The sequence below is a fragment of the Homo sapiens genome, chromosome 12 (genome assembly GCF_000001405.40).
Source record: "Homo sapiens chromosome 12, GRCh38.p14 Primary Assembly".
NCBI lineage: Eukaryota > Metazoa > Chordata > Mammalia > Primates > Hominidae > Homo > Homo sapiens.
The window spans coordinates 93,965,015-94,037,103 of record NC_000012.12 but is presented as its reverse complement, the minus strand read 5'-3'; the positions used below and the strand labels follow the sequence as shown (position 1 = coordinate 94,037,103).

At 41.3% G+C, this 72,089-nt stretch overlaps 1 long non-coding RNA gene and 1 pseudogene across 1 annotated transcript, besides 2 other annotated features; both read left to right on the top strand.

The window, feature by feature from the left end:
- Positions 1-25,760: 25,760 nt before the first annotated feature.
- LOC105369912 (uncharacterized) lies at positions 25,761-67,428 on the top strand. The gene is made up of 3 exons (XR_001749263.2): positions 25,761-25,848; positions 40,700-40,772; positions 67,255-67,428. It is a non-coding gene; the product is annotated as an uncharacterized LOC105369912 (long non-coding RNA).
- Positions 26,437-26,731: an enhancer, noted in NCBI's record as "tiled region #1370; K562 Activating non-DNase unmatched - State 21:Repr". NCBI's record gives its function as "activates a minimal TATA promoter and a strong SV40 promoter by Sharpr-MPRA in K562 cells {active_cell/tissue: K562}" and the evidence as "EXISTENCE:reporter gene assay evidence [ECO:0000049][PMID:27701403]".
- On the top strand, positions 28,057-28,365 carry RN7SKP263 (RN7SK pseudogene 263; annotated as a pseudogene).
- Positions 57,577-57,871: a silencer, noted in NCBI's record as "tiled region #7430; HepG2 Repressive non-DNase unmatched - State 13:Ctcf". NCBI's record gives its function as "represses a minimal TATA promoter and a strong SV40 promoter by Sharpr-MPRA in HepG2 cells {active_cell/tissue: HepG2}" and the evidence as "EXISTENCE:reporter gene assay evidence [ECO:0000049][PMID:27701403]".
- Positions 67,429-72,089: the final 4,661 nt, after the last annotated feature.

The following is a 72,089-nucleotide window of genomic DNA, read 5'->3' as shown; positions in this document are numbered from 1 at the left end:
GTGCTTGGTAGCAGGGCTGCTCATATATGGTTGTTCAGGTTGTGCACTGCAAAAGGGTGCCCAACCAAGCGGGCTGGTGTGGGTAAAATTCAGCCCATGCTCAACTCACCAAGCCATCCACCCTGGCTCATATTGTAAAAGCGCCCTTTTCTAATTTGCACAGTCATGATGCAGATGTGCAGCAAGCCCTGCTTGGTAGGCTATGTGGAAGGGTTGACTTTGTACAGAAGGTAGAAAATGATGTTGGCAATTAGAAGCTGATCTTCAGAGGGCTTACTCTCAAGAAGAGACATTTATTGTTAAATAGTTCAATCCAGAGCTATCAGATTTTTTTCTCCCTTTCAATCTCACTGCCAGTGCATCCCTGGAATGCCTAGATGGTACCCATTTATCCAAATCTGTGCTGGAATAAGTCTCAACTTTCATTATGTATCATAAACACTTTTTGATGGGCTTGGGATGTCAGAACTAGTGTCTATTTTGTTTCTAAAAATCTAAGCCTGCGAAACTTTCTATTTTTCATCAGGAACTGGGGTCTTGTCAGTGGTTAAGATGTAACTCACAGAAACAGGTGGCTCAAATTTCCAGTGCTGTTCTTCTATAAACAGGAGCTAACATCTAGTGAGGACTTGCACTGTGTCAGGCACAGGTCACACAAATTACCCATTTAATCACCACAACAACCCTATGAGGTAGAGAATACTATTATCATCATTTTCCAGATGAAGAAACAGAGGCACAGAAAAGTTAAATAATTTGCCCAGAGTTCGTCAGATAGTGAGTTCTTAGTGAGCATAAGAAGGGCTTGCATTAGCGACCAGGGAAATGCAAATGAAAACCACAGTGGGATTCCACTGCACACCCACTGAGATGGCTATAATAAAAAGACAGGTAATAACATGTGTTGGTGAGGATGTGGAAAAATTGGAATGCTCATACACAGCTGGCGGGAATGTAAAATGGTGCAGCCACTGTGGAAAATTGTCTAGTAGTTTCTCAAAAAGTTGGGCATAGATTACCACATGATCCAGCAATTCCATACATAAGCATATGGCCAAGATAAATGAAAACATGTCCACAGAAAATCTTGTACATGTTTTTGTTTTTGTTTTTGTTTTGAGACAAATTCTTGCTCTATTACCCAGGCTGGAGTGCAGTGGCACGATCAAGGCTCACTGCAACCTCTGCCTCCTGGGCTCAAGTGATCCTCCTACCTCAGCCTCCCAAGTAGTTGAAACTACAGGCACATGCCACCACGCCCAGCTAATTTTTGTATTTTTTGTAGAGATGGGGTTTTGCCATGTTGCCCAGCTTTTCTCAAACTCCTAAACTCAAGTGATCTGCCTGTCTCGGCCTCCCAAAGTGCTGGGATTACAGGCATGGGCCACCACTCATGGCCTTGTATACGAGTATTCATAGCAGCATTGTTCATAATAGTTAACAGTGGGAACAACCCAAATGTACACTGTCTAATGAATGGAAAAATAAAATGTGGTATATCCATACAATGGAATATTATTTGGGCACAAAAAGAAATAAAGTACTGATACATGCTACTATTATATTGATGAATCTTTAAAAATTATGCCAAGTGAGAGAAACCAGTCACAAAGGGCCACATGTATAATTCCATTTGTTTGTAATATCCAGAATAGGAAAATCTGCAGAGACAGAAATAGATTTGTGATTGCCTTGGGCTAGGATAGGGGACAGAGGAGGAATTGGGGAGTGACAGCTAAGGGCATAGAGTTTCTTTTAGGGGATGATAGCAATGTTCTAAAATAAATTGTGGTGACGGTTGCACAGATTTGTGAGTACACTAAAAGCCATTGAACTATACACTTTATTATTTTTTATTTTTATTTTAAGTTCTGGGGTACATGTGCAGGATGTGCAGGTTTGTTACATAGGTACACATGTGCCATGGTGGTTTGCTGCACCTATCAACCCATCACCTAGTTATTAAGCCCAGCATGCATTAGCTATTTTTTCTAATGCTATCCCTCCCCAACCCCACCCCCAACAGGCGCCAGTGTTGTTCCCCTCCCTGTGTCCATGTTTTCTCATTGTTCAGCTCCCACTTATAAGTGAGAACATGTAGTGTTTGATTTTCTGTTCCTGCATTTGTTTGCTGAGGATAATGGCTTCCAGCTTCATCCATGTCCCTGCAAAGGACATGATATCATTCTTTTTTATGGCTGCATAGTATTCCATGGTGTATATGTACCACATTTTCTTTATCCAGTCTGTTGTCAATGGGCATTTAGGTTGATTCCATATCTTTGCTATCATGAATAGTGCCGTGATGAACATATGCTTGCAGGTATCTTTGTAATAGAATGATTTATATTCCTTTGGGTATGTACTATGTTTAAGCCAAGAACTGACAAGCGTGAATTTAAAAGAAAAAAAAAAGCCTTCAACTATTGAACTTGCAAAATAACCTTAGACCTCTAAACTTGCTCCAGGAGGAACCAGGGTCCCATAGCGGTGGAGCTTCCCAAGAGAACACACTAGTCAGCATTCCAGCTTGGACATGCAAAGGAGAGTGACACACAAGGCAGTGCTTCCTAGAGTCCAGCATTAGGTCAAATCAAGGAACTTCCCCCACAGCCAGGATTTCAGAATTGCTATGGGCAAAGACAGCTTCTTTTTTGGTTCCCTTGACTGAATGGGAGTTTTAATTTTGGATATCCTCTTTCTAATCCACCAGTGTGTAGGGGGTGGGGTGGGCAGATAACTTGTCTTCTAGTTCACAAGTCACCAGATCACAGGGAGCCAATCTGGACCCAATGGGGAGGACTGTACAACATCCCTGAGATCCTGGACTTTGAGATGATTGTAGTATCTACATGGTCAAAAGACCCTAAAAATAGGGTGTCTCATTTGGGATGCATGTGTTCTATATGAGGGGAAAGGAGTGAAATGAATGTTTGGTGATCAGATAGGTAAATTGTGGCAGACAATGACAATGCTATGTGATCATCAAACCTGATTTCCTTTTCTTTCTGGTCACTCAGTGAGCCAACACTTCCCATTTTTCTCTGGACTTTGGTGGTGCCATGTGACTGAGGTCTGGCCAATAAAATGTGTGTAAATAATGAAGAGAGGTGCAATTAAGAGGCCCCAGAGGTGGGGTTGAGCAGACATTTGGGTAAACAAGAGAGAGTAGTTGGTAGAATGAGGAAAAGTCTTCTGTTCCTACAGACTTTGACCAGCTGTTGGTGAGAACTCATGAGTTTCTGACAGGACTGCCACTATGCAGATTATGCACTAAACTAATGTGCCTGGCTGTCAGGGCACATGAAGGCTAAATTCTAGCCCACGTCCCACTCACCTAGCTGCTTGTCCTGGCACTAGGCTTCATTCACTGACTTTATCCACCTGGAATAAGGGGTACCTACCTCTCTGTCACCTTCTCCTCACCAAGCCAAGTACCTTTAGAGCTTTGTCTGCTGGAGGGAGACACAAGTTTTCCTCATCGCCTAGGAAGCACCTCTATCTAATTACCACAATGGAGCCACATGGGCTAGAGTTGTGACTCTCTCTCTGAATGTATTTGACATTGCTGGGGGCTATGTCAGACTTTTGACCATCTCCCACAGTGACTTTGCTTCTAGAGGTGGTGGAAACATGAGACTTTGGCTCATCAAATATCTTCAGTTTGAAACAAACCAAAAAAGTTTAGCCTTAGATTCAAAGAAATATTGAGCGACATGACTTACCTCTTTCCCCAGCTGCTTTTTACCATATACGGTAGGCTAACAGGAAGCCTCAGTTCTGGCAGCTCTTTGAATGTTCTGACAGCTCTCAGAACTACCAAGAACGGCTGAAAACTCATGCTCATCTTTGTGATCGTTTTTCTTCTTGCCTCCTTGATTTGGTATTTCTAGTAAACCTCCTCATTAAAGCCATATTAAGCGAACTCATAAATATGTATAGAGTCTTTTAAATTATCTGTTGATGGATAAGGACTCTGATACATTTACATAATGAGCTTTTAAAACATGCAGATACATTTTACAACTAGACCTGGGTGGGGGCTGGGTGAGGTGGAAAACTCAGGAGGAAAAACAAACTTAATCTTGACAACACTGAAGGTGCCTCTTTGCAGAAAGCCTTAGATTTCAGGGAAAAAAATTGTACTGCTGAGGAGCTTAGTTCCCATGCACAGATTTCAGAGAATATTAGGGATGTTGTCAAGTTAGGAGAGAGGTGAAGTGGAAGGAAATTACATCATGTTCCAAATGCTAACAGGGAAGCAAATAAATCAGAACCAAGTTAGTAAAGCAGCCAAAGCTAATTAGAGTGATAAACATTACTATGTTCATCGATATCTGATATCTATCCAGTTCCCCTTCACTTTGGGCACATGGGAGGGACAGATTCTGTGGTGTGAGATGTGGTCTGGCCAACAAAAAATGAGCAGAGGTGAGGTTGGTCACTTTTTTGGCAAAAACGTTTAAGGGCTGTTTTGCAATTTTTCCATGTTCTCTTTCTTTGGCTGCCAGTCTGGAGACATCAGCCTGAGTCCTAGAGTGGGATGCCGTGGGGCAGAGAACACTGGCAATACATGCTGGAACTGTGGCATGAGCTGGAAATGAACCTTTGTTGTTTTAAAACACTTAGAATTGGGGTGCTCTTTGTTACAATAGCAAAATCATGCTCATCCAGACTGATTGAACTGGGACCAGGGACTTGTAATTCTATTCCAGGGACAATCCTTTTTGGAATTGACCAGTTCCATTCCGAAGGAGTTTGTGGTCCAGAAAGAGATTGAGGAAGCTGAAACAAACCCCTTTTCCCTGTTCCCCAAAAGGGACCATTCAACTGGGTTCCCTAATTCTTATACCTAAAAGACAAGCATGGTCTTTCCAGTTTTCCTGAACTCCATGGTGTTTCTTCCCAGCTTGAGTAGAGGCTCCTGAAGGCTACTACAATTTGATGTTCAGAATAAGTAAATGCAATAAATGAATGCATCTGCCCCATCTGAAGGGCTATTATGATGGTTAGTGGTGATTTAATAAATTCACTCTGTTAAAAAAAAATGGAGCTCCCTCAGATGAAAATTGCTATATAAATCCTTAGTTCATAGTAATACCCTGACAGAGGGGAAAATGAGAAGGTACTGATGCCAAAAGTGTCCTAAATTAGAAATTGATTTTCATTCACAGAAGCAACAGAGGAGCTGGATGTTGCTTCCGGACTTGTAAGAGGCAACATGTCGCAGAGGGGGAGATAAATCATTTCTGTCCTTGCAACCTGAAGGAGATAAAAGCAAGATAAACACTAAGACTGTTTTTTTAAATTTTCCACACACTGTTTTTTTGTGCTCTATCTATGCAACTCATTTATTCATCACAAAACCCAGTGAGGTACCGTCAATTTACATATGGGGAAACTAAAACTGCCTTTGCAAAATTATCACAGTGAGAAAACTCCAACATAACTGACTCCATCTTGGCTAGAATTCTAGATGAAGGGGAGGAGTCTAGGCTGTGGATGGGTAACAGGCTCTTAAACCGTAGACACTGTACCCTGTAAGCAAGGGTACAAAAGGAGGAGGGTCCCTGTTCTAGGACCCAAGCTTTATAGCAGTGATGCTCAAACTTTCGCATGCAAAGGAACTTGGGAGAGCTTTGCAAAAACACCCACCCAGATACTTGGCGCCCACCCCAGATACTTGACGCCCACCCCAGATACTTGACGCCCACCCCAGATACTTGACGTTCGCCCCGCTACTTCCAAAGATTCAGATTCAGTTCGTGTGGGGTGGGGCCTGGGATTTTGCACTTCTAAGGAGCTCCTGGATTATGATGATGCAGTCCTCCCAAGACCATACTGGGGTGGCCTTGCTTTTAAGAGCCCCGTGCAGGCCCTCCTCCTTTTGTGCCCTTCCTTACAGGGCACAGTGTGTATGGTTTAATGGCCGGGGATGGAGTGAGGAAGGATTGTTTCATTCCCCCAAAAGTGATGAGAAAGAAGAGAGAGAGACTAGAAGAAATGAGTGAAAACTGGTTGAGAATGTGGAGAGGAAAGTTTGTATTTGCCTTGAAGTGGAGGAGATTCAACAGATGGGAGGGGAGAGGAAAAAGGAAATCAGTTTCATGACAGGAAGAAACAAAAACAACAGTAAGTTACCTTGCACCCGAGGCTGACATGTCGGTTAGATTTCCTTAGCTCACGGGGACAGCACACACACACACACACACACACACACACACACACACACAGAGCACATTTATACAACAACAAACCTGTGTTTTTTTTTTATTCTCCATGGTTTCCTCTGTGATCCCAGATTTATCATCGCACAAGCATTTCTAAATATTTGTTAGGACCAGATCAAAAGACCAAGCATTGAATGTCTCACTGAAACTCACTGTGCTTGTTGATCATGTTGTGAAGAATCAGTGTTTCTGTCATTCTCTTCTTCTATGGAGAGTCCCTGTCTACATTGGATGGAGGGGTTAGGAGAATTGGCAATTAAGTTTTTCTGTTTTGTTTTGTTTTTGAGACAGGGTCTTGCTCTTTCGCCCAGGCTGGAGTGCAGTGGTGCAATCATGTCTCACTGCAGCCTCGACCCCACAGGCTCTCCCACCTCAGTCTCCCAGGTAGCTGGGACCACAGGCATGCCCCATCATGCCCAGCTAACTTCTTTATTATTTGTAGAGTTGAACTCTTGCTATGTTGTCTAGGCTGGTGTCAAACTCCTGGGCTCAAGCAATCCTCCTGGCTCAGCCTCCCAAAGTGCTGGGATTACAGGCATGAGCCATCACACCCAGTCAATTAAGTTCTGAAAGAGTAATTATCTGGATTGTTTTTGTTCTACTTGTCTATTTTTTACAAGCCCAAAAGCTCTTCTGTCCCTTGCCTTTGGACATGTAATCACACTCAAACACCAATAGATACAAGTCCCCAAAGGTTGTCATTTCAACTTCCCCAATCCAGAAAATTTCACTCCAGCTCCCTAAGATTCTAGACTCTTACAGAAGTCCACCGGCAGCCTAGGAGTTGGGGTTGCTGTCCAGGGGAGATCATGCTTGCCAGTCACAGCATGGGCAACAGAGAGATTTATAGTGAGGGGTAAAAAGAGAAATAGAAGGAAACCATAAGTGTCCCTTTCATCTCCTGACCGTTATACCAAATAGGAGTGACAAGTAGAGTGTGATCACAAATAGTTTCATGGATATGCTTCTTTCCACGACTCTGCAGATCTAGTGGAGTAGAATTCATGGAGAAAGTCCTCAATGTCAAAGGATGAGCAGGCAGGGAAGGGATGTGGTAGAGAAAACTTGATGGAAAATTAGACAGTGATACTGTGGAAAGGGCCAGAGGAGACAAGGGTGTGTGGGCTCAACCTTGGTGGTGATTCTGTTACTGAGATCTTGTGTAATCTCATAGTTATTAAGAATCATGTGGACAGACGCAGTGGCTCACGCCTGTAATCCCAGCACTTTGGGAGGCTGAGGCGGGTGGATTACCTGAAGTCAGGAGTTCGAGACCAGCCTGGCCAACATGGTGAAACCCTGTCTCTACTAAAAATACGAAAATTAACCAGGTGTGGTTGCACACGCCTGTAGTCCCAGCTACTTAGGAAGCTGAGGCAGGAGAATCACTTGAACTCGGGAGGCGAGGTTTCAGTGAGCTGAGATCGTGCCACTGCACTCCAGCCTGGGTGACAGAGCAAGACTCTGTCTCAAAATACTACTACTACTACTACTAAAAAATCACTTTCCTATTCAATGTACCAAACTTTTAGGATGACATTTAGTTTCTCAAATGCTTTCTCTTCAAGTGGGGGAAGCATAGAAAGAGTTTTAGAGGGAAACTTGGTGAGAGGGTGAAACCTGTGTTTCTGATCTCTCATCTGTCCAGCAATGGATGCTAAGTCTCCATTAATTAAAGACCTTTTTCCAGTCCCTTAGTTGTGTCCAGCTGGGGGCTTCCAACATGCTAAAGTATTGACAGAGGGTCAGAAGAGGGGAAGGAGCTGGTCCTTCATCCCCACCTGTCTATGCTAGCATTCACTAATATACCCTCCTTCTCATCTGGCCTCCCATTGAGAGTCTACTCAGATGGCCACCTGTCTGCCTAGGCGCCCCACTTAGCTGGGTCTCTAATGCTACAGCCGAGCCTCACAGAGTACCAGGGAACTCTGCCAGGTTTTCCCTGCACTTTCTTTTTCCTCTTGGCCCCAGAAGCCAGGTGCAGGTCTTTCTCCATTCTCTGATCTCCGAAACCCACCTATGGTTTCTGTCGTTCCTCTCCCCAAGACTGGGATGGGGCATGTGGTCGGGAAGCAAAACCTCTTCTCAGGGACACATATATCTAGGTCTCATGTTCTCCTTGCATCCTTCTTGTGCCCCAGCTCACAGAACCTTGGTCAAGTCTCAGGTGAGGAAAACATTGCGACTGATCATACATCCTTCAAAAATTACATGGCATGAAATATATGCCCTCAGTCCTTCCAGGCTTTTACCCAATCTTAATATGTAAAAGCTGAGGTTTTCATGATTTTACTTTTCTGTTTCTGCATCAACAACCTTTCCATGAAGCAGTAAATGGAGCAATTAACCTGGGGCCTGAATGGGAAGAAGTTTCTGGAGGCAACAGGGAGTCTGGAGCAAAATATCACCAGATGACAATATCATACTAAGATGCTATACAGTGTAGACCTACACTGGAAGCAATGTGGGAGACAGTGATGGGTGTGAGAATGGACTGGAGTGGAGCAAGTCTGGATGCAGGGAGACAGGAGCTATGGAAACAGTCCAGGCAAAGACCACCGAGGCCTGACTTAAACAGAGAGATTGGAGAGGACACAATAGAGTTTTGAGATTATAGAATCCAGTGTTCATAAAATTTGATAACTCTTTTTGTGTGAAAATGAGAGAAGAGGTGGGATCTAGGATGACTTTCAAGCTTATGGCTTAAGAGTGTTGATGTATAGAATGCCACAAACCATAACAAAGAATGTGGGATAAGGAACAAGTTTTCTGCAAAAAAGAGGCTAACTAATTTAGTGGGAAGAGTATGGACTCTGTAGTCAGTGTATTATCTATTGCTGTGTAACGAACCACTAAAAACTTAGTGGCTTAAAACAACATACATTTATTATTTCATAGCTTCTCTGTGTTAGAAATCTAACCATGGCTTAGATGGGTCATCTACTTCAAAGTCTCTCACGAGGCCACAATCCAGGTGTCAAACAGGGCTGGGGCTCATCTGAAAGCTCAGCTGGGGAATGATCAGCTTCCAAGCTCACTTACATGGTTGTTGGCAGGATTCCATTCATTTAGGGCTGTGGACAAAGGTTTCGCTCAGTCCCTTGCCAAGTAGGTTCATCAAACCTGGCAACTTGCTTCATCAAAGCTAGCAAGGGAGCATGTCAATAAAGAGATTCTGCTAGCAGGGTGGAAATTACTATCTCTCGTAACCTAATCTCAGAAGCAACATTCCATCACTTTTGCCATATGCTACTCATTACAAGCAAGTTACTGGGTCCAGTCAACACTCAAGGGGAGCAGATTACATGAGGACCTGAATACCAGTATTATTGCAGGCCATTTTAGAGTCTGCCTGCCACATTCAGACAGACCTAGAATTGAATTCTCTCTTTGCCATTCACTAGGTGGTACTTGAATAAGTTCTTTAACAACTCTTAGCTTGTTTCCTTATCTATAACATAGGGATATTACTACTTATCTCATTGGATGTCAGAAAGGTTGAATAAGACAGTGTATGCAGCAAACCTAGCACTTTCTTTTTCCCCTCTGCCATGTCGATTGATAGCTTTCCAGATGGTTCCATCTCTTTCAGCCTGAGTCTCAGAGCAATGACTTTGGCAGTGACCTGGGCTCATCCCCACCCCAGCTGACAGCATGAGGGATAAATGAACCTTTGTGATCATAAGCCACTAAGATTTGGGGGTAGATATTACTGCAGCAAAACGTAGACTATCCTTATCAATGCAAACTCCAAAATGGGTTCTATTTGGAGGTTCTATTCAAATTTCTATTCAAAATTCTATTGATTTATAGTCAATTCCTTTCCCTTGATGGTGTACTGCATTTTGAGCATTTTTCATACTGGCTTCATTTTCTAATACTGTCATTTGGGAGCCACAGAAACAAAACAGATGTCCTTCTGCATTATTGTTTGCCTAAAGACCTAAGTTGGATTGTGGTAAGAAGGGACTGTCATTTCCCAGCCTTTAAGGGATCCTACTCCAGCAGACTGAGTAATTCTTTAAAGACAAAAGGGATAGGGAGGGGATAAAATGTCACCAGCAAGCAGAAAACATGCTCACATGGTTTCTTCTTGTGTGTCTGGCAAGATTTTTAATTGTTTCTAAAGAAACCACCCAACTGATGTTAACCATATGGAACTGTGAAAACATGGGGTAAAAGAATAATACAGTTGGATCATGTTTCTTTGGTTGTCTGTAAAATGGCATGTAATTTGTAAACCAAAAATGGTGCTTAAAGCAACAATCACAGCAAGGTTCTTCATTTGAAATTCCTTTAAATTCTTTCCCCAAAACTATTCCAAGTGGATGGTATTCTTTAAAATATTTTACCTTAATGGCATTCCTTAAAGGACCATTGCACTTGCAATTATATTTTCTGAGCCAAATCCTCTGCCTAATCCTATTGATTATGGGTCACTCCTGCCAAGCCACACACACTCACACCATATTAGGTAGTGTTTTTTCCTACTAGTGCCCCAGGGGTCCCTGTTTGGTCACCATTTTAGTACATGTGTACCACATACCTGCTCTGAGCAGCAGGACTGTGATTCCAGTGTCTCTATATAAACTTTCTAGAAGGTATTCTTTTAACTTGGGCTTTACAAAGACTTAACTTAGGGATAAGAATTAAACCCACAATATGGGAAGAAATGTATATAATTAAGTAATGGTTAAATAAAATATGTTATATACTATAGACAGCAAGTAACACATGTCTTTATATACAGTGTGATTCTGGCAGTAATTACCAATCCCTTCCTGAATTACAATTGTGAAAGATTCTCTCCAGGAGGGCCTGGAGTGAAGTTTCAGTTTCTTTCTGGCTCTAGAAACTCTTCTTCTTTTAGGGTCTTGGATCTATTTCTCTCTTTTTCAGACACTTCTGCATTCTACAGTCATCCAAGCATGATGTCATGGGAGTCCAGATAGGCATGTATTTGGGTCAAGGCTGCTGGTTTAACTACAGAGAGCTTTCTGTCTGTCTATCAGCCTGTCTTTGTCTCTCTCTATCTGTCTCGACAGTGGCTCAAAGCAGCAGAGACTTAGAGACTCAATCTCATGAGCTGAAGCAGATTTTCCTTTGGCATTTTTATTCCTGCTGCATAACTCAGTGAGCCCCTAAAATTATGGCAACAGACTCTTTTCAAATTAAAACATACCCTACATTAAAGCTTCTCCCACCTCAGTGTACGTAAGAGACACCAGGGTCCTGGTTAAAAATGCAGATTTTCAGATTCCACCTGAGACTACTGAATCAGAATATCCAAGAGTGAAATTCAGAAATCTGCTTTTTCAAACAAACTTTTGAGATGATTCTGAGGTAGTTGGTCAGGCAACCCCTTTGTGGAAAACATTCCTTATCTGATGCCCTCCCAGTGATGTGAAGGTTCGATAGCATTTCCCTATTTTGGTTGGGAAATAAACATATCCTGGTCTAAACGGTATTTGAAAGTCTCTCCTCCATTACTCAAAAGTCTTTCTCTTAGGTGGTTTTCTTGTTCCAACTTTCAGATGAACTTCACTAAATTCTTGCTGTTCAGCTGGGTGTGGTGTTGTATCCGCCTAACCCCACATGACAGTAACAATACTCATGCCTGTAATGCTGGGATTGAAAGAGCAGTGAAATTCATCACGTTTGTTCCAACTGAGCAGTATCTGTAGGATCTGACTGTTTGAAAATATTCCTTTGTATCTTTCTAGAGATAGTTCCAAATAAATGCCCAGAAGATTGTAAATTCCACAAAGGCAGCAATAACAAAACTTCTATACTTCTCTGATTACATTATTAACCTCCATTATCTGCAATATGGTGGTAATTTGAAAGCCCTTTCATTACAACACACTTGGAAAAATTGGAAAAAATATCATAAACATATTCTCAAATGGAAAGGTGATAGTGAAAAAAAGTAGGAGAAATTCTGGAGTGCCCAAAACTTAAGCTGAAAACTTAAGCTCGGAAGCTATTTCCCAATTTCATAACCAAGAAACAGGGTTTCAGTGACTCTATGGGGACTGAAAGATCTTAGTCCTGCAAAAAGTGGGAAACGAATTGAGAATGCCATAGAAATCTGGAACTCTTAAAGGTACACACTCAGTGAAAGACAGGGGTAGGAAAAATTTGTCCCATAATGGAAAATGAGAAATAAACGTGTTTGTCTTGGCCAAGGTTCTGAATGAATAAAAATATTCCCTCAAAATTAGTGACCAAAGGCATGTTAGCACATAATTTAAACTTGCACTATTTGCATAGGCCTGGAAATTCCAAAGCAATAAATTAATATAAAGTAAACTCAGGTTTATAATGCTCCCAGGCATTTAGCAGAGGAGAAAATAATCCTTCCTGAATAGATAAACTTTCAATCCAAGCTTCAGAAGTGACCCACGGATAAAGCTCAATTAAATTTGTGCTCACAATCCAAAATTGCAAACACATAAAAGCAAGCCAGTATCAGCAGAAACGAAAAGTAGGAGGTGGCCCACATCCTTTCCTCAAGAACATCAGGCAATGAAATGATAATCATTATAAAATATAGAAATTAATTATATTTAAAATGTTAAAATAAAATATGGAATTGAAAACACAAGAAACAAGAACACAAGAAAGAAAGATAGTGTCATGTTTCTTTACATGACACTATCAAAAAAGACTAGGAAGATTTAAAGAAGACTCAAATAGGATTTCTGGAATAGAAAAACAAAATTGCTAAGATTAAACCCTCAATGGATGAGTTAACAGCAGATTAGACACAGCTGAAATGAGAATCAGTAATGTAGAAGACAGACCTGAAGGAATTACTGAGATCACAACACAGGGAGGAAAAAGACAGGAAAAGCAAGGATGAGAGCCAGTTCTTCCTTGATAGTTCTATACCTACATCTTTCCCACTCTTAGGTGACATTGAAGGAAGTTAGAGTACCTGCCCTTCAGGACTCAATGGCTTAGCAGAGGGAGACAGACAAGAAAACAAATAATTATTGCCTAATATGACAAGGACTATAATAAGATATATATGAAAGATCAAGTAAGGAGTATGAGTGATAAAATCTGTCTTGTCTCAGCTAAATCCCAGGACCTAGAACAATGACAAGCACATAGTATATGTTCAAATCATGTTGAACAGATAATATTAGGCCAGAGATCTAGGAATCCTTGTCCTTCTAACTCTACTCCATCCCATGAAGTTCATTTTTTTCAATTTTTAATAATTTTTGTGGGTACATAGTAGGTGTACATATTTCCCATAAAGTTCTTAATGAAGCTATACTGGCAAGAGGCAGTGTGCTAATTAAACAAATGATAATTAAATGTTACTTCATTTTTATCAAGGACAGTTGCTGATACTCTAGCTAGAGAGCCTTGGTCAAAGCTGGGCTGGAGCAACCTGATTAGAATGAAAGCTAGGTGTATGCCTCTATTTCTCTAAACCTAATCCTAATTATGGGTTATGAAATAGGAAATAAGGTGCACACTTGGGTACATAAGGAAACAGAATAAAAGAGAGTGAGCAAGATGGGTCTGCTGATGGCATGGGATAATAACAAGAACTAGCATTTTTTAGATGAATACTATGTGCCAGGTGCTAGGCTAAGCACCTATATAGATACTATTATTTAATCTACAACTAAGTTTTGAAGTAGAAACTATTATTATTATTATTATTATTATTATTATTTGAGATGAAGTCTGGCTCTGTCGCCCAGGCTGGAGTGCAGTGGTGTGATCTCAGCTCACTGCAAGCTCCACCTCCGAGGTTCGTGCCATTCTCCTGCCTCAGCCTCCCAAGTAGCTGGGACTACAGGCACCCGCAACCACACCCGGCCAATTTTTTGTATTTTTATTAGAGACGGGGTTTCACCGTGTTAGCCAGGATGGTCTCGATCTCCTGACCTCGTGATCTTTCCGCCTTGGCCTCCCAAAGTGCTGGGATTACAGGTGTGAGCCACCGCGCCTGGCCGAAGTAGAAATTTTTATTTTTATTTTTTTATAATGAAAAACCAGAAGCTTCACTAGACTAAATAACTTGCCCAATGTCACATGACATGCAAATGGCAGTGGCAAGCTACAAACCCAAGTGATCTTACTCCATCCTCTCCACACCTGGACAGGTGGCCTTTCAACACACAAGTAAACAAGTGTGACCCAATCACTGTCATGAAACATGATCAATCAGATTCCTCTCTGCTCCTCTGGGAGAAGAGGTGAAGAAATGTAGGCAGAGGGGAGAAAGTGTTCCCTTCCATCTGGCAAATAGCAGCTTAAGTTGTGATGTGTCACCACAAAATTGTCTTTTTTTTTTCTTCTAGCTTATTCTTAGATATATCTTCTCTTCATTTCCAGCATCAACACAAAGCACATGGAAGCGACCACCATTATCATTTCATACTAAGCCCAATGGCCATCTTCTCACTGGTCTCCCCGAGTCCCCTTTCAGTTGTTCTCTGTTCTGTAGCCAGAGCTTCTGTTTATTTTCTTGTCTTTGTGATCTTCTATGCACCATTTTTTTTAATCTATGGGAATAAAGTATGTTTACATCATACCAGTACTTAAGGTACTTGTGATGATGTTAGAGCTTTTAAATAGCTAAGTATTTTAGATACCCAAGAAATAGAAAATCATCTAATAAACACACATGCTTTATAACTAACTTAATAGTTTGTATTATATTAGATTTGATGAAATATGGTAGTGAGTGCAATAAGTATTTAATGAACAAATAAATGTGTTCACCACCAATTTCACTTTTAGGATGCTGCTGTTCCACTTCGGTCTTTTGCAGCTCCTGGACAGCCTTTATGCAGTCACTTGTGTGCTCTGGTGAGTAAGGCATCATCCATATCTGTCCTTATGAAAGTTCGCTGCATGTTCAGACCATCCAACAATGGGCAAACATTCTCCAGGAAGCTTTGCTCGTCTCTAATTCTTGGTTGCTTTTTTTTTTGTCAGCCAAGCCCTGTAGCATCTACACACATCTGCATACATATTCATGGATTTTGTCCCCGAATGCTTCTGACTGATGTATTCTCTCTATTTTTTTTTAACACTGGTAAAATATACATGACATAAAATTTCCCATTGTAACCATTTTAAGTGCATAATTCAGTGGCATTAACTATGTGCCCATTATTTTGCAACCATCATCATCATCCATCTCCAGTAATTGGTTTGTTCTATATTTTAAAATTTCTCACTACAGTCCCTAAGAGTAGCTTCTTCCAGACAGGAGACCACATTTCATCAACAGCCTTAATTGAAGCTTAGAATCAAGGTCATATTTGGATTTTTGGAGGTTACTACAAATTTGTGAACATGAGAGAAAATTTTGCAACAAATCAGAATTCTTGAGAGAAAGAAAATAATAGGAATCAATAGCTGATACTTACCTTAGAAGGTTTTGGAAGTGAAATCCCATATTTTTCAGTGAATGTGTTGACCTCACAAATGGTAAGGAAACGGACAAGGCAACAACAACAAAACAACATAGATAGAAGAGAAATGTGGCCGGGTGCGGTGGCTCACGCCTGTAATCCCAGCACTTTGGGAGGCCGAGGCGGGTGGATCACGAGCTCAAGAGTTCAAGACCAGCCTGGCCAAGATGGTGAAACCCCATCTCTATTAAAAATACAAAAATTAGCCAGGCTTGGTGGTGGGTGCCTGTAATCCCAGCTACTCAGGAGGCTGAGGCAGAGAATTGCTTGAACCTGGGAGGCAGAGGTTGCAGTGAGCAGAGATTGTGCCACTGCACTCCAGCCTGGGTGACAGAGTGAGACCCCATCTAAAAAAAAAAAAAAAGAGAGAGAGAGAAATGTAAAAGCATTATAGAAGAGTTCTATGATGACAGGTGATGTGGCAGCACTGTCACATTTTGTACACTCAGTGTATGACAAGGTATATCGGACCTGAAAAGAAGTTCATGATGTATGTCAAGGGCGAGAACTACAAAAAGATTTTCAATGACAAGACAATTATGGTTGAACTATTGCATTTCTTGCTCCAGGCCCTGTTCCAACAGGATAGCTATTGATGCCCTGATGCTCAGTGTGGCATCACATGTGATCATGCTGACTGTCCTCCTAGAGGATGATGCCATCTGTCACACCTTAAAGGCAACTGTCTGGCTTTGGAACTCAGGTGATAGTCACATGTATATTTATTTTAAAACACGTGTGGTTTTTGCAGCAGTTTCACCATTTAGTGCATAAAATGTAGTTGAAATTTATGAAAGTTGCAAAATAGTTCCCATTTGGAATGAATGAATAATCACACTTCTGAAAATCATGGTTTCTTTCACAATCACCTTTTTTTTTTCCAGATGAACTCACTCTACCAAACCTCTAGGAACAGGAGTCCCAGCTGTCACTGATATTCTACAATCACAGTTAGTGTGGTCTCTAGAGGTTTTAGCTTGGGAGTAGCAGACAACTGTTTGTGTTATAAATATGGAGGCTGTACAAGTCACTGTTCAAACTGGAGCACTTTTGAGAGTGACAGAGGACTCTATTGATAATTATGTGGGGACAATAGTTGTAAGCTGGGACTGTCCTGGGTAAACAATCTTGTCTAAGCATACAGGAAACGCATTTAGTGATATGTTCAAATAGAGTGATCCCTATTTAATCACATGTCCAGTCAATACTGTAGGGCTGCCAATTAGACATCAAGGTAAGAAATCCACATACAAGATTGTCATTGGTATCACTCCCAAGTCCTCCCACTAAGGAGTAACCCTCTGTTAGCATGCTGAGCTGCTGGACATGCTGCAGCCAAAGAGGTTGGACCTGGCCATCCAGCTTCTGCAGGGGTTACCTCTGAGAGTGCTCAAAACAAATAACTGCTGTTAAACCAGCCTCACAGGAAGGTGATTCTGGTTCGTGTCTCAATAGTATTATAAATTGCTACATGTCATGGACTCTTAGGTGGCTCCGCCATATGCCAATCCAAGAACCATAAATCTCCAAAGCTAAGGATCAACTGGGTCTGCCAAACACAGCTTGAGAATTTCAGATGTTTAAAACCAGTGATTCAAACTTGAAATGTAACCTGTAAGAGCAGAAAATCATGTCATACTGCCAGTATGTATTTAGTATCTGCTTGTGGTGGTACACAGGATGATACTAGGAAGTCAGACTGCCTGGGTTCAAGTCCTGGCTCTGTCATTTACTAGCTGTGTTTCCTTGGGTAAACTACTTTGTTCCCTCAGTTTCCCTCGTGTGTACAATTGGGTTATAGTTTGCTATAGTTTGTTTGAGGCTTCCAAAGCTCATGTTGAAATTTGACCTTCAGTGTTGGAGGTGGGGGTTAATGGGAGATGTTTGGGTCATGGGGGTAGATCTCTCATGAATAGATTAATGCCCTGCCTGGGAGGGGAATGAGTGAGTTCTCATTCTATTAGCTCCCATGAGAACTGGTTGTTAAAAGGAGCCTGGCACATCTCCACTCTCTTGCTTCCTTTCTTCCCTTGTGATCCTCTGTACTTGCTGGCTCCCCTTTGTCTTCTGCTATGAGTGGGAGCAGCCTGAGGCCCTAACCAGAAGCAGATTCTAGTGCCAAGCTTCTTGTACAGCCTGCAGAATCATGAGCCAAATAAACCTCTTTTCTTCATAAATTGCCCAGCATCAGGTATGCCTTTATAACAATGTAAACAGACTAAGATGAAGACCATTTGAGATAACGTACCTAAAGTGCTTAGTGCAGTATCAGGCCCATAGTGGATACTTGATGAATATCAGTGCTCATGTTGAAGATGCTGAGCTTGGCATGAAGTTATGGACATGAAGGAAGCATAGGTCCTGTACTCACTGAATCCAGGCTACTTCAACCAGGCCGGCTACCCTGTGGGGGCTTTGTGCCTTATATCCTTCCCATATGGGGGTCCACCTTTGCTCCCAAATTCAATGGCAGCAAATACCAAGCTTTGTATACCTAATTAGCTACACATGTTCCTCAGTCTTTCCCACATAGGGGAGAAAAAAGCTTTTACTTCCACCCTCCTAGGTTCTCCAACTGAGGCCCTTCAAATTAAACTAACAAAAGACAGATGAATAAGAGAAAAACAAACAGAAATTTATTAACACATGCAGCATGACATATACTTGGGAGAAACTCAGTGATTAGTGTATTAGTCCTTTTTCACACTGCTATAAAGAACTACCTGAGACTGGGTAATTTATGAAGAAAAGAGGTTTAATTGACTGCAGGCTTAACAGGAAGCATGGCTAGCAGGCATCAGGAAACTTACAATCATGGCAGAAGGTGAAGGGGAAGCAAGGTACATCTTCCCATGGTGGAGGATGAGGGGGAGAAAGAGTGAAGGGGGAAGTGCCACACACTTTCGAAGAACCAGATCTCATGAGAACTCACTCACTATCACAAGAACAGCAAGGGGGAAGTAGTATGCCCCCATGATTCAATAACCTCCTAGCAGGCCTCTCCCCCAACACCAGGGGATTACAATTCTGCATGAGATTTGGGTGGAGACACAGAGCCAAACCATATCATTCTGCTCCTGGCCCCTCCCAAGTCTCATGCCCTTCTCACACTTCAAAACCAATCATGCCTTTCTAACAGTTCCCCAAAGTCTTAATTCATTCCAGCATTAACTCAAAAGTCCAAGTCCAAAGTCTCATCTGAGACAAGGCCAGTTCCTTCTGCCTATGAGCCTGTAAAATAAAAAACAAGTTAGTTACTTCCAAGACACAATGGGGGTAAAGGCATTGGGTAAATGCTCCCATTGCAAGAGGGAGAAATTGACCTAAACAAAGGGGCTACAGGCCCCATGCAAGTTCAAAACCCAGCAGGGCAGTCATCAAATCTTCAAGTTCCAAAAAAAAAACTTCTTTGACTCCATGTCTCATATCCAGGGCACGATGACACAAGAGGTGAGCTCCCAAGGCCTTGGGCAGCTCTGCCCCTGTGGCTCTGCAGGGAACAGCCCCTGTGGCTGCTTTCACAGGCTGGCATTGAGTGCCTGTGGCTTTTCCAGTTGCACAGTGCAAGCTGTCAGTGGATCTACCATTCTGGGGTCTGGAGGATAGTGGCCCTCTTCTCACAGACCCACTATGCAGTTTCCCAGTAGGGACTCTGTGTGGAGGCTCTGACCCCACATTTCCCCTCTGCACTGCCCTAGTAGAGGTTCTCTATGAGGGCTCCACCCCTGCAGTAGATGTCTGCCTGGACATCCAGGCATTTCCATACATCCTCTGAAATCTAGGCAGAGGTCCCCAAACCTCAACTCTTGCCTTCTGTGCACCCACAGGCCCAACACCACATGGAAGCCACCAAGAGTTGGGGCTTGCACCCTCTGAAGCAATGGCCCAAACTGTACCTTGGCCCCTTGTAGCCATGGCTAGAGCTGAAGTAGCTGAAATGCAGGGCGCCATGTCCCGAGCCTGAATAGAGCAGCAGGGCTCTGAGCCTGGCCCACAAAACCATTTTTTCCTCCTAGGCCTCTGGGCCTGTGATGGCAGGGGCTGCCATGAAGATCTCTGAAATGCCCTGGAGATATTTTCCCCCTTGTCTTGGGTATTAACATTTAGTTCCTCACTACTTATGCAAATGTCTGCACCCAGCTTGAATTTCTCCCCAGAAAGTGGGTTCTTCTTTTCTACTGCATGGTTGGGCTGCAAATTTTCCAAACTTTTATACTCTGCTTCCCTTTTAAATATAAATTCCAATTTCAGACCATCTCTTTCTTCACACATGTAAGTATACACTTTTAGAAACAGCCACGTTACATCTTCAATGCTTTTCTGCTTAGAAATTTCTTCTGCCAGATACCCTAAATCATCTTTCTCAAGTTCAATGTTCCACAGTTCTCTAGGGAAGAGGCAAAATGCTGCCAGTCTTTTTGCTAAAGCATAGGAAGAGTGACCTTTACTCCAGTTCCCAATAAATTTCTCATCTCCATCTGAGACCACCTCAGCCAGGACTTCATTTTACATACCACCATCAGCATTTTGGTCAAAACCATTCAACAGGTATCTAGGAAGTTCCAAACTTTCCCACATTTTCCTGTCTTTTTTTGAGCCCTCCAAACTGTTCCAACCTGTGCTCATTACCCAGTTCCAAAGTCACTTCCACATTTTCGGGTATCTTTATAGCAGTGCCCCACTCTCCTAACACCAGTTTTTTGTATTAGTCTGTTTTCACATTGCTATAAAGAACTACTGGAGACTGGGTCATTTATGAAAAAAAGATGTTTAATTGACTCACAGTTCCACAGACTTAACATGAAGCATGACTGAGAGGCCTCAGGAAACTTACAATTATGGCAGAAGGTGACAGGGAAACAAGGCACATCTTTCTATGGCAGAGGAGGAGACAGAGAGGGTGAAGGGGGATGTGCTACACACTTTCAAACAACCAGATCTCACGAGAACTCACTCACTATCATGAGAAGTGAGTGTCTGACCCCATGATTCAATCACCTCCCACCAGGCCCCTACCCCGACATGTGGGGATCACAATTTGACATGAGATTTGGGTGGGGACACAGAGCCAAACCACATCAATGAGTAACTCAAAGGCATGGTTAACTGGGGCTTATATAGCATCTTAACAAAGAGCAATAAATTTGTAGAGAAGTGACAAGGGAGAAGGAGTTTAGGCCTTTAGGTGTGGCCAACCATGGGAAGGTCAATATATTGGAAAACTCATGGAGACGGATAAGGATTGTTTTAGCAAGGTTTGCTATGTAGATTCCTCTGGTGCCATCTCTGTGCTGCTGAGTCTAGAGTGTCTTTGGTGGTTAAAAATTCTGCTGTTTCTTGCAGAGAAGAGGAGACCAGAGAGTTATTTGCAGCTTCTCACTTTCCTTTAGCTCAAAATTATCTTTATATCAGCATGGCATATTTCAGGTGGAATACTTTGAACCCCTTCATCCACTTCTTCCTTTTTTGTTATTAATAGAGTTTTCTTTTTTAAGTTTTAGATTTACATAAAAATTGAGCAGATAAGTACAGAGTTGCCCTAAACAGTTCCCCCACCCACACACAGTCTCCTCTATTATTAACATCTTATATTAGTATGGTATATTTGTTACAATTAATAAACTAATATTGATACATTATTATTATTAACTAAAGTCCATAGTTTACTCAGATTTTTAAAGTTTTAGGCCAGACATGGTGGCTCAGACCTGTAATCCCAACATTTTGGGAGGCTGAGGTGGGAAGATTGCTTGAGACCAGGAGTTTGAAACCAGCCAGGGCAACATTGGGAGACCCTATATCTACAAATTATTTAAAAAATTAGCCAGGCATGGTGGCATGTGCCTGTACTACCAGGTACTTGGGAGGCTGAGGTGGGAGGATCACCTGACTCTGGGAGGCTGAGGCTACCGTGAGCTGTGCTCACACCACTGCACTCCAGCCTTAGCAACAGAGTGAGACCCTGTCTCAAAACTAAATAAATAAATAAATAAAATTTTTACATGATGTCCTTCTACTGCCCTAGGATCCCATCCAGGGTACCACATTATATTTAATTATCAATTTTCCTTGGGCACTTCTTGGCTGTGACAGTTTCTCAGACTTTTGTTTTTAAGGATCTGGACAATCGAATATTGGTCAGATATATCATGAGATGTCTCCTTGAGATTTGTCTGATTTTTTTTCATGATTAGACTTGAGTTATGGATTTTGGGGAAGATCAGAGGTGAAGTGCAGTTTTCTTCACATCATAGCAAAGGTGCAAACTATTAACATGATTTATGACTGCCAATGTTGGCCATGATCACCTGGCTGAGGTCATATTTATCAGCTGTCTCCACTGTAAAATGACTCTTTTGTTCCTCCTTCCCATACTGTACTCTTTGGAAGGAAGTCACTATGTACAGCTCATACTTAAGGAGTGGGCTTCCCCCTACCCCAACCACCCTTTTAAGGGCCACAAGATAAATTACTTTCTACTATATTTATATACATTTATTAAAAGTTGGAAATTGGGGCTGGACACGGTGGCTCACGCCTGTAATCCCAGCACTTTGGGAGGCCGAGGCAGGTGGATCACGAGGTCAGGAGATCGAGACCATCCTGGCTAACACGGTGAAACCCCGTCTCTACTAAAAATACAAAAAAAAATTAGCCGGGCGTGGTGGCAGGTGCCTGTAGTCCCAGCTACTCGGGAGGCTGAGGCAGGAGAATGGCATGAACCCGGGAGGCAGAGCTTGCAGTGAGCGGAGAACGCACCACTGCACTCCAACCTGGGTGACAGAGCGAGAGTCTGTCTCAAAAAAAAAAAAAAAAAAAGAGTTGGAAATTGGCCGGGCACAGTGGCTTACGCCTCCCAGCACTTTGCGAGGCCAAGGCAGGCAGATTGCCTAAGCTCAGGAGTTCGAGACCAGCCTGGGAAACACGGTGAAACCCAATCTCTGCTAAAATACAAAAAAATTAGCCAGGCCTGGTGGCATGCGCCTGTAGTCTCAGCTACTAGGGAGGCTAAGGCAGGAGAATCGCTTGAACCCAGGAGGCAGAGGTTGCAGTGAGCCGAGATCGCACCACTGCACTTCAGACTGAGCGACAGAGCGAGACTCCATCTCCAAAAAGAAAAAAAAAAAAAAAAAAAGAAAAAATTTAGCCGAACATGGTGGCAGGCGCCTGTAATCCCAGCTACTCAAGAGGCTGAGGCAGGGAGAATCACTTGAACCCGGGAGGCAGATGTTGCAGAGAGTCAAGATCGTGCCATTGCACTCCAGCCTGGGTGACAGAACAAGAAAGACTCTGTTTCAAAAAAAAAAAAAAAACAAAAAAACCGGAAATGTGGAAATGTGACTAATGAGCCCTGGCTGGCAAGGCAGGAAGTCATCTCAGTGGAAGGCTGAGCTCACAGCCTGAGGACAAATGGCCCAATGGAGATAGGCAAGTTTTATTCTTTCTTTTCTTTCTTTCTTTCTCTTTCTTTCTTTCTTTCTTTCTTTCTTTCTTTCTTTCTTTCTTTCTTTCTTTCCTCTCTCTCTCTTCCTTCCTTCCTTCCTCCCTCCCTCTCTCCCTCTCTCTTTCTTTCTTTCTCTCTTTTTATCTTTCTCCTTTCTCTTTCTCCTTTCTTTCATCTTTCTTCTTTCTTTTTCTTTCTCTTCTTTCTTTCTTTCTCTCTCTCTCCTTCCTTCCTTCCTTCCCCTCTCTCTCTTTCTTTCCTTCTTTCTTTCTTTCTTGGAGTCTCACTCTGTTGCCTAGACTGGAGTGCAGTGGTGCCATCTCAGCTCACTGCAACCTCCATCTCCCAGGTTCAAGTGATTCTCCTGTCTCAGCCTCCCAAGTAGCTGGAACTACAGGTGCCTGCCACCATGCCTGGCTAATTTTTGTATTTTCTAGTAGAGATGGAATTTCTTCATGTTGGCCAGGCTGGTCTTGAACTCCTGACCTCAGGTGATCCACCCGCCTCGGCCTCCCAAAGTGCTGGGTTTACAGGTGTTAGCCACTGTGCCCAGCCTCTTCTCTTCTTTCTCTATTCTTTTCTTTTCTTTTTCTTTCTTTCTCTCTTTCTTTCTTTTCTTTCTTTCTTCTTTCTCTCTCTTTCTCTCTCTCTTTCCTTCTTTCTCTCTTTCTTTCCCTCTCTCTTTCTTTCCTTCTTTCTCTCTCTTTCTTTTTCCTTCCTTCCTTCCTTCCTTCATTCCTTCCTTCCTTCCTTACTCCCTCTCTCCCTCCCTCCCCCTCCCCTCCCCTCTCCTCTTCTCTTCTTCTTCTTTCTGACAGAGTCTCACTCTGTTGCCTAGGCAGGAGTACAGTGGAGTGACTATAGCTCACTGCAGCCTCAAACTCCTGATCTCAAGTGATCCTCTCACCTTGGCCTCCCAAAATGCTGGAATTACAGGCATTAGCCACTGCACCTGGCCAAGAAAGGCTGATTTTCTTCCAAAGCAGTCAAAAAAGTCAAATGAGGTTAAAATAACAGGAAGAGAAGAAGGTAGAGATGTGGGTGATGTCAGTGATGGAGAACATCTGACAGATGGCCTTTTAATGAATACTCTTATGATTTAAAATGTCTTCTTAAACTAAGGCTTGTGGTAATTCTTTGAGTTCCAATGTAATTGTCATGCATTCACTAAGGAGATTCTTTTAAAAAGCTGTCAATTTGGTTGAGGAAGATTAGAAAAGCAGAAGCAAGAACATTTTTAGACATTTTTAAAGAACTCATTTAGCTGCTTCCTCATTAATCAGTCTGTTTTCTGAGAGCAAACTGCTGTATAATTACCAGGGGGAAATTGCTCTTAAAGAGAAGCTGCAAAATGTCTATAGGAAAACGTGATTTTCTCACTGGTATCCAGAAAGACTTAACCTGCTTAACACAGATGAAAAATTTTTATTAATAAAGTGATTTTCCATCATCTGGTCATTTAGGGAGTTTCCTATTTTAGAGCTGCTTATTTATAGGGAATATTGATGGAGAAAGAGGAAAAATGATCAGGCTAATAGGCATTACATCTGAAGTCCTGAGACTCCTTCTGATTATATAAACCCTTCTCCCATTGTGAGCACGGCACTCAATGTCCCAGGTAGTCCTCATAGTATGTTTCGAGATAAAATCTCCCATATGATAAATGCCAAGTTTTATTTAACAAGCCAGCAAGTCAGCATCTGGAAGCAAGTCTACAGGCAGATCTTTAACTTCCAGGAATTCTGTTGGGGATTTAATGTTTCTATAGCAACACTTGTTGTAGCATAAACTAAATTTGAAGAATGTTGAGGGTTTGCCTCTGTGATGTATTTCTTTTATCTATGAACATAAATTACAGAGGGTCTCAAGATTACATATATACATCTAATCTATATTGTTATAAATATACATAATTGTTTTTGCTAACATTTTTTCTTTTCTGAAAACTCATGTAGCAGCAGAAATGCAAGTCTTTCAAATGCTTTTGGGAAGACTGTGTAAAGAAATGGCTGTCCCTTGTTCAAAGACATCAAACATTTCTATGCAAGATGTCTTATTTCGCCAGTAGTAATATGCTCCCATCATAGGAAAATTGGCTGTCTACATTTAAAAGAAAAATGAAGACATCATTAAAACTATCAGGAAGTCTGGAAACAATATAGCAATTTTTAACCTAATGGTGCTAAGAGAGTGACATGAATGTTCTTGATCATCCAGTCTTTGATGGTGGATGCAGGTCTTTTTAGTCCATTTTAATGGTCAAGATTGGTTAGCTTCAAAAGAAAAAGATTTGAGATTTGCAAAAAAAAATTGTTCACCAATGACATGTTTTTGAGACCCCTTTTTATTGTAACCTTGACTATTAAGTTGCCTGTGGCTTCATTTTTATAGAAAATGAGTTTCAGCAGGTGGAACTGAAAATTACTGTTAGGAAAGAATGATTTCCAATGAGGTCAGAATTAGTACACATTTATGTTTTTACTGTTTATATATGTACTTCCTCCACTTCTTATGACCCAAAGTCATAATCTTCTCATTGTAAGGTCACAATTGTGACACAGTAACTAGTAAAAGGTTTAAATCTTTTTTACAGCAGCAAAACATTGAACCTTTGCCTTGTGGATTCTCATTTATTAAGTCAAAGAGAAAAGGAGTATAAGATATAAAGTTTCATGTGCAGACCTTCCCTCCTTATGAATTCTGTGTTGAAATGAATAACTGTAAAGTGAGTATTTAAAACTTTTTTCTCCAATATATTAGAGGAGGTTTAACCATCATTATTAATTAAGTGACAAGCTATTCATTAGGCAAGGTGACATGTCCAAAGGTCAGGATGACTGTGTTCAAAAGCTTATTCACAACTAAAAGATTAAATTTGGCAAGGATTCCCAACTGGGGATCTAAAGGTCAGAGAAAGCATACCATACAAGTTTAAATACTTTGAATGTGGTTTCTTTTTAAGTTCTATACTTTAAAGTCAATCTAAGACAAGTTTAGTATAGTCCCTAATGTTTCAGTTTACAAAAGGAACACAGTTTACATGTGGCTTCATCAAAGAAGTAAGAGGGTGGTTTCATCTTTAGAACATTCTAGCATAATTCTATCCAATGTCTGAGAACATATTATTGTGTGATTTTGGAGAAATCAGCAGGTGCCAAGAAATGTCACTCAAATCATGTCTAAATATCTGAAATTCTATTCTTAGAAAGTGTATTTGGAGAGACTGAGTGGTATAGAGAAGACAGCATTAACTTTGGAAACAGAACTTAATTCCCAATCCACGTTCCACCAATTACCAGCAGTAGCCCTTCGGGCATCTTTGACCACATCTACAATCGCAGATGTGAAGTCTCTATCCTGGGCTCATCTGGTAGCCACTCCCATTCCCCCTCTCCCTGATTGCCATTCACCATAGAGACTGGAAACCCTAAGTCTTTGCTCTCTCATCTCCCATGCAACTGGGAGGAGCCAGGTGGCCTAGTCTAGCCATTCAGATGTAAATAGAAACCTGTTGGAGGCTTCTGGAGGAACTTTTGCTTCCTTGTCAAGGGGCCAGACTCAGAAAGAGAGCACACCAGCAACACCTGTTTTCTCTTTTCCCTGTGAAAGCTAGAGCTTCATTAGCCCTCATGCTTCTACAAAGAAACAGGCATAAGGTTGAGAAAGCAATGTGTTAAGTACAGCAAAAGGAAAAATAGAGTTTAGGAGTCTTCGATGGCATGGTTGAGCTGGAAACACCAACTTCTGGACTTTTGTAACAGAAGAGAATGAACTGTCTTTATGATTTACACTACCATCAGTGAGATTTTCTGATACTTGCAGCTGAAAGCATTCCTAACTGCCCAACCCACAAGCATATTATAATATTAAATGAGATAAGATGATAACACCGTAGCACAAGACTAGGCTCACAGGAGATAGAGAATAAATTTTAGTCATTTTCTCTACCCAGTGCTTTACATATCTTTTTTTAATACAAAAGCACATTAATAGAATAACTCATTAAATGGTTCACACTGTTATTTATGTTGGTAGTTGCTTTTCTTTTCAGCAGGGAATATAAAGAGCCTTGTAGGCTGTGTAGGGTTTGTGTTGGAAAAGTCCTTGATCAAAGGTGCACCTTTGAAATAACCTACCATAAATGATGAGGGTTAAAACTGGGGCAGCAACAGCAGAAGATAAACTTTATACAGAAGGTAAAGTCATCAGGATTTGGTGTTTGGTAGGATATGGGTGTGAGGGGCAAGGCAGAGTTGAAAGATGATTTCTATTTCTAACTTGAGTGACTAGGTGGATAATGATACAAATAATTGAGAAAAATATATAGTTATTGCTGATTTGGGGAAACGTTGACAAGTTTAAGCATATTGAGCCAGTTATATACACGAGGCAAGGTAGATATCAGAGCCTGCAGCTTCTGGAAAATTTGGAAACCATCAGCTTAAAAGTGGTAGCTTAAATCATAGCAGTAGGTGAGATCAACCAAAAAGAGAATATAGAACCATAACTTTATGTGTCTGAAGATAAATAGTGTGGAGCAGTGACAAAATATATATTATAAATTTCTATAAATAGAAAGTAATGAAAATGAGTCCATTTACACCATAAGACATGAAAGACTGATAAAGAAAAACTTATAGTTGCAATTATCTCTGCTATTTAAGAAGACGAACATTTACAAAATGGTAGTACTTTTCTTAAAAAATTAAAATCTGAACAAGGAAATAAGCTAAAAATGAAAGTTATAAAGAAAAAAGCTGAAATTAATGATCAGAAAATAAAATAATAGTAAAAGGTGAACTAAATTCAAAAGCTACTTCTTGATCAATGAAATAAATATGTAAATCACAGGAGTGATTATGAAAAAAGTATAAAAATTTGCACATTTGGAATGAACAAAAAGACATAATCACAGATACAAAATAAAAAAGGTGGATGTGAGGGTGAACTTTCTGGGACATCCATCACCCACTGATTGCCAGGGCTGCTGATCAGGCTGGCTAGGCAGGTGTCCCATTCCTCCCTCACCACTCCATGTGCTTCCTTCCCAAAGCTGCATGCTCAGTTGAAGATGATGACCATTCCTGATCGAGAAGGACTTAGGTTAAGGGTATATGAGTAGCTGTGTTTCCCTGCTCAAACCTCCAAACAAGCTCTCAAAATAAAAAATATTATAATAAAATGTACGTGCAACTCTTTGACAATAAATTTGAAAACCTATAATACACAAAGGATTCTCTTATAAATTTTAAGTTCTCAAAAGTGGCCTAAGTAGTAGAAAATTTTAAGAGATCATTTGTCACAAAAAGTTTGGGATAGATAGTTAATACACTATTGTGTTAGAGGCCTCAGGATCAGGTAATTTCAAACCTGAGTTTTAGCTAGCTTTAAGAATAGAGAATTCTGGTAAATCGTAATTCATAAATGTAAACATTAAAAATTTCCCAATTCATATGAAACTAGCATAATTTAATAACCAAACTGAAGCTGAATCGGAAAAGAACATTATCAGTTGCTTCCAAGATGGCCGAATAGGAACAGCTCCTATCTACAGCTCCCAGCGAGATCGAAGCAGAAGAAGGGTGATTTCTGCATTTCCAACTGAGGTACCTAGTTCTTCTCACTGGGACAGGTTGGACAGTGGGTGTAGCCCATGGAGGGTGAGCTGAAGCAGGGCAGGACATTGCCTCACCTGGGAAGCACAAGGGGTCGGGGGATTTCCCTTTCCTAGCCAAGGGAAGCTGTGAATGACTGTACCTAGAGGAGCAGTACCCTCCTGCCCAAGTGCTTTTCCCATGGTCTTTGCAACCAGCAGACCAGGAGATCCCCTCCCATGCCTGGCTCGGTGGGTCCCACGGCCACAGAGCCTTGGTTGCTGCTAGCATAGCAGTCTGAGATCGACCTGGGACACAGGAGTTTGGCGGGGGGGAGGGGCATCCGCTATTGCTGATGCTTGAGTAGGTGGTTCTATGCTCACAGTGTAAACAAAGTGGCAAGGAAGCTCAAACTGGGCGGAGCCCACCACAGCTCAGCAAGGCCTACTGCCTCTCTAGATTCCACCTCTGGGGGCAGGGCATAGCAGAACAAAAGGCAGCAGACAGCTTCTTCAGACTTAAACATCCCTGCCTGACAGCTCTGAAGAGAGCAGTAGTTCTCCCAGCATGGCGTTTGAGCTCCAATAACGGACAGACTGCCTCCTCAAGTGGGTCCCTGACCCCTGTGTAGCCTGACTGGGAGACACCTCCAGTAGGGGCCAACAGACACCTCATACAGTTGGGTGCCACTCTGAGATGAAGCTTCCAGAGGGAGGATCAGGCAGCAATATTTGTCGTTCTGCAGCCTTCGCTGGTGATACCCAGGAAAACAGGGTCTGGAGTGGACCTTCAGCAAACTCGAACAGACCTGCAGCTGAGGGGCCTGTCTGTTAGAAGGAAAACTAACAAACAGAAAGGAATAGCATCAACATCAACAAAAAGGACATCCACACCAAAACCCCATCTGTAGGCCACCAACATCAAAGACCAAAGGTAGATAAAACCACAAAGATGGGGAGAAACCAGAGCAGAAAGGCTGAAAATTCCAAAAACTGGAAAGCCTCTTCTCCTCCAAAGGAACACAACTCTTCACCAGCAAGGGAACAAAACTGGATGGAGAGTGAGTTTGACAAGTTGACACAAGTAGGCTTCAGAAGGTCAGGAATAACAAACTTATCTGAGCTAAAGGAGCATGTTCTAACCCATCGCAAGGAAGCTAAAAACCTTGAAAAAAGGTTAGATGAATAGCTAACTAGAATAAACAGTGTAGAGAAGAGCTTAAATGACCAGATGGAGCTGAAAACCACAGTACAAGAACTTCGTGAAGCATACATAAGCTTCAATAGCCAAATCAATCAAGCGGAAAAAAGGATATCAGTGATTGAAGATCAAATTAATGAAATAAAGTGAGAAGACAAGATTAGAGAAAAAAGAGTGAAAAGAAACGAACAAAGCCTCCAAGAAATATGGGACTATGTGAAAAGACCAAATCTACATTTGATTGGTGTACCTGAAACTGACAGGGAGAACAGAACCAAGTTAGAAAACACTCTTCAGGATATTATCCAGGAGAACTTCCCCAACCTAGCAAGGCAGGCCAACATTCAAATTCAGGAAATACAGAGAACACCACAAAGATACTCCTTGAGAAGAGCAACTCCAAGACACATAATTATCAGATTCACCAAGGTTGAAATGAAGGAAAAAATGTTAAGGGCAGCCAGAAAGAAAGGTCGGGTTACCCACAAAGGGAAGCCCATCAGACTAAGTGGATCTCTCTGCAGAAACCCTACAAGCCAGAAGAGAGTTGGGGCCAATATTAAACATTCTTAAGGAAAAGAATTTTTAACCCATAATTTCATATCCAGCCAAACTAAGCTTCATAAGTCAAGGAGAAATAAAATCCTTTATAGACAAGCAAATGCTGAGAGATTTTGTCACCACCAGGCCTGCTTTACAAGAGCTCCTGAAGGAAGCACTAAACATGGAAAGGAACGACCAGTATCAGCCACTGCAAAAACAGGCCAAAATTATAATGACCATCGATGCTATGAAGAAACTGCATCAATTAACAGGCAAAATAACCAGCTAGCATAATAATGACAGGATCAAATTCACACATAACAATATTAACCTTAAATATAAATGGGCTAAATGCCCCAATTAAAATACACAGACTGGAAAATCAGATAAAGAGTCAAGACCCATTGGTGTGCTGTATTCAGAAGACCCATCTCACATGCAAAGACACACATAGTCTCAAAATAAAGGGATGGAGGAAGATTTACCAAGCAAATGGAAAGCAAAAAATAGCAGGAGTTGTAATCCTGGTCTCTGATAAAACAAACTTTAAACCAACAAAGATCAAAAGAGACAAAGAAGGCCATTACATAATGGTAAAGGGATCAATTCAACAAAAAGAGCTAACTATCCTAAATATATATGCACCCAATACAGGAGCACCCAGATTCATAAAGCAAGTCCTTAGAGACCTACAAAGAGACTTAGACTCCCACACAATAATAATAGTGGGAGACTTTAACACCCCACTGTCAATATTAGATCAATGAGACAGAAAATTAACAAGGATATCCAGGATTTGAACTCAGCTCTGCCCCAAGTGGACCTAAGAGACATCTATAGGACTCTTCTCCCCAAATCAACAGAATATGCATTCTTCTCATCACCACATCACACTTATTCTAAAATCGACCACATAGTTGGAAGTAAAACACTCCTCAGCAAATGTAAAAGAATAGAAATCACAACAAACTGTCTCTCAGACCACAGTGCAATCAAAGTAGAACTCAGGATTAAAAATCTCACTCAAAACCGCACAACTACATGGAAACAGAACAACCTGCTCCTAAATGACTACTGCATAAATAACAAAATGAAGGCAAAATAAAGATGTTCTTTGAAACCAATGAGAACAAAGACACAATGTACTAGAATCTCTGGGACACATTTAAAGTAGTGTATAGAGGGAAATTTATAGCACTAAGTGTCCACAAGAGAAAACAGGAGAGACCTAAAATCGACACCCTAACATCACAATTAAAAGAACTAGAGAAGCAAGAACAAACAAATTCAAAAGCTAGCAGAAGACAGGAAATAACTAAGATCAGAGCAGAAGTGAAGGAGATAGAGACACAAAAAAAAAAAACTTCAAAAAAATCAATGAATCCAGGAGCTGGTTTTTTGAAAAGATCAACAAAATTGATAGACCACTAGCAAGACTAATAAAGAAGAAAAGTGAAAAGAATCAAACAGATGCAATAAAAAATGATAAAGGGGATATCACCACCGATCCCACAGAAATACAAACTACCATCAAAGAATACTATAAACACCTCTATGCAAATAAACTAGAAAATCTAGAAGAAATGGATAAATTCCTAGACACATACACCCTCCCAAGACTAAACCAGGAAGAAGTTGAATCTCTGAATAGACCAATAACAGGTTCTGAAATTGAGGCAATAATTAATAGCCTACCAACCAAAACAAGTCCAGGACCAGAGGGATTCACAGCCTAATTCCACCAGAGGTACAAAAAGGAGATTGTAGCATTTCTTCTGAAACTATTCTGATCAATACAAAAAGAGGTAATCATCCCCAACTCATTTTATGAGTCCAGCATTATCCTGATACCAAAGCCTGGCAGAGACACACAAAAAAAGAGAAATTTAGGTCAATATCCCTGATGAACATTGGTGTGAAAATCCTCAATGAAATACTGGCAAACCAAATCCAGCAGCACATCAAAAAGCTTATCCACCATGATCAAGTGGGCTTCATCCCTGGGACGCAAGGCTGGTTCAACATATGCAAATCAATAAACATAATCCATCACGTAAACAGAACCAATGACAAAAAGCACAAGATTATCTCAACAGATGCAGGAAAGGCCTTCGACAAAATTCAACAGCCCTGCATGCTAAAAACTCTCAATAAACCAGGTATTAATGGAATGTATCTCAACATAATAAGAGCTATTTAAGACAAACCCACAGCCAATATCATACTGAATGGGCAAAAACTGGAAGCATTCCCTTTGACAACTGGCACAAGACAGGGATGCCCTCTCTCACCACTCCTATTCAACATAGTATTGGAAGTTCTGGCCAGGGCAAGAGAAAGCAATAAAGGTATTTGAATAGGAAGAGAGGAAGTCAAATTGTCTCTGTTTGCAGATGACATGATTGTATATTTAGAAAACCCCATCATCTCATCCTAAAATCTCCTTAAGCTGATAAGCAACTACAGCAAAGTCTCAGGATACAAAATCAATGTGCAAAAATCACAAGCATTCCTATACACCGATAACAGACAAACAGAGAGTCAAATCATGAGTGAACTCCCATTCACAATTGCTACTAAGAGAATAAAATATCTAGGAATCCAACTTACAAGGGATGTGAAGGACCTCTTCAAGGAGAACTACAAACCACTGCTCAAGGAAATATGAGAGGACACAAACATATGGAAAAACATTCCATGCTCATGGATAGGAAGAATCAATATTGTGAAAATGGCCTTACTGCCCAAAGTAATTTATAGATTTAATGCTATCCCCATCAAGCTACCACTGACTTTCTTCACAGAACTGGAAAAAACTACTTTAAACTTCATATGGAACTAAAAAAGAGCCTGCATAGCCAAGACAATCCTGGGTAAGAAGAACAAAGCTGGAGGCATCATGCTACCTGACTTCAAACTTTACTACAAGGCAACAGTAACCAAAACAGCATGGTTCTGGTACCAAAACAGAGATATGGGCCAAAGGAACAGAAATAACACCACACATCTACCACCATCTCATCTTTGACAAACCTGACACACACAAGCAATGGGGAAAAGATTCCTTATTTAACAAATGGTGTTGGGAAAACTGGCTAGCCATAGGCAGAAAACTGAAACTGGACCCCTTCCTTATACCTTATACGAAAATCACCTCAAGATGGATCAAAGACTTAAACATAAGACCTAGGACCATAAAAATCCTAGAAGAAAATCTGGGCAATACCATTCAGGACATAGGCATGAGCAAAGACTTTATGTCTAAAACACCAAAAGCAATGGCAACAAAAGCCGAAATTGACAAACGGGATCTAATTAAACTAAAGAGCTTCTGCATAGCAAAGAAACTATCATCAGAGTGAAGAGGCAACCTACAGAATGGGAGAAAATTTTTGCAATCTATCCATCTGACAAGAGGCTAATATCCAGAATCTACAAAGAACTTAAACAAGTTTCCAAAAAAAAAAAAAAAAAAAAGCAAACAACCCCATCAAAAAATGGGCAAAGAACATGAACAGACACTTCTCAAAAGAAGATATTTATGCCACCAACAGACATATGAAAAAATGCTCATCATCCCTGGTCGTTAGAGAAATGCAAATCAAAACCACAATGAGATACCATCTCACACCAGTTAGAATGGTGATCTTTAAAAATTCAGGAAACAACAGATGCTGGAGAGGTTGTAGAAAAATAGGAACCCTTTTACACTGTTGGTGGGAGTGTAAATTAGTTCAACCATTGTGGAAGACAGTGTGGCAATTCCTCAAGGATCTAGAACTAGAAATAGCATTTGACCCAGCAATCCCATTACTGGGCATATACCCAAAGGATTGTAAATCATGTTTGTTTATTGCAGCACTATTCACAATAGCAGAGACTTGAAACCAACCTAAATGTCCATCAATGATAGACTGGATTAAGAAAATGTGGCACATATACACCATGGAATACTATGCAGCCATAAAAAGGAGGAGTTCATGTCCTTTGCAGGGACATGGATGAAGCTGGAAACCATCATTCTCAGCAAACTACCACAAGATCAGAAAATCAAACACCGCATGTTCTCACTCATAAGTAGGAGTTGAACAATGAGAACACATGGACACAGGGAGGGGGACATCACACACAGGGACCTATAGGGGGTGGGGAGCTAGGGGAGGGATAAAATTAGGAGAAATACCTAATGTAGGTGACGGATTGATGGGTGCAGCAAACCACTATGGCACGTGTATACCTATGTAACAAAACTGCATGTTCTGCACACGTAACCCAGAACTTAAAGTATATATAAAAAAAGAGCTGAAAATTATCTTACCAGTCTGATTATAACTGGCTAATCCTGAATACTATTAGATTTGCATTAAATAAATCCCAAATGTTAGTTATAAATGCAAAATGTTTTGAAGTGCATTTTGGCAAAGGAGCAGGGTTGCAAAGTCCCCACTCTCTAATTGACCATTGGTTTTTCTGGTGACCAGCCCCCATCATGAAGCTATCTAGGGGCTGCCAGCCACCAGTCAACTTATTAGCATACAAAAAGACATTTATCACTTTGGGGATTCCAAGGATTTTAGGAGTTGTATGCCAGAAAACAGGATGAAGACCAAATATATAGTTTACAAATCACACCTACTTTTACTATTATTATTTAATATTGTTTAGATATTTTAGTAAATGCAATAAACCTAATATGCACAGCATAAATATGGAAAGAAAGAGGTGAAACTTTTTGCTGACAATATAATTTTATACCTGATATCATCAAGAAACTCTAGTAAAAAAAGTAAATAGAAGTAAAAGAAAGAATTTGATGGATTGGGTAGATACAACATAAAGATATAGTATGATTAGCTTTTTCTATATAAGCCATACCCACATACAAACGAAAATGAGGAAACTATTCCATTCATAATAGTAACAAAAATCATAAAATAGGAATAAATTATATGACAAAGGAATAGGACCCATGTAAAAAATAAAATCGTACTGGAGGACAAAAATGGGATCTGAACAATTAGAAATTTACACCACGTTCTTGAAAAGTGACACTTTTTCTCATAAATAGAGCTGTTCTCCTGAAAATAGTATATAAATTCAGTACAACTTCCATAGAATCTCTGGCAGTTTTAATTGGATAAAATATTCAAATTGATGAATAAAGAATGATAGTATTAGCCTGGCCAACATGTGAAAGCCCATCTCTATTAAAAATACAAAAATTAGCCTAGGGTGGTGGCAGGCTACTCAGGAGGCTGAGGCAGGAGAATCGTTTGAACCCAGGAGGCAGAGGTTTCAGTGAGCTGAGATCACACCATTGCACTCCAGCCTGGGTGACAGATTGAGACTCTGTCTCAAAAACAAAAAGAATGACAGTATTAAAACTACTTAAAAGCCAGTATAATAAAACAGTACAATATAGGCACAAGACTACCAAAAAAATCAGTAAAAAATAATAATAAAGAGATCTCAGAATTGTGTAATACCTCATGAAGATGATACTTCATTATATCATTGTGGGGAAATTTAATTAATAATCTCATCACAATTGGATATGCTCTTGGAAGAAAATAAATGTGGACCCCCTAGTTTATATTAATTATGAAGTAAATTCCTAATGAATTTGACTTGAAAGTAAAAATAAATAAATAACCATTTTATAAAAAATTAGGTTATTATCTGTACACCTAAGAATTAAAGAAATATTTTAAACAAAGGTAGGTGATCAACCTAACCTTTATAAAACTTCAAGGTATTATTTGTAGTGCAAGAGATACCAAAAACAAAATCAGTAGGTAAACAAGCTGGAAAAAATATAAATCAAATGATAGATAAAAATTTGCATCTATATATAAAAAAAGCTATGTCACAATTTAATAAGATAAAGATAATCAACCCAATAGCAAAATAGGTTGGGGATATGAATAGGCAATTGGCAGAAGAGCAAGTATGATAAAATGTTCAATCTCCTCCAATAGGCAGAGAAAGGGAAATGAAAATTACCATGATCATAGCCATCAGAGTGGCAAAAATCAAAGAGTAACTGCACCTATTATTAGCAGAGATGGGAGTCAGGGCAAGGGCACTTTCATATATCACTGGTAGAAATGTGAAAAAGCAATTCGTGATCTCTATTAAAAATTTAAATGCACTTGCAATTCAACCCAGAATCTCAATCCTGGGACTCTATACTATAGAAATAAAAGCCCCAGTATATATAAGTGTGTGTGTGTGAGTGTGTATGTACTGCAGCATTATTTTTAATAACAAAAAGTTGATAGCAAATCAAAACTCTATTAGTAAAAGAATAGCTGAATGATAATAATGCTTACAGTAGAATTTTATCCAAGAATTAAAAATTAATTACCTATACTACCTGATCTTGAGGAATTTCCATTATATATTGTTAAGATACAGAGAATTATATATCACCAATCCCTTTAAAAATGTCCCCCTTAAATCTTGTGTGGGTATAAAAACACACATAAATGAGCATGCACACACACACATACACACACACATATATTATGCCTATGTGTACATAATGCAGAAAGAGTTACATGGAAAAATGGTCACTGAAATGTTGTTTTCTCAGAAAGGTGGCTTTTACATTTTTCCTTAATGTATTTATTATTTTGCAATTTTCTTTTTTTTAAATTTCAACTTTTATTTCAGATTCAGGTGGTACATGTGCAGGTTTGTTACCTGAATGTATTACATGATGTTGAGTGTGGGGGTACAAATGATCCCTTCATCCAGATACTGAGCATTAGTACCCAATAGTTAGTTTTTCAACCCTTTTTCTCCTTCCCCCTCCCCACAATAGTCCCCAGTTTCTTTTGCTGCTATCTTTACGTCCATGAGTATCCAATGTTTAGTTCCCACTTTTAAGTGAGAACATGTGGTATTTGGTTTTTGTTTTTCTATATTATTCTGCTTAGAATAATGGCCTCCAACTGCATCCATGTTGATGCAAAGGACATGATTTCTTCCTTTTTTATGGCTGCATGGTATTCCATGGTGTGTATGTACCACATTTTCTTTGTCTAATCCATCATTGATGGGCACCTTGGTTGATTCCATGTCTTTGCTATTATGAATAGTGCTGCAATTAACATAAGGTGCATGTGTCTTTTTGGTAGAACAATTTATTTTCTTTTGCATATATATCCAGTAATGGGATTGCTGGGTCAAATGTTAATTCTGTTTTTAGTTCTTGGAGAAATCTCCAAACTGCTTTCCACTGTGGCTGAACTAATTTACATTCCCACCAACAGTGTGTAAGCATTCCCTTTACATTCCAACTAACAACATATAAGTGTTTCCTTTTCTCCACAGCCCTCCACAATCTGTTACCTATTGACTTTTTAATAATAGCCATTCTGACTGGTGTGAGATGGTATCTCATTGTGGTTTTGATTTGCATTTATCTGATGATTAGTGATATTGAGCATTTTTTTCATATGTTTGTTGGCTGCTTGTATGTCTCCTTTTGAGAAATGTCTGTTCATGTCTTTTGTCCACTTTTAATGGGGTTATCTGTTTTTGCTTGTTTAGTTGTTTAAGTTCCATATAGATTTTGAATATTAGACCTTTGTCAGATGCCTGGTTTGTGAATATTTTCTCCAATTCTGTAGGTTGTCTGTTTAGTCTGTCAATAGTTTCTTTTTGCTGTGCAGAAGCTCTTTATTTTAATTAGGTTCCACTTATCAATTTTTGTTTTTGTTGCAATTGCTTTTGAGGGCATAGTCATAAATTCTTTCCTAAGGGTGATGCCCAGAATGGTGTTTCCTAGTTTTTTTTCTAGGATTCTTGTAGTTTGAAGTCTTATATTTAAATCTTTAATCCATTTTGAGTTAATTTTTGTACATGGTGAAAGGTAGAAGTCCAGTTTCATTCTTCTGCATATGGCTAGCCTGTTATCCCAGCACTGTTTATTGAATAATAAGTCATTTCCTTATTGCTTATTTTTGTTGACTTTGTCAAAGACCAGATGGCTATAGGTGTGTGGCTTTATTTCTGGGTTATCTATTCTATTCCATTGGTCTGTGTGTCTGTTTTTGTACCAGTACCATACTGTTTTGGTTACTGTACCTTTATAGTATAGTTTGAGGTCAGGTAATGTGATGCTTCCAACTTTGTTCCTTTTGCTTAGGATTGCTTTGGCTGTTTGGGCTCTTTTTTAGCTCCATATGAATTTTGGAATCATTTTTTCTAGTTCTGTGAAAAACGATGTTAGTTTGATAGGAATAGCATTGAATCTGTAGATTGCTTTGAGCAGTACGGCCTTTTTAACAATATTGATTCTTCCAATCCATCAGCATGGAAAGTATCTTTCCATTTGCTTGTGTTATCTGATTTCTTTCAGTGGTGTTTTGTAGTTCTCACGATAGAGATCTTTCACCTCATTGGTTAGTTGTATTCCTAGGTATATTTTGTGTGTGTGTGGTTATTGTAAATGGAATTGCATTCTTGATTTGGCTCGCAGCTTGAATGTTATTGGTGAAGAGAAATGTTACTGCTTTTTGTACATTGATTTTGTATCCTGAAACTTTACTGAAGTCATTTATCAGTTCCGGGGCCTGTTGGCAGAGTCTTTAGGGTTTTCTATGTATGGAATCATATCATCAGCAAAGAGAGATAGTTTGACTTCTTCTTTTCCTATTTAGATGCCTTTTATTTATTTCTCTTGCCTAATTGCTCTGGCTAGGACTTCCTATTTTACAATTTTCAATGTTTGATTTATATCAGGAGTGCCTTAGTCCATTTGGGCTGCTATAACAAAACACTGGGTAGCTTATAAACAACAGAAGTTTATTTCTCACCATTCTGGAGGCTGGGAAGTGTAAGATCAAGGTGCCAGCAGAGTCTGATGAGGGCCTGCTTACTACTGCATAGGCAGCCTACCCTTTTTGCTCTGACCTCACATGGTGTCTCTTTTTCTATGGTTGCTAATTCCAATCATGAGGCTCCACCTTCCTGACCTAATCACTTCCCAAAAGCCCCACCTCCTGATACTGTCACCTGCAGGTTAGGTTTCAATATATGAATTTTGGAGGGACACAAATATTCGGACCATAGCAAGGAGACCTTCTTCCACCATGGGGAGGAAGAAATTGAGCAAATGCTTAAAGCTGTATGCCTGAATAGGGATACCTTAGCATTTATAAACAGTAAATAAACACTTATAAAAATGTAAATGTTCAAAATTAGGCTTCGATTAAATAAATTATGATCTATTCATGAAAATACTGTGAAGTAGCCATCTAAAATTATAAAATAAGTATATATTTGTTGACATGTAAAATATTCATTTTATTAACAGAAAGCAAAATTACTAAAAAGCATCCATAGCATACCATCTAAAAGAAAAATATATTTTATGTGTGTATGTCTACTTATATGTACATATATAAGTAAATACAGAATTACACAAATATGTTATATATCAGCATTTTGAAGGCAATATGCCCAAACATATTAACAGGGTTTATCTCTCCATGCCAGGCTTACGAGTGGCTTTATTTTCTAATTTTTGATATTATACATGTGATTTGCATCAACAAAGAAAGGGCTGAACTTTTCTTTCCTTTTTCCATCGCCCTTCCCCAGTTTAGGTTGGTTATTTTTCAATCCTGAGAGGGAAGAGGAATTACCTACAGAAGGGAACATTTCTGGGAGATCTTTCTGGCTCTCGGTTCTTCTCCTTGGAATTTTTGATTGTCCTGGAATCTAGCTCTTATTAGAAGAGATAGAATTTATTCCTTATCTTTAATTTTTCCTTGTTGTTAAACATTAAAGTCAAGCTTTGGCATCAACTTTATTAGCTCTAATCATGGCTGCATGCCATTAAGATTAATAATTCTGTTAGTTATTCCCCACCCACCACACAATTTTCCATGTCCCTTAAGGAACTGATGTGTTTATTCCTACACGGTCTGTTTATGAACTAAATGAGAAAGACAGACTTGTCACTTCAAAGTCATAGCTTGTTTAAATGCATTTGACCTGATCCACCAGATCTAAATCCAACTGACTTTTGGCCATTTTGAAAAGAATGAAGGTTGGCTACTTCCAAGAAAATCCCAGAGAATGTGCACAAGCCCTAAAGGAGCTTACAAGTAGGGAGTTCCAGGAATGCTTTTGAGGAATGGCTGTGAAGAAATTGGGCCTCCTCTAAGCTCAGGTCCTGGGTACAGAGCCTCAGGATAAAACCAATTTGCTGTTTATCCCTTTTAGACCCCAGGGATTTGGCCAACCTCTTCTCCTGTCTCCTGCCAACTTTGACCTGGTTTTCTACAAGACTTAAGAGGTAATATATTCATGTCTCAATTTATTCAATAGTTAGGTTTCTAAAAATTCTGGGAAATTTGTAAAAGGTTATATAAAAATCAGTTCAAAAATGAATTAAAAGTGAGGGATATATTCTATTAATAAGAAGAATAAATAGTTAATGAAAAAGTTACTTATGTAATAGTGACCAAAAAGAAGCCACTGAATAATAAGGTATACTTGAATTGCAAACAACATAAGTTTACAAATGTAGTAGCTGTGTTTTAAATGCCTTCATTATGGGAATTCTTGCATGTGAAGTCTTTATCATGTTCAATGATGCCCAGGTTTTGTCTTTTCTTTAACCTTGAGATAATTTTAATGAATTATAATGAGTCTGCTAATGTCTATGTTTCATTTATCTTTTGCAAAACAGGCTGATCACCTCCATTTTTACATATTGATAAGATTTGACTTCTTTTTCTTCTGGGGACCTCCCTATGATGCAAACTGACGATTTCCAGTTATTGTTTTACCTGCAGGTCAAAAATAATTTAAAAATAGTTATTCAAGTATCAAGCCACAAGTTCATGTGGCTTGATGAGTATAGACATTAGGAAGGAAGCAACGGCTGGTCCTGTGCCAGGCATCTTATTGAGAGTTGCTTCATACCACTTGGACTTGGCCTTGTTCAGTATTGTCAGAGAAAAAGCTTCCGAAATTTTTGGAAGGCATTTTGATCCCATTATTCTGAAATTTGCATGTGTGCTTTTTTTTTCGCTCTGTCACCCAGGAGGAAGTGCAGTGGTGCGATCTCCGCTCACCTGCAACCTCAGTCCCCTGGGTTCAAGCAATTCTCGTGCCTCAACCTCCTGAGTAGTTGGGATTACAGGCACCCACCACCATGCCTGGTTAATTTTTGTATTTTTAGTAGGGATGGGGTTTCACCCTGTTGGTCAGGCTGGTCTCAAACTCCTGACCTCAGGTGATCCACCCGCCTCAGCCTCCCAAAGTGCTGGGATTACAGGCATGAGCCACCGCACCTGGCCGCATGTGTATGTTTTAAACAATGTTAACTTGATTCAGATTTAATACTTGCCTCTGTTTACTTTTTAGTATAAATGAAGCTAGATCTATTCTTTCAGAGCTGTTTTACCTGGTTCCAATCTGAGCCATAATTCTTGGTTTAGGATCCATCACCCAACCCATGATTTGGAGCCTATTCAGACTCAGGCCCCACATGAGTTTGAGCTGCTATCACTACTGGGGAGTGTTACTTCTCCAATTCACTGTCATTCCTTGTCATATATATTTCAAGAACACTTACATAAAACACAAAAGAGGACAGCTCAGCCTCTGGAGGTGACTAGGTTCCTGTGTGGAGTCCCAGGCTGTGTGGATCAACAAAAGCTGGCCCTTATCCTGGACATCTGGAAAGATGCAGGAGAGAGGGACAGGAATTGGGTCTAAGGCAAAGTGGCTGAGCCAAGGAGAGGCAAAGTCAAAGTCAGCCCAGGATCTGGGCAGGGTTGAGGGGTGGTGTCGGGGGTGAGTAGTTTCCCCAAGGCCAAGAGGTGCAGAAAGGGAGAGTGTTTTACAGATGTCATGTGGTGTGTCACGGTCCCTGAATGCTTCTAGAAAGCTACACTAGAAAGCAGGGGTCCCTGGTTGTTAATATAAAACATATTACTTTAAATTTATACTGTATATTTATTTTTCAGCCAACACCTAATCTTATCTTTGCTTTAGTCCAGTGGCTTCCAAACTTTTGCACTGAGACCCACGGAGAACCTTTTACATCTCAACCCATTACACACATCTATACACTCTTAACTGAGATACAAGTTCAATAAAACAATATGTATTGTTATTACATATGATATCCTCTGATATTTACTTTGCCTTCCCTTGCATTCCCCTGCCTTCCCTTGTATTTTTTTTGTTTTTGTTGTTTGTTTTTTTGAGACAGGGTCTCATTCTGTTGCCCAGGCTGGAGTGCAGTGGTGCAATCTCGGCTCACTGCAAACTCTGCCTCCCGGGTTCAAGCGATTCTGGTGCCTCAGCCTCCCAAGTAGCTGGGATTACAGGTGTGTACCACCACTCCTGGCTGATTTTTAAAAATATTTTTAGTAGAGATGGGGTTTCACCATGTTGGCCAGGCTATTTTCAAACTCCTGACCTCAGATGATCAGGCCCGCCTTGGCCTCCCAAAGTGCTGGGATTAAAGGTGTGAGCTATCACACCTGGCCTCTGCTCCTATAGTTTTAAAGATACTGATTGTGACCCACCAAGTTCATCCCATAACTTACTAATGAATTGCAACCTGCAGATTGAAACTCTTTTTCATTCCAGTCAGTATAGCTCCTTCCAACTGCTATGGCCACCCCAGCATAAGCACCATGCTGTTCCCACCTTCTGAAGCAAACCCAGGGCAGCCCCAGATCTGCTGCCCTACCTTGTCCTTCTGTTTGTCCTTCCCTCCTCACCTCTCACAGCCACTCCCTCTCAGCCACTTTCCCCCATCTCGCTTTCACTTGATCTCTCAATTTTTGAGAGATAGAACAAAAAGCCATTTCCCAAAATATGGTAAGCATACCTGTCCTGGGGCCAAGACGATTTTAGGGACACAGAGATGAACTTATTCTCCTTTTGCTAGTTACAACCCTCTTTTTTCCAGTTGTCTTCTATACGTAACAAGTGATGCTGGTTTTCTCTTTAGAAGAAGAAAAAGTAATTGTAGCTAAAGTTTATTGAATACTTGCCATATGTCGGGCACTATTTTCAGAACTTTACATATGTAAACTTGTTTAACCTCCACAACAATCCTATGAAGCCGTTGCTAATATTATTATCACCATTTCACAGATGAAAAAATCCCAGAGGCACAGGGAGGTTAGGAATTTGCCTGAGATCACACAGCTGGTAAGTGGAGGGACCAGGAAGTCTAGCACCTTAGAAGAAAGTCAACTCTAGAAACAGCATTGAGTCAAACTCTCATTCTACCACTTTCTAACTGTGTGAACTTAGGCGAGTTATTCAGCCCACCTGTGCCTCAGTTTTCAAATCTCTGCCTCAGTTTCCTCACTGAATCTAACACATCATCAATTTATATATCACTAAAAAAGATTTAAAAGTATAAATTTAATCATGACTGGCTGGGTGCGGTGACTTATGCCTGTAATCCCAGCATTTTGGGAAGCTGAAGCAGCAGAATCACTTGAGGCCAGGAGTTTAAAACCAGACTGGAAAACATAGCAAGACCCTGTCTCTTAAAAAAAAATTTAACCATGACTTACAGGCTTTCTTATCAATTATTCATCCTGATAACAGAGAATGTTAAAATATAAAAAAAAGAACATCTTAGAATCAATGAAATATAATAATACTACATTGTAGGATTATCAAGAAGAGTACATGGATCTAGCATTTATTATGGTGCCTGGTACGCGGGAAGTTCTTCATCCATGTTAGCTCTTCTGGTTGTTACAATGGTTGTGCCTATTTGAGAGGGGAAAGAGTTGCGGCACAGAGAGAGTACATTCTCAGGTTGCCCTGGTAGGAAACTGGTGGTCCCCAGATCTAGCTGAGGTCTGTAACTCTCTTGCTGGCTGGGGCTGCCTGTCTCCAAGTCGGGTGAGGCCTGGCTTGTGTCTGAACACCAGACCAGTGGGCTTTCATTTTGCTTTATGTGCCTTCACCAAGAAGGTGGGTGTGGTGGCTCACGCCTGTAATCCTAGCACTTTGGGAGGCCGAGGCACGTGGTTAGCCTGAGCCTGGGAGTTCGAGACCAGCCTGGGCAACATGGTGAAACCCCGTCTCTACTAAAAATACAAAACTAGCCAGGCGTGGTGGTGTGTGCCTGTAATCCCAGCTACTCAGGAGGTAGCTGAATCGCTTGAATCTGGGAGGCGGAGAGTGCAGTGAGCCAAGATTGTGCCACTGCACTCTGTTTCAAATAAAAAAAAAGATCTATTGAGCCCATTTGCCTCAGGACCTTCCAGGTCTTTGTCATTCCTGTTTCCAGAGTCCTGAAGGTCATAACCATGGCCCACATTCCCCCCATTCCCAGGGGAGTGTCTAGACTTTCTGACTCAAGACAAATTACCAAATGTATAAATGCCCATTCCGCTTAATGACTTTACTTCCACTTTTCACAGACTCTCAGATGTGGCTAGAAATAGTCCCAAACCCTGCAATCTTTCATAGAGCTGAGCTAAATTAAGTGGGTAGTGTTCCTCCAGAATTCCTCTCCCAAGCACTTAACACTGATGTACGTCCCTCCCTACTTTGCTCACAGAACAGATGTTTGAAGAAACGTCACTTGACTGTGAAGAAGGAAAAAATGTTACTAAAATGTGGATTTCCACACCCACCCCCATACATAAGTTCTTGGATCTACTGCTGATGCACTCTTTATGCATATTTATTCAACACACGTACTCCTCCACACATGCACACACATATATGCAATGGACTCCCTACCCTCACCATTCACATGAACATTGTCACAAGGATTTTCTAACTTATATTTTTAATATTTTTGCTCCATAACCACGGCTTTGAGCTAATTGTTTCACATTTTCTTAATGTACACCAGAAATGGCATTTACATCTCAGTCTAGCAGCAGGTTCACTGGCAGGCAAGGCAAAAAGCACAAATTTAAATTTGGTCATAGCTAGACGGCAGAGCCACAGACCCCTGCTTAATTTCTGGTGTCCTTGGCCGGCTGCCTGAGAAGGAACTCTGTCCGCTGGGAACTCAGGCATTGGATGTAATAAGCACTGACTTCCACATTATAAGACTAAAGCTTTGTCGTACAGAGAGCACTAGGTCTTAGGCGATGACTTAGTGCCTTAGATTCCCATATTAGCACAAAGGTTAAACCTGATACTATTAATTGCAACCTTTCCAGATAATTATTTTCTCCTTTACCCTGTTGGGACCGCTTGTGTTCTCCGAGAAAACTCCCTGGGGTGAGCTTTCCTTACTTGCCACCTTCTTTTGTCTTCAGGGAGAGTGAAAACGAGGCATGGTGCAGCTCGGATCAAGCGTTTGCTGTCTCCTGCCTTTTTACCATGGCGACACGACACACCGAGCGCACTTTGAGAGCGAGAACTGTCCTCTAGAGGGAGAGACAGGAACACACACTGGAGGCTGAATGTTGTCTGTATCATCCCCAGTAGTTCTGAATTGTCATACTTTGCGGGAGGACCCTGGCTGGGGGCCTGCATTTTTTTCTCTGTGACTGAATCCTCTCTTGCTGGCTCTGTCACAGTCAGCCACCCTTCGCTGTTGACTGGTCCTCATACATCCATGAGAGCCTTGGGAAGGGACACACTCTTTCCTTGGCTCTTCCCTCTAAACGGCAACACAGGCCCTCCAGCTCCCAGACCAAATGGCTAATGCTGGGGCTGAAAAAACTGTACACCAAAATGAAGGCCTCAGAGCAGCCACGGAAGCAAAAGTTTTTCTCTGATCTTCTCCCGCCCTCCCCTGCAACCCAAGCCTAGCCATAAAAACTAGAATCCCTCTTCCCCCAAGGCGAGGCATAGAAACCAGAACCCCTTTTCCTGAAAGCCAGCCAAAACACCTAAAAATATTCCATACAAAAACGGGCCAGAAATAAATGATCTGACCTACCTTGTTTGACTGTAGGTCAGAAGACACCCATTGCAGAGAGCCCCCATTCCAGAGAGGGTAAAAGTCCCCATACCCAGAAGGAAGGAAAGCTACACAGGGAGACCAAGAAGAACCTGAACAGACAGGCCTTGTGGAGTCTCCCTGCTCAGTCTATTCACAGTAGATCAGACCCTTTTTGTCCAATCATATTTCTACGTGGCTGTCCATACCTTGTTGAACCTAAGCATAAAAATGGACAATTTTCCTTGTTTCTTTGGGTCTTCATTCTGAAGCCTCCCATGTATACATGTGAAATAAATGTGTGTGCCTTTTCTCCTATTCATCAATCTGCTTCATGTTAGTGATCTTACAACAAACCTTTAGGGGACCAAGGGCCTCAGCCCCCACACTAATCTTAGAATCATAGGTTGAGGCTGGCTCCCACCCAACCACCAACTGACATCTCTGAGGCCAGGGTGAGCTTACTCTTCAACACCAGGAATCATCAGGCTTCTCCATTTCATGCAGGAGAGACCCAAAGCCCTCTCCCAAGCCCAGGAAAAGGGAATGATTTGTTTTCCTCTTCACATCTTGTAAAACTGAAACTCTATACTCATTAAACACCAACTCTCCATTTCCGTCTCCTCCAGTCCCTGGCATGCATCATTCTACTTTCTGTCTATGTGGTTTTGACTACACTTATACCTCATATAAGTGGAATTATACAACATTTATCTTTTTGTGACTGGTTTATTTCACTTAACATAATGTCCTCATATGTTGTAGCATGTCAGATTTTCTTTTCTAAGACTGAATAATGTTCTATTGCATGTATACGCCATATTTTGCTTATCCGTATGTTGATGGACACTTACCAAAGACACGTTTTTTCATTGAATTATTTTCAGCTTCAGAATTCTAAAGATCCAGTCTATCCCAGGAAACTCCATTTCATATGTATTTTTCAATGATTAACCAATACTTGTTTAAAACTTGCAATTTTTACTGAATATATAACCTGTATCTGTCCTTTATCATCTGACATTTTTCTACTATGTAATTTTCGTGAACTGTTTAGTGTCCCATTGTGGCCTATCAGCCAGAATGGTCTGGGTTAAGCTGTAGTAACAAATAACCCCAAAATCTCAGTGACATAAAACAATTTTTAATTTCTTGCCCACTCTATGTGTCAATTGCAGATCAGTTAGGGATCGGCTCTGTGACATAATGTTCTCACTCCAGGACCCAGGTAGAAGAAAAACTGACCATGGGAAAAAAAATTATACATTGGCTCTTTTTTTTTTTTTTAATTATACTTTAAGTTTTAGGGTACGTGTGCACATTGTGCAGGTTAGTTACATATGTATACACGTGCCATGCTGGTGCGCTGCACCCACTAACTCATCATCTAGCATTAGGTATATCTCCCAGTGCTATCCCTCCCCCCTCCCCCCACCCCACCACAGTCCCCAGAGTGTGATATTCCCCTTCCTGTGTCCATGTGATCTCATTGTTCAATTCCCACCTATGAGTGAGAATATGCAGTGTTTGGTTTTTTGTTCTTGCGATAGTTTACTGAGAATGATGATTTCCAATTTCATCCATGTCCCTACAAAGGACATGAACTCATCATTTTTTATGGCTGCATAGTATTCCATGGTGTGTATGTGCCAAATTTTCTTAATCCAGTCTATCATTGTTGGACATTTGGGTTGGTTCCAAGTCTTTGCTATTGTGAATAGTGCCGCAATAAACATACGTGTGCATGTGTCTTTATAGCAGCATGATTTATAGTCCTTTGGGTATATACCCAGTAATGGGATGGCTGGGTCAAATGGTATTTCTAGTTCTAGATCCCTGAGGAATCGCCACGCTGACTTCCACAATGGTTGAACTAGTTTACAGTCCCACCAACAGCATAAAAGTGTTCCTATTTCTCCACATCCTTTCCAGCACCTGTTGTTTCCTGACTTTTTAATGATTGCCATTCTAACTGGTGTGAGATGGTATCTCATTGTGGTTTTGATTTGCATTTCTCTGATGGCCAGTGATGATGAGCATTTTTTCATGTGTTTTTTGGCTGCATAAATGTCTTCTTTTGAGAAATGTCTGTTCATGTCCTTTGCCCACTTTTTGATGGGGTTGTTTGTTTTTTTCTTGTAAATTTGTTTGAGTTCATTGTAGATTCTGGATATTAGCCCTTTGTCAGATGAGTAGGTTGCGAAAATTTTCTCCCATTTTGTAGGTTGCCTGTTCACTCTGATGGTAGTTTCTTTTGCTGTGCAGAAGCTCTTTAGTTTAATTAGATCCCATTTGTCAATTTTGTCTTTTGTTGCCATTGCTTTTGGTGTTTTGGACATGAGGTCCTTGCCCGTGCCTATGTCCTGAATGGTAAAGCCTAGGTTTTCTTCTAGGGTTTTTATGGTTTTAGGTCTAACGTTTAAGTCTTTAATCCATCTTGAATTGATTTTTGTATAAGGTGTAAGGAAGGGATCCAGTTTCAGCTTTCTACATATGGCTAGCCAGTTTTCCCAGCACCATTTATTAAATAGGGAATCCTTTCCCCATTGCTTGTTTTTCTCAGGTTTGTCAAAGATCAGATAGTTGTAGATATGTGGCATTATTTCTGAGGGCTCTGTTCTGTTCCATTGATCTATATCTCTGTTTTGGTACCAGTACCATGCTGTTTTGGTTACTGTAGCCTTGTAGTATAGTTTGAAGTCAGGTAGTGTGATGCCTCCAGCTTTGTTCTTTTGGCTTAGGATTGCCTTGGTGATACATTGGCTCTTAAAGTTTCTGCCTGGATGCCACATTGTATTTCCTTTCACATTTCCTTGGCTAAAGCTAGTCACATGGCCTCACTTAAGCTAAGGTGGGAAAGAAATGAAATCCTACTATGTGTCCAGCAGGAGAATTGGAAATATTTGGTGGACAGCACTAATGGTTACCATATATGAATGTAATATAATAAAGGATTCCCTATTTTAGGGCATCTAAGTTTTTTCCAATTTTTCCTTAAGCTGAGCAAATTTGTGGATATGTATTTTTTTAAGATGTCCATGGAAGTATACAGAATTTCAGGTGGAATGTTAGTAAAACCAGCCATTTATGTTGAAGTGGTGCAAATCTTAAACAAATTATAAGTCTCAAGCAATGATAATGATTTTGAGTCGTGGCATCCAGCATTGCTCCAAATACCAACAATCCAAAGTAAAACAGGCAAAAAAAAAGAGCCAGAATATTTAAATTTTCTTCTTAGATTGCCTAAAATCTGTTTATCTATTGTCTGTTTTTTTATTGTTAATAATGAATATTCTGTATCTTTATATAGGAAGATTCCCAATATTATCAGGTCCAACTAAAACTTTACCAGTTTGCAAATTATTCATCACCTGTTGCCCCCACTACTGAATCTAGTATGCAAGGTTTTGCATGCCAAACTGAGCACATGTGGCTTCGGGTGCTGTTTTCCAATCGTTTCTAGATGATCCCTCATGAAAACTTGTTCAGACACCCAGGTACATATTACCTCTAGCTGTGGACAAGTCCATCGGCAAATAATCATACCCTCCACACCCACTGACAGTAAACTCATGTAACAGCTAATGGGCTAATAGCCAACATTAACTTAAGGGACTGGCCACTACCCAAGGTAAATCAAGATACCACAGAGGTAATAACACAAACCATCTTGACAAATCAAATTCAAGGATAACTGTTGTACAGGGCCACTTGTGCAACTGTATCTGTGTAAATGCTGGCCAGACAGACTCAGTTGGTAGCTATTCTGCATGGGTTATCTCATATTCCAACTGCAAGACAAAGAGCAAAATGGCACTACTTTCCATGTTATGTGAAAAATGCATACTGCATTCAAACTACTGTTGTCCTCATTGAAACATCCATCCAACAAAGCTATGTGTATGTTACAAATATACTTTCAATTGTTTTTGTTATATCTTTTATTATTTAAGACCACTTTACCCTAATCATCTTCATGGGTACTTACGTGTGTAAAGTGGGGAAGGGAGATGAAAATTATCATTTTGAAACGTGTTTGAGAAATACTAGATAAAACAAAGATAATTCAGATTCTTAATTGCAAGACTTCTCAGAGCCTTTGATATACTAATGTGTCAGTAAATTTTCATGAATATAAATGACCACAGGGCATTTTTTAAAGTAAAGAAACAAAATATCATTAATGTATGAACAAATGGTTTGCCTCTTTCTTGACCTGTACCCTCAATGAAAACGTCTAACATTGTTCACTCAGCACCTTTCCCTCAATTTGATATTCATCTCATGGTCCTCACTCTACATCCTCAACTAATCAGAAGTGGAAGACTCAGGGTATCTGGAATGAGGGATTGTCATCAGACAGGGTCAGGGCTTTCTTGAAAGAAATTTAAAGTGATGGAAAGAAACAGGAAGAGGAAGAAAAGAGAAGATCCTGCAAAGGTAGAGGGTGTCCAAGATAATTTGGTGTGGAGCTGAGTGAAAAAAAATGGGGGAAGAGAGGTGTTGAGAAAGCTTTGAGATGTGAGACAATTGTAAAAGGAGAAGAATGAGGAAAAGAAAAATTTAAGAAATGAAGTTAGGAATTATGGATTGGATCTTCTTTAATATTCTTTGAGAAATGAAAGAAAGTGAAAGAGAGTGATCACACTTGGTTACTGAACTGTTTCTTTGAATGCTAACCCTGTTGAGACTGGCCACGTAGGCCCCGGGATTTATTCAAGTTACAACAGAACATCTCCACACCAGTATTCCACAAAATACCTTTAGAGAAATGCTGAATAACACTGTAAACTTACACAGCCTAGAATAGAGACAGGGAAAGAAGCAAAATATTGATTGCTTTTGGCCCAGGGGCCTTTCAAGATTTAGAAAACAAAGCTTAGAAGCAATGGCATTTTGTTTTTAAATTTTAAGGATTGAAACAAAACTAAGAATGAATTTTTCAGTAAAAAACAAGGTTACAATTTTTGATATTGATTTCATAAAAGAAAACATCAAGGCTGGGCATGGTGGCTGACACCTGTAATCCCAGCACTTTGGGAGCCTGAGGTGGCAGATCACTTGAAGCCAGGAGTTTGAGACCAGCCTGGCTGACATGATGAAACCCTGTCTCTACCAAAAATACAAAAGTTAGCCAGGCATGGTGGTGGGTGCCTGTAGTCCCAGCTGCTCCAGAGTCTGAGGCATGAGAATTGCTTGAGCCCAGGAGGTGGAGGTTGCAGTGAGCCGAGATTTCACCACTGCACTCCAGCCTGGGCAACAGAGTGAGTCTCAAAAAAAAAAAAAAAAAAAAAAAAATCAGAGCACTGCTTTCTCACACAATTTTAATTATTGCTTTGATTGAAACATAAATTTGTCAGTTCAAATAAAGCTTTTAATAACTCCACTTTGAATTTACATTAGTTCTAAGCCATTTGTTTGGCTAATTATGGATATTACTTGTATATCATACCTGTATACTTACATAGCATACTACTCCATTAGATTGTTAGTATTAAATGAATTAATACATGTAGAACAGTTAGAACAGGGCCTGCCATCATGTATACATATGTAACAAACCTGCACATTGTGCACATGTACCCTAGAACTTAAAGTATAAAAAAAAAAATAAACAGGGCCTGCCATTTAGTTAGAACTCCATACATTGAGCTATCAGTTTTATTACCAAATTTCATCACTTTAAAACATTTTTTTTTGCCTTTTTGCAATATCTCTGAAGTTGGAATGGTATCTTAGTCTGTTTAATCTACTATAACAAAATACAATAGGGTGGCTTATAAACAACAGCAATTTAGATCTCACAGTTCCGGAGGCTGGGAAGTCCAAGATCAAGGCACTGGCAGATTCAGAGTAAGGGCCTGCTTCCTCACAGACAGCTTTGTTCTCACTGTAACCTTATATGGCAGAAGGAGCAGAAAGAAGGGGCATATGCAATCTCTATGCAATCTCTTTTATAAGGACACTAATCTCAGGGGGATTCTGTCTTCTTGACTTAATCACCTCCCAAAGGCTCTACCTCAAATTGGGCAGAAGGATCTAACAGATGAATTTGGGATACACAAAAATTTAGATTAGAGCGGATAGTGTGCCGTAAATTCATTGGTAGCAATTTTTTCTTCTTAATAGTACATTAAATAATAGTGTTTCCAACAACTGATATTGTCTTCGATTCAATAAGATACATTATTATTATTACATGGCCCCTTTTCTCCCATTATTTTTGAATCTTTTGCTATATTTTTGTTTTCCACAAATGATTACCTTTCATTTTATAAATTGAAAGTCAAATACACATATCTTTTATATTATTTTTAAAAATCAAAGTACCACCCCCTTCTACTCCCATAAGATCTGTCAGGGTGAAAGATATTGTGGATAATCAGGGTTTTAGGTAATATATCGCCCATTCACTATATCTTGGGGAATGTTTGATAAAGGAGTTGAAATAAACAACAAATTAGAAGAGAGACTTCAGGTCAGGGAGATGTAAGGAAAACAAGATATGGTATTGTGTAATAGCCCTCATAAAATATGTAGAAGTTTTCTTAATCAATATTCACATAATCAGCTTATTGGATTTACCAGTAGTCTCCACTCCCTTGAACATCTGTAGTGGAAACTTTGAGTACATGAATCTGTAGCAGCTAGGGTTCTTTGGTTGCAAGTAACAGAAACCAACTCTTTCTTGCTAACTTAAGCAAAACGGGAGATTTTTGGAAGGCAGCAGGACAGCAAAAACAATAGGCTCAGAGACCAAACTCAGAAATGGCTGGAGCACCAGGCTTTGCACCAGGGAACACTTATGGATCTTTATGGTGTCAGGAACACCCAGCTTTCTTTTCTGGGAGCTACTCCTTGTTAAAATGGGTCTACTCTTTTTCAATCTGTTTGTCTTTCTGGTCAAGGCCAAAAGTGTAGGGAGGGAGCCCATAGATCCCCAGTTCATGTGCCTGCTCCTTGACTGAGGGAGAGTGGCACAACTTGATCAAAGTCCTACCAGACTGTCTCCAAGGGAAGAGGCAAATCCCAAGAAGGAACTAGGCACTATTACCAAAGGAATGTGGGATGGACACTGGCCTGCCAAAATAACCAACAAATGACCCCTACCAATCTAAACAACAACAGCAACTAGCACTTGGTCATCCCATCATGCTAAATTCCACAACCTGTAGGAAAGTTCATTGTAAAATGGAAAGAGCCATAAACACAGCTTTTGTACTTGTACTCCAGAAGACATCTTACCTGGAATAGTACTATAAATAAAGAGGAACTTGAGGGCAGCATGGGTGCGGCAAATCTTCTTCAGCTCAGCCGGCATCCCTCAAAGAGCGAATGCACAGGCCACAAAGAAAGGCACTTCCCGAGGGCACCCCTAGCTTTTGCCTTTATCCTTGACATGCCTATTCAGCTATTAGAGCTGCGTGATCCTACAGGTCAATCTCATTAGCTCATGTTCAAAATACTCGAATTTGTTTCCATGCACAAGATTAATTCTAGCTGGTAGCTTGACTTACACATTAGATGACTCACCACGTGCATGCAAACAGTCTTAGCTTTTCTCACAGTTGCCTGAGTCAACTTGCTTCTGTTAACTTGGGCGAATGATAGTTCGCTTTGTTTCCATCACCTGGCTTTTTTGGTGTTTCGTTCTGCCCCCAAGTGCCACTTTCTCCTTCCTGACTGATCTTTATCTCCTTGCCTTTGCATTTACTGTCCTACTGATTCCACAAACAATGCCCACTCCGGGGCACATGTTCCTGCTGTGGAGAAAAACAAACCAAAGCACAGCTGCTGAGCTTGTCACCTGCTTTCTTGGTAGGAGCAAGATGTTATTTTTTGCAAAGGCGGTTGTGGCAAGAAGCCCATCACTTAGCTTTAGCAGGAGCAGAGCGGGGACTAAAGCTTCATGTGAATCTAATCTGCAAAAATCCCTGGATGGAGTCTTTCTGGTTTCCATCTGCCACCTTTAAAATGATGTGTTTTATTATTACTGCACTTACCAAGAGTTATCTTTTCCACTGTGGTTTAAATACAATGTTAAAGACATTTAGAGAAGAACCAGTAATTTAAAGGAAAGTTGCTAAGCCAATATTTTTGTATGAACTTGGGTGTAGAAGACTGAGGGAAACTAGAAAATGGATGTTTGATATGGCATTTCAACATAGGGTTAGATGGTATTACTTTGATTTATGTTTTTGCTTATTCATGTGTGAGTGCATATTACATGTGGAGTTCTGTTTAATGGCTGACCCTGCACAGAGGCAGGTCTGAGAGCTCCAAGAAACACTTAGGTATGAACAATTTGCCTTGTCCCAACTTGCACTCTGCAACCCCACTTGCTTCCCATCCTTTTGGCTCCTGAGCTCTGGTTTTTCCATTTGTTGACCTTGCCTCGCTCCCTGGATCTCACACCTGGTACCAGTTTTCTGCTTACAGCCTTTTACTGCCTTTCTTGATGAGAGTTTAGATTTTCCTTCTGGCCTTCTTTTCTTCTGCCACTGGCTCGGCCCTCAGCACCTTCACCATCTCCTCTTTGACCAAGGACAGCTGTAAACAACTCTGTGAGCAGAACCCAGACATTTAAGGGGAAAAGAAAACCAGAATAAAGAATGTGTGGTTTATTTGAGGAAATAGACCCTGCATATATTGATAAACAAGGTTTGAAACACACAAAAAGCGTTCAGAGATAGAGCACTGTCAAAAGCCTAACTTTTGGAAAAAATTTTATAGGCTAAGGGTGATAAACAAGATCTATCTTCCATGCCAATTCTAATCGGTTGGTAGTGCCAACTGTGGGAAAGGATTCTAAAGCTTCATCTGCATTGAGCTGGAAAGAGTATCTTGATCAATTAGTGAAATGACCTTGAGCAAGGCAACATGCATTTGCTTATTGCTACCACTGCTGTGACAAATGGCCCACCCTTTAGAAATTTTTAAGTAGGAGAGTTTTTAAAAATGAGATCATTATTTTAAGGAGATTAATTTGTCTCTGCACAGGATGATTGAGAGGAGGACAAGATGTTTCCAGAGACACAAGTTAAAAGGCTCTTATTGTCTTGTTAAATGACAAAATGGCTAAACACAGCACCCAAAAGATGGGGAAAAAGATGACATAAGCTAGAGGAGCACTGTTCTCTGGGGAGTGAGGCTGAACTAATGTCAGTAGGAATTAGCTGGACCTGGGAAGGATGTCGCAGTGGCAGAAGCAGTGATTTCTTATACCTCCTGACAGGGGGCTAAGAAGGAAGAATGTTGGTTCCCCATCCCCAGTCCAATGCCAAATAGGCATCGGTATTGAGAGCAGCAGAAAACTATGTCCCATGCCACTTGCCAGAGGGGAGAGCTATCCTCTATCCTTTCCTGCTAAGCCCCCAGCAGGTGGAAGATGACCAGTGTGGACTCTGGGTTGGGGCTGGCAAAACCAAAGACTGATGAGTGTCTGTATCTGGATGTCGATCATTGTGAATATAGGAAGAAACGGATGGATAAAAATATTTTAGGAGGTAAAATAGAATTGATTAAAAGAATAAAATAAATAGGATTTTGTGAGTAACTAAAAAAGAATTAGGAAAAGTAGAAGTGACTCTACAGTTTCAGATATGGGAAAATGCGGAATGTAAGAGATTTACAGAGGAAGTTGAAGTGTGGCAGAGACTGCTAATTTTCTTTAATATCTGTCTTCTCTTTTCCCATAGAACCAGAACTGCAGACTTTTAGCTGAGCATATTACTTCTCAGAATAAAGATTGCATTTCCAGTCTTCCTTTCGGCTCAGTGCCTGTGTGTAAGTTCTTGCCTATAGGATATAAATAGAAGCAACATATGCAAGTTCAGGGTTGCGCCTTCCTCCTCCCTTTTTCCCCTTTCCACTGCCAAGGAGGCTTATGAAATGATGCTGCTGAGCCATCTTGAACCATATGGGCAAAAGCAACTCTCTAGAGATGGAACAGCAAGATCAAAGGATCCTGGTCACTGATGCTGCCATAGGAGCCCAGGACTGCTTACACGTGGGCTGTTACAGAGGTGTGGGCATCAGAGAGATCCTCTCTCTGTGCCAATTCTCTATTATCACAAGTCTTAGTTACAGCCTCACCTATATCCTAATTTCTACCAGGAGTGACTTTTATAAGAAAGGTATTAAAAAATTACATTAGGGCCAGGTGCAGTGGCTCATGCCTATAATCCCAGCACTTTGGGAGGCCAAGGCGGGTGGATCATGAGGTCAAGAGATCGAGAGCATCCTGGCCAACATGGTGAAACCCCATCTCTACTAAAAATATAAAAATTAGCTTGGCATGGTGGCACACACCTGTAGTTCCAGCTACTCGGGAGGCTGAGGCAGGAGAATCACTTGAACCCAGGAGGCGGAGGTTGCAGTGAGCTGAGATTGCGCCACTGCACTCTAGCCTGGCGACAGAGCAAGACTCCGTCTCAGAAAAAAAAAAAAAAAAAGGCCAGGTGCGGTGGCTCACGCCTGTAATCCCAGCACTCTGGGAGGCCGAGGCGGATGGAGCACGCGGTCACGAGATCGAGACCAGCCTGACCAACATGGTGAAACCCGTCTCTACTAAAAATACAAAAATTAGCTGGGCGTGGTGGCACGTGCCTGTAATCCCAGCTACTCGGGAGGCTGAGGCAGGAGAATTGCTTGAACCCAGGAAGTGGAGGTTGCAGTGAGCTGAGATCGCACCACTGCACTCCAGCCTGACAGGAGAATTGCTTGAACCCGGGAAGTGGAGGTTGCAGTGAGCTGAGATCGCACCACTGCACTCCAGCCTGGTGACGGAGCGAGACTCCATCTCAAAAAAAAAAAAAAAAAAAAAAAAATTATGTTGCATCTTCACCTATAACCTAAATTCTACCAGAAGTGTCTTTTATAAGAAAGATGTTACAAAATTACATGCCAGGGCCAGGTGTGGTAGCACCCATTATGTTCCCAGCTACTCAGGAGGCTGAAGCAGGAGGATCTCTTGAGCCCAGAAGTTAGAGGCTGCAGTAAGCTATGATTACACCACTGCACTCCAGCCTGGGTGACAGAGTAAGACTCCATCTCTAAAATAAATAAATAAAAATTACATGCCAGGATAATCAGGCATTTTGCAATGAGATGATTGAACTGCTCTATGTAATCCTCTCAGTAATCAGAAAAATGGAGGGGATGCTGGAAAACTAGAGACAACCAAAAGTAAGGAAGAAGTTTTTTTTTTTTCCTTTTTTTTTAGAGAAAGCAGGTGGGTCCTGACAATGAGAGATTGGTAAGCATGGAGGTGACCTGAGCCAGGTCGTAGACCAGAAAGATTCATGAGCATTTGGAACAAGAGATGGCAACCAGCAGGAGGCAACATAAGCTCAGAAAGACCAAATACAATTTTTTGTTTTGATTGTGACTGCAGACAGGTAAATCAAGATATGTCTGTGCACATAACATATCTGAATTTCCACCAGGCATTTAACAAAGTCTTTCTGAATTTGTTTCTGGAGAAAATGGAGGAGTCTGTAGTAGATGATAGCCTTGTTGGATGGATGCGTGTGTAACTGAGTGGATCTGCATCCACATGGGAGGAAAGTACTGGTAAGACAAAGTGCCAAAGAGGCCCCGCACTCAATCTCCATTAATACAAGTCTAGAGTGCATGGCAAGGAGAGAATTGGACTGATATACCCACCCAGCTGGAATCTATGTCCCATTCATAGTGCCTTGAAAAGAGACATTGACAGATTGCTACTTATCCAGAAGAGGGCAATCGGGGTAAATTAGAAATTAAAGAACTGATAAAGAATGGAAGGTATTTAGCCTGAAGACCTGAAGCCTTGGGAGGAGGGCTGGATGATGGCGACAGTCTTCAAGTATCTTCAGAATTATTCCTTTAGAATGTTCTATGTGGTTCCATTGGCTGCATGTTTTCCCCAAGGCTATAATATGAGTCAGTGGCAGACTGGAATTGGAACTTGGGTTTCAGAAGTGCTGGTTCTTGCAACATAGTGTTCCACTCCAGGCCCCTCCTGATAACAGGCTACTTGAGCATGATGTTTTGTTTCTGGCTTTTGGGTGATTTATGTTTTTGTGTGAATGCATTTTAGGCTCTGTTCAGAAGGCAAAGAGGGTTGGAAGAAGCTGAAGGTTAGAGACACATGTTTCCCACCTCCCCACTTCCTCCTGGGTCTCCTCTTCTCTTTCCTCTTGTGCTCCCTTCTCACCCACCCCCTCCACCCACAATGAATCCCCAATTTCTCTCACTTCATTATCTCAGCATCGTATTAGAAGAAAGAGCCGGGCGCGGTGGCTCACGCCTGTAATCCCAGCACTTTGGGAGGCCAAGGTGGGCGGATCACCTGAGGTCAGGAATTCAAGACCAGCCGGGCCAACATGGAGAAACCCCATCTGTACTAAAAATAAAAAAATTAGCTGGGTGTGGTGGCACATGCCTGTAATCCCAGCCACTTGGGATGATGAGGTAGGAGAATTGCTTGAACCCAGGAAGTGAAGGTTGCTGTGAGCTGAGATCACGCCACTGCACTCCAGCCTGGGCAACAAGAGCAAAACTCTGTCTCAAAAAAAAAAAAAAAAAACAAAAAAGAAGAAGAAGAAATATAACTAAACTAATTAAGAGGTGGTTTGGTAGTGGGTAAAAGAGCTCTAAAGTCTAGATTTGGGGTCAGATAACCTTGGTTTATAGTCTCTCTCTCTCTCTCACCAACTAACTGGGTGAATTTGGACCCAGTATTTAGTTTCTCTGAGCTCCAGTTTCTTCAAATAAGGGGATTTAAAATTCCTTTCTGGTTCTACAATTCTATGATAAAATATCAATTCAAGTGAATTCACATTTTTCAAGGGAAAATCCCCAAGTCCGTACCTGCAAGACCCTCTGGTCACCAGAGGTTCATATGCTATCCTCTGCCATGCACAGAGCTCTCCAGCCTCTTCTCTTCTCATTGTCTGGGTCCTCTTCTCCCATCTCCATCTGTCTAAATGTCATCATCATCCTCCAAGTTCAATGTAGAGATCTTCTCTGAAGTCCAAGAGCACTTGCTGTCTACAGCTTGACTAGTTGGACAAGGCCATGTCTTTTGGAGCAGGAAATGAGTGAGTTTGCCACTGCACTATCAAGAATTTTTTTCTTAGTAAATATTGATTGATTGCTAACATGAAATAGTCAATCTGTAATGGCAGGATTAAGAATTCAGCAACATAGCCTAGTATAATAATTATTTGAGAAGCCAACATATCCCTACATCCTCCTCAATTATGTATATAAGATTAGCCTTGGCAGCCCTGTATCCAGGTACGTGTATCAGAGTGCTTTTAACATCCCCAGAACAGTGGGAGAGACTCAGCTCTGTTCACCAAATCACCATTCAGCTTAACATTCACTGAGCACCAGCTTGGTGTCAGGCACTGTGCTAAGTGCTTTACACAAATCATCCCACGTGACCCTCACAATCACTGCATGAGATAGTGAGTGTTATTGTCCCTGCTTTATAGATGAAGAAACAAAAGTTCAGAGGAGTTAAATAACTTGCCCAAGGTCACTAACTACCTTGAGTACTCAAAGCAGTTAGTGACCTTAGTTACTCATAGTAATTGAATATGATTAGTTACAGTAGTTGAAGGCAAGAACCAAATCCGGGCTGTCTGATGCTAGAAACTGAGTCTTACCTAAGGCACCAGACAGCTCCTTACAGTAGGCACACAGACTTCTCCCTCCTGTGGCCTGGAGTCCGGGAAGAGAAACGGGTTGGCAAATAGGTCGTCTGAATACCTCCAGATAGTGTAAGAGTAGGCACAAGATGGGCCAAGGGAAGGCTTGGCCAAGGTAGGCCAAGGGATAGTATAAGGGTAAGCACACAGCAGGGCCAAGGGAAGCCTCCTGAGAAGAACTGGTATCTATATGGAGTTTCCCAAAATGACCCAAGTAAGCCAGAAGAAGCAAGGTGTTCTCCAAGCAAAGGAAACAGCAGAAGCCAAGAAGCAACTGATAAGAGGGGAGAACATGGCTTGTTTATATCAATGCAAGCAGTTTAGCATGACTGCAGGACAGAGGGTAGGGAGAGGAGTAAGGCTGGGGCGGTAGACAGGGGTCATAGTAAAAATGGCCTCATATGCTCATGTAAGACATTTGGGCTTTGTGTGAGAGTAGTGGTGGCCACTGAAGGACTTTAAGCAGAAAAATGATATGATCGATTTCTGCATTAGAAAGATCATTAAGTTTGCTGTGTAGAAAAATGGATGTAGCAGCCACCTTCTTCCTTCCTAACAGAACTCCCAGCTTGTTTAGAAATCCCCCTCTTCTGGGTGGCCAAATGCATTAGGGGGGTTTCCTTGAGGGCTTCTAGAAAGGTTTCCTCCTGTATAAGTGAAGCACACAAGAAGAGATGGACTTTTCTACCTCTGGACTTTGTAGAGACCGGATATGACACCAGGAATGGATGTGGTTATCAATCTACCAGCCTGATGAAGTTACCACATGGGTGAGTTTAAGGTTAAGAGGTGCAGAAAGAAGTAGGGCCAGAGCCTTGGTGGGCTGTTCTGGAGCCTGCCCCTACGAGGAACCTGTGGTTATGTGCAACAGCAAGCCAATTTTAGTCACAGTTTTCTCATAGCCAACAGCATCCTGACTGACATTTCAGTCAGGCCAGAGGCAGGGGGACTGGTGAGGCAGCCATTGTGGTAATCCAAGCAAATAGGATGGTGAATTGGCCTCAGGCAGTGGCCATGGGAATGAAGAGGAGTAGGCAGATCCAGGAGACAGGGGAAGGCTCCATAAAACATGGTGCTTGATAAGGACGTGGGATGATGAGACAGGGTGGAGTTTAGGAATTCCCTCAATCACATTTTCCTCTTGACTTCCATGATGAATTCAGATGTATTCTTGTAATACAGAGCCTTTTTTCAATGTCAGTTTAGACTCAAGAAGCTCTGCTGCTCCCTCCAAGAAGTCTCCAACTGAGACTGCAATGCCACAGGGACAAACCTCCCAGGGGAGAGTGGTAAAAAGAAAGATGCCAGCAGCAGGCTCTCCCTTTGTTTCCATCCAGTTCCTTTTCTTTTCTGTGTTTTTGAGCAGTCGTCGCAGTTTAATTCTGAATTTATCTTATTAGCCCATTCTGGGCTGAAAAGATATCCTCCCACCTACTGACCTCTTTGGAGACTATCTCATGAGTCCAATCCTGAAGAAAGCACCATATCCCAAGGCCTAAAAACCAATAGCTCCGGTTTTCAATCCAGGGCTAGGTCCTGTCTAGGTCCAGGCAGAACACCAGGGCTGGAATTTCTTTCACAGTCTTTGCTGTTTCTTTCACGCAACACTATCTTCAGTGGAGTCTGTGTCTTTCATTTCCCAGGTCGGGGCTCTCTTTTGTCATTGCTGCCATAGGAAAGCCTTAAGGGAAGGCTCGCTGCTACCACATAAAAGCGCACCATTGTCTTGCGGCTGGAGACATCCCACCTGCCTTTACAGATCCACTCTCCACCTTTCTCTCCCTGTGTAGGATGCATGAGGCTAACGCATGAGGTATCAATAGGCTCATTTCCCTGCAGCTTCCAGTTGGGCTGGGCCAATTGCAAGCAGGAGATCAGAGAGAGACAGTACATGGAAGCAAGGGTCTTGATTCCTTTAGCAACTCCATTTGGGGATTCTGCAGATGGGCTGCATTCCTTATACAAAGATCCTAGCGCCTTTAAGGCAAGCTTCTACCCACAGCCCTCTTAATCTTGGGATTTCAGTAACTGCTCTCTCCCCTTGCTCCTTCAGGCCTAGGGTGGAGAGCTGTACCTAGCTATTCATGAACAACTACACTCTCCCTTGTGGCTTCTCTATACCCTGCCCATAACTTTGAAAACAATTCCTTTATTTAACTGTACTCAAAGTATCCCGATTTGAGTATACCATCTCTTTCCTGCAAGATCCTGGCTACTCCCAGCCAGTCCAAGGGCTTTGGAAGTCATCAGTCATCTTATCTTTTTCCATTGACCTTTCACATCTCATCCAATGTTTTTCATTGTGATTGTTTAGGGAATTTGAAAAGACAAGACTAAATATGTAAGGAGCATGATGAAAATCTGACCCCAAGAAGGAGCATGGGAAGGAAGCTTGATTGGAAGCATTCTAGACTGCTAGGCAATCTAGAAGAGATTTGGCAAGGCTGCTGGGGAGTTCTCATGCCAACATCAGCCATCAGAGGAGTCTTTTGTTTCCCAGGAATGGGCCCGCTTTAGTATTCCTGCTATGCTCAGTCACTGGGAGCAACCCACTGGAAGTGTGGCCTCGGTGCAAATATAACAATAGATTTCAGAGCACAGCTACTTCCCTGTGGTTGGAAGTCTGTGAGACACATTCTCACGGCTACTATATTCATGCCATAAACATTTTTAGCACCACTCCTACCTCCTATCACTAACACTCTATTTTTACCTTGCTGTAGCTATTTCTTCCTCAAAGAGGGTTGTATTAAAGTTCCAAATGTGATTTCTCAGTTACAGGGTGATATCAGGATACCCCACTGTGGGAAGGTTGGCCGGCCGTCTCCCAAATGGCCTGACAGTGTATCATTTATTACCTTACAAATTTACAATCATCAGTAGTTGGATAATTAGACTGGTGAGCTCAGACCTGACTTTGTCAACACATCATGCCATGCGTCTCTCAGGGCAGGCTCATGCTAATTACATTCAAAAGGCTGATATAAAACATCAGAATGCCAAGTTATTCACTTCTCGTAAGAAACCATCTTTAGAAGGACAAGAATATCCGAAGTTTCTAGGATCAATACATTCTTTCCCTGTAGGAGCTAAACAGTAATCAGGAGATTACTTGTTGAGTGTGACATCAGATCAAAGAGAATTGGATAAGCCAAAGGTATGCAGTAGCAAAGTAAGCTACTCAGTACATCTTTCATGTCACACAGAGATAGTCTTACAGACAGAATGTGAAGGCACAAACACAAGAGCTATTATACCCCTCTAGATACATTTACCCACTAGGAGTGGCATTGCACCCCCAAAATCCATTGGCTAAGGCTTCTTTTCCATTGGGAAGTGTTTGAATGAGCACCACCAATATTTGTCTCTGTGTCTGTCTTTTTTCTCTGTTTCCACAGTTGCCCATCCCAACCACTGCCTCCCCTTGCACCACCATCCTCCCACTCCCAGCTAGTCCAAGGGCTTTGGAAGTCATCCTGTCTTTTTCCGTTGATCTTTCACATTTAGTCCAATACTACAGTTATTACAGTTAAGCACTTAAAAAGTCAGTCCTGTTTCCCCCATTTCCAAATTTTGGAGGCCCTTAAACACGAACAATAGTCAAATACTATCAACAAAGTTCAGTTTTCTTTTCAGGGCCTTGAGCTGAAAAAAGGAGCCTCACGATATATTCCTGGGTTCACTTGGTTTTCATCCCTGGTAAAACATACCCTTCAACTGTGTTTCCTTTCACCACAAATGGAGTCTGAATGGTTGCTTTTGCCAGGGCCATGGTGAGAAGAGCAGAAGAGCCATCTGCAAACCCTAGCCCTCTCCAATTGGCTGCCTGTTGGAAGGGGAAGTGTAGTTGACCACCTCTAGCTATACACAAAGCCAAGTAATTCTGCAGGCAAACTTCTGTCTCCATGGAGCCTGCCCAGCCACCCTCGCAAGTAGAGAAATTCCTTCTTTCAGTTTGGAAAATGGTCCCAGCTATGATGCCAAACTCTCCTGAGTCATATGTAAATGTAGAAACACATACTCTGTGGTCTTCCTCTGGTCAGACTGTCCTCCTTGGCCTTAGCTTACATTGCTCTGGTAATGTCCTTAATACACTTCACCAGACTACTAGGCAACCAATTGGTTAATACCGTGCAACGAATTCTCCCATTCCACTTTGTGAGAAGGCAGCAAATGAGCCTTGCCGCCATGTCCCAGCATGGTATTTACATGCTTATTACAAGTCCACATGGCCAGTTGGAGGGGCATTTCCCAGCCCCTTGTCTTTGCCTTCTCAGACTAAGAACCAGAGAAGCCGCAAGACTCATTTGTTTTTGGTCAAATGTGGGTAGGGCACGGATTAAATCCTGAGAGTCAGGAAACCCAATTTTCAGGCTGATTTTGTCCTGGACAAACTCAGTAGCTCTCAACAAAACACTTAATCCTTCTGGAATGCAGTTGCCTCCTCCTTTTAAAATAGTAATGTACCATTTGGCCTCACTCACCTCTAGGAACGCTTAAGAGGTAAAAATGTGATAATGGATGTGAAAGTGCCACAAGAGATGTAGAAGATATATAAGGAGCTCTGCCAACCAAAGGACTGCATTTGATACAGTACTTTTTCAAACAAAACAAAAACGTCTCTGCAAGCTGGGGGAATACTTGTGTTTAACCCAAGAAGGAGCCTTCAGCAGATCTCAGCAAATCAAAATAGAATATTCCCATTGAAGAACTCCCTGGGTTTCCTCTGGCCTCACATAACACAGCAATATGCCGGGGCTCTGCGACTTCATTTATTTGGCTCACCCATGCCTCTAGCATCTCCTAAGATGCTTAGAACTTAACTGAGAATACTTTAAGTCACAATCAAAAAGGGTAAGGAGAGGTATATTAGTTAAAACTTTTTTTTTTTTCAGAGACAGGGTCTCACCATGTTTCCCAGGCTGGTTTCGAACTCCTGAACTCAAGTGATCCACCCACCAATGCCTCCCAAAGTGCTGGGATTACAGGTGTGAACCACAGCACCCAGCCAGTTAGAACTTTTTTTGATTTCTATGCATGGAAACCCATCTTTAAATAATTTAGTCAGGCAATGGGAATTTATTGGAGGTGGATTCTCATAACTGCGGGAAGATGTGAAGTGCAGCTGGACTATGAGGACAACTGAATTGGGAACTTACATTCTCTGCCAGTAGAATTTCTCCCCATCTCTCATCTGCCACTCCATGCTTCATTCTCTTAAAATGATCTCTTTAACAGGTAGGTCACATGGTCACATTTAGATTCCAGGCCTCAGAGCCCACATCTTCACCTCCAAAATGAAACCAGCTCTCTTTTCTTAGTTCCAGTTTGAAAAGTTCTGGGGAACAATCGTGGTTAATTTGGTTTGTCTCAGATGGCCACTCCAGGACCAATGAACCATGCCCAAAGGAGCAAATTACTGCAACTGGTCAAATTAAGCCAGGTTCCACCCCTGATCCAATGGCTGGAAGTAGATTAGGAGCTAGGGTCAATAGTCCAGACATGGCCACAAGGGACAACTCTGTGATTTACAGTCCTTCTGTAACTATAATAGGTTCATTGCCTGATGCACAGTGAGTCAGCATACTGAGACACTGGGGGTTGCAGCAGAGAAAGAGTTTAATAATCATAGGACAGCTAAAGGAGAAGATGAGAAAAAACCTCAAATCCATCTCCGCAAGAGGTTTGGGGATACTGTTTCTAAGGAGTCTGTACAGGTGATGGACTAACGTGTAGGGATTGTTGATCTGTTGAGAAGTGAAGGGTGAAGTCACGGGACAGGCAGCGTATTGAAGAAACCGCATTCCTATGCTGAATTGGTTCCTTGGTGAGGGTCTTTACATTTGTTGGCGTCAGCCATTCTGCTGGATTTGAAAAACGCCCTAAGCAATTCATGGGTAAAATGGTCTATTGTCAGAGATTCTATCTATAGGAATAATGGGTTCCAGATGGGTGCAGGTAGTCAGTGTGCTATTATATGACTCTTAGTTAGCAACTGCAAGGGAGTGGTCAAAATGTGCCCTGGTCAATGCCTAAAGATAATTCTGCCTAAAACCTGACTTGTAATTCTCGTTAATCCCGTGATGGTGGTTTTACTTGCCAGAAAATGGGGCATTAGTGGAAATTGGGCAGCCAATCTAATTGCAGGAAGTGAAGGGGAGCTGCTGAAAATGCCTCTGTATTTTTTTTTTTTTTTTTTTTTGAGATGGAGTCTGGCTCTGTCGCCCAGGCTGGAGTGCAGTGGCGCCATCTTGGCTCACTGCAAGCTCTGCCTCCCGGGTTCATGCCATTCTTCTGCCTCAGCCTCCCAAGTAGCTGGGACCACAGGTGCCCGCCACCATGCCTGGCTAATTTTTTGTATTTTTATTTTTTTAGTAGACACGGGGTTTCACCGTGTTAGCCAGGATGGTCTTGATCTCCTGACCCCGTGATCTGCCCACCTCAGCCTCCCAAAGTGCTGGAATTACAGGCGTGAGCCACTGTGCCCGCCCAAAAATGCCTCTGTTATTTTTATCTAAGTTGGAGTCAAACTTGTCCAAGAAATGCGGAGACTGGATGCAGAATCTACCAACACTGCACTTGGCTGTGCCTTGCTCAGAGACGTGAAAGTTCTTAGGGCCTTGTCTGGTTCTGTTAGATCATCATAGGTTTAACATGTGAGGGGTTTAGATAGATGGGGAATAAAAATCACTCCAGATATTTGCCAGTATTTCTCTAAGAATTTTGGCTTTGTGATCATATAGATGTTATCATTCTTCCTCCTCCCCCTTCCCAAGCATCTCAAGTCATAGTACAAACCACCAGTTTTGTATTAATTCATTTCCATGACAACAAATTGCTATTCTTTCTCTTTTTCCCTTCCTCTATCACTTACACATGATATAGAAACGGTAGCAAATGTCAATATATTTTCACACCAAGAGTAAGGACTTGTGCTAACAATACCAAAAAAATGTGCCTCATTAACTTTTACCAAATGCTAGGAAAAAAACAAAACAAGTATATACATGAAGAGGTTGGTATTTTCTCCCAGAGATCAAATTACATTTAATTCTTCCAAAAAAGCAGTAAAGCAAATGAAACTCCTTTTAAAATACAATTAATTATAGGCCAACTCCTTTGGAATTGTAATAATTTTTATTCTGTCGTAGAGCTTCTTTCACAATGACTTTGCATTTCAGGTACAGAGACTGCACAGAATCTCCCAGAAGACCTTAGTCAATGCAGAATTAAATGGAAAAATTCCACTTTTGTCAAAGGTGAAAAATCTGGCTTTCCTTACATGCAGAACCTCTAGAGACATCAACATGGTCTGTATGAGCAACCTCAGCAAAAAAAAAAAAAAAGCCTCATCTGATAGACTGTCAGTCACAGAAATAATAAAGGAAAGAAAGAAGAGAGGAAGCTGTATTTTATTTTAATATAATTACTCTTTTTGCTTTCCTAATACGACAGTGTGAACATACATTGGGCTGTTTCTCAGTGACAAAACTGGCTACCATGGCAATAAATGCTCTTTACTTACTTCTGGGTTTTATAAGATGTCGGTCACTGAAAGAACAATGTGGTGTGTAAAATCAACCTCTTTCTAAAATAGGTGAAAAATAACCGAGTTGCGAACTTTGAACTGCTTAAGAGTATGCACTTGACGATAGTAGTGAGTTGATTGGAGGTCCCCCTCCCCAAATATGCCCATGTCCTAATTCCCAGAACTTGTGAATGTGTCCTTCTTTGAAAGAAGAGTCTTGGAAGATGTAATTAAATTAAGGATCTTAAGGTGAGGAGGCCATCCTGGATTATTTGAGTCTGCCCTAAATACCATGACAAGTGTCCTTATAGGAGACACACAGAGGAAACCCACAGAAGAGGAAGAGGCAATGCGACCACAGAGGCAGGGGTTGGAGTGATCTGGCCACCAGGTTCTGGAAGAAACCAAGAACAGATTCCCCCGAGAGCCCCTGGAGGGAGTGTGGCCCTGCCAACACCTGCGTTTTCGATTCTGGCCTCCAGAACTGTGAGTTTATCAATTGCCATTGTTTTAAGCCCCTGAGTTTGGGGTTATTTGGTATGGCTGCCCCAGGAAACAGATGTAGTAACCCACACAGTTTTTGAAGCCAGGAGACATAAAGAACAATTTAATCATTCAACAGTGTAAGCCCGCTGAAAGAAGATTGTAATGGTTGGTGTCTGAACTTCACACATCTTGCAGGAACAGGCTTCCCATAAAGGTTTAGACGTTGGTGTAGTAGACTTCCCACTTGAGGATGAGCTCCAAGGAGAGAACGTTCCTTCAGCACGTACCAGGCGTCAGACACTGTGCGGGTGTTTGCTCTGCATTTTCTGTAGGAGATTGTAGCATTCATATTCACTGGCCCACATCTGCCCACATTTCAGATAAAGGCTGCTCTGTCAGTCTGAGCCCCGAAGTAAAGATGAGGAGCTTGAGAGGCACATGTAGCAGGAGTTACAACAAAACAACGGAGTTTTAGGGCTTGTTTATCACAGCAGCACAGCCTCACCTGTCCAGAATGACAACCTTGTCTAATCTTCTTAATGACTTCATGGAGTGGATATCATCATATTAATTGTATTTATTTAGTTTTTGAGACAGAGTCCCATTTTGTCACCCAGGCTGGAGTGCAGTGTGGCCCAATTGCAGCTCACTGTAGGCTTGTCTTCCCAGGCTCAAGTGATCCTCCCACCTCAGCCCTCTGAGTAGCTGGGACCACAGGTGTGTGCCACAATGCCCGGCTAATTTTTGTATGTTTTGTAAAGATGAGCGTTTCACCATGTTGCCCAGGCTGGTCTCGAACTCCTGAGCTCAAGCGATCTGCATGTCTCGGCCTCTCAAAATGCTGGGATTACAGATGTGCATTTTCATTTTAGAAATAAGAAAACTGAGACTCAGAAAAATTCATTACATTGCTCAAAGACACAGCTAATAAAAGGCAGAACTGGATCTGACATCTTAAACAGGGGGATTAGTACAACTTTTTGAGTTGAGGTGATATACAAAAACATGTAAATTCAGCAACATTAATCTATGTGGAATGTAGAATAACTTGAAAGAAAGAAGGTGGGAAGACGAGATCAGCAGTTATGAAGTAGAGAGAATTCACAGAAAAACTAGGCACACTCATCCAGGCTGGCTGCCACAAGGAATCCTAAAGAGCTGTGACAAGAGAGGGAGAGGCCTAGACTTGAGCCAGATTGAAGTACAAAACAGAGAGACAGAGGCATAAATGCTGGGAATCCGTGCAGGAAAGTGTCAGAGGGTTCCAGAATCAGACAGTCCTGCAGTCGAGTCCTGCTTCTTAAGCTCTAGGTTCTCACCGGGAGATGGGGTAATCACAGTACATTTCTCCCCAGGCTGCTGGGTAGATTAAAAGAGATGAGATAGCCTCGGCACAAGGAAAACCTCACTGAGTACTAGTTGTGGTGGTTGTTATTTCTAAATTTACTTCAGGTGTGGTTCTATGCTTTGATCCTTGAGAGTGAATTCAAAATTCTGGGTGATGACTTTATCTAAAAATTGCTTGTGAGGTCTTAGGAGACGTCAACATTTTATAGAGCGATTTCTTTATAGGTGGTTTTAACAGAGCATTAAGAAAATGCTCTTTCCTCTATAATCCATGTCCTTTGAAGGAGAGATTCTTTAGGGAGTTAAAAATCTCATTGTAGTCAAACTTCATGGAGAGAGAAGGTAGGCAGAAAAGAAAATCAAAGTCAAGAGAGTTCCATGTTTTTCTTAGTACAAGAAGGAGGGAGGGATGGAGAGAGGGAGAAAAGGATGGAGGGAGGGAGGGAGGAATGGAGAGATGGAGGGAGGGATAAAGGGAGGAAGGGATGGATGGACGGATGGAAAGAGGGAGGGAGGGAGGAAGGGATGGATGGAGGGATGGGAAGAGGGAGGGAGGGATGGAGGGAAGGGGGTATGAAGGGATGGAGTGAGGGAAGAAAGGATGGCGGGAGGGATGGAGGGAGGGAGGGATGGAGGGAGGGAGTATAGAGGGAGGGAGGGATGGAGAGATGAAGGGATGGAAAGAGGGAGGGAGGGATGGAGGGAGGGATGAAGGGAGGGAGAGAGGGATGGAGAGATGGAGGGAGGGATGAAGGGAGGGAGGGAAGGAAGGAGGGAGGAAAGGATAGGGGGATAGAGGGATAGAAAGAGAAAGGGAGGAGTGGAGGGATGAAGGGAGGGAAGGAAGGAGTGAGGAAAGATAGGGGGATAGAGGGATAGAAAGAGAAAGGGAGGAGTGGAGGGATGAAGGGAGGGAGGATAGAAGGAGGGAAGAAAGGATAGAGGGATGGAGGGATGGAAAGAGGGAGGAAGGAGTGGAAGGATGAAGGGAGGGAGGGATGGAAGGAGGGAGGAAAGGATAGAGGGATGGAGGGATGGAAAGAGGGAGGGAGTAATGGAGGGATAAGGGGCAGATGGTAAACTGTTAAGTTTTCACATATCTCATTTATTCCTCACAACAATAAAGTTAATCCTTATAAAAATCTGGAAATGTATTGTGTATCCTAATTAATAACTTCTTTTTGTAATTTATGTGAATGATAACTTAAAGAAATATTTATTTAACAAGTATCTGTCAAGAGCCTGGTATTATTGGCCAAGCATTGCACTAAGTCTTAAGTACACAATGGGCAACAAAGCAGTCTCTACCCCAAGAAGCTTTTAGTTTGGTGGAGAAAAATAGCATATAAGCAAGTAAATAACATATAATTACAACTTGTGATGCATTATCTGATGGAAACAAAGTATGCCTTCATTGGAGAGTAAGAAAATAGTACAGATAGGACGATTGATGAAGGTCTAGAGGATGAAATAGACATAATCAAGCAAAGAACAGAGTACACATGTGTGTTGGGGTGTGATCAGAATGACGAAGGCCTTCCAGCTGGGAGCTGACACATTCAAAGGTCCTGAGGTGTGAAAGACTTGTAATGCCTGAGACCTCCAGGTCCTGGAGGCTGGTGTGGCTGTGGCACAGTGAGTGAAGAGGGCACGGGAAAAGACAAGGTAGCTGAAGTGAGCATTAGCTCCCACAGGACTTTGGGGGCCCTGGTTATAAGTCTGAATTTAATTCAAAATGAATTAAATGCCAGCCTGGGCAACATGGCAAAACTGCGTCTCTACCAAAAATACAAAAAAATTAGCCAGGTGTGATAGCAGGCACCTGTGGACCCAGCTTCTTGGGAGGCTGAAATGGAAGAACTGCTTGAACCCAGGAGGCAGAGGTTGCAGTGAGCCGAGATTGCACCACTGCACTCCAGCCTGGGTGACAGAGTGAGACCCTGCCTCAAAAACAAACAATCAAACAACAACAACAAAATTAAAGTGGATTAAATAGTGATTGAAGACATTTAAGCAGAGGAGTGATCTTTTATTTATATTGTGTACAAACGTCTGATTCAACTTTTGGAAAGACTACTTTGGATGCTGTGGGGAGAACAGAATTGGAGGAACACAGGAATGTAAGAAAGAGATGTGTTAGCTTACTGTGGTCTTTCAGGTGAACAATGATGATGATGATGGCTTGGACATGGAAGGAGAGGGAGAGGAGTGGATAAATCCCAAGTGTACATAAGAAGTTGATGTGGAGAAGCTGGCTGAAGGAGTTGAGAATCAAGAATGGGTGCTTCTCAATTGGGAAGAAATATATGTGGGTGTTCATGTCTGTACCTCAAGAGCTAATTTGATGGGCTAGGACTGTAAAAGGTTCTAATGAATGGTGAACTTAAACTGGACGTGTTCCTATGAATCTAGAGACATTTCTCAATCCTTACCCAAGTTCTTGTCATGACAATCTCCTTTTGTTTGATTCATCCCAGAAATAAGCCCCTTGGGCGTAGTTTCTGGATGCGTTTAATGGCCCCTCTGTTCTCTGCACTGGACAGACTATGCCTGAGGCATTAACTACCACAGAATCAGAAGGACTTTGATGAAGTAGAGCGTGGCTGGAGAAAGGCCACTGAAGGATAAAGAATTTGAATATTATGTTATGTGGTA